General features: G+C 33.5%; 3 protein-coding genes and 1 long non-coding RNA gene across 13 annotated transcripts; all 4 read right to left on the bottom strand.

Annotated features, from left to right (window-relative positions):
• Positions 1-19,205: 19,205 nt before the first annotated feature.
• On the bottom strand, positions 19,206-24,529 carry LOC103503396 (uncharacterized). Of its 8 annotated transcripts, none has more exons than XR_007823435.1 (8): positions 24,487-24,529; positions 23,166-23,901; positions 22,116-22,209; positions 21,903-22,009; positions 21,076-21,157; positions 20,771-20,837; positions 20,661-20,681; positions 19,206-19,510 (listed from the first exon to the last, which is right to left on the bottom strand). XR_007823435.1 is itself a non-coding variant. In XM_008467574.3 (6 exons), exons 2-6 carry the CDS (start codon positions 21,924-21,926, stop codon positions 19,367-19,369), a joined length of 348 nt encoding a protein of 115 aa, XP_008465796.2. In that variant the 5' UTR covers positions 21,927-22,009; positions 23,166-23,447; the 3' UTR covers positions 19,206-19,366. The 8 variants fall into 8 exon arrangements, 3 of the variants coding, with proteins under 3 accessions (XP_008465796.2, XP_050945553.1, XP_050945552.1); XR_007823437.1 differs by having other exon boundaries at positions 21,903-22,006; XR_007823438.1 differs by lacking the exon at positions 22,116-22,209 and having other exon boundaries at positions 20,771-20,881.
• A 1,465-nt stretch (positions 24,530-25,994) lies between these two features.
• Positions 25,995-30,392, bottom strand: LOC103503394 (ubiquitin-fold modifier 1). The gene is made up of 4 exons (XM_008467573.3): positions 30,208-30,392; positions 29,963-30,060; positions 27,033-27,065; positions 25,995-26,220 (listed from the first exon to the last, which is right to left on the bottom strand). The coding sequence occupies exons 1-4, from the start codon at positions 30,279-30,281 to the stop codon at positions 26,153-26,155; spliced, it is 273 nt and encodes a 90-aa protein (XP_008465795.1). The 5' UTR covers positions 30,282-30,392; the 3' UTR covers positions 25,995-26,152.
• A 13,566-nt stretch (positions 30,393-43,958) lies between these two features.
• On the bottom strand, positions 43,959-47,523 carry LOC103503393 (uncharacterized). 3 transcript variants are annotated; one of them, XR_007823447.1, is made up of 7 exons: positions 47,225-47,523; positions 46,967-47,043; positions 46,708-46,893; positions 45,142-45,196; positions 44,551-44,634; positions 44,354-44,471; positions 43,959-44,282 (listed from the first exon to the last, which is right to left on the bottom strand). It is a non-coding gene; the product is annotated as an uncharacterized LOC103503393 (long non-coding RNA). The 3 variants fall into 3 exon arrangements; XR_540809.3 differs by having other exon boundaries at positions 46,708-46,865; XR_007823446.1 differs by having other exon boundaries at positions 44,354-44,634; positions 46,708-46,865.
• Positions 47,524-58,430: 10,907 nt separating this feature from the next.
• LOC103503392 (pathogenesis-related thaumatin-like protein 3.5) lies at positions 58,431-60,573 on the bottom strand. The gene is made up of 3 exons (XM_008467572.3): positions 60,458-60,573; positions 59,005-59,668; positions 58,431-58,789 (listed from the first exon to the last, which is right to left on the bottom strand). The coding sequence occupies exons 1-3, from the start codon at positions 60,504-60,506 to the stop codon at positions 58,645-58,647; spliced, it is 858 nt and encodes a 285-aa protein (XP_008465794.1). The 5' UTR covers positions 60,507-60,573; the 3' UTR covers positions 58,431-58,644.
• Positions 60,574-72,089: the final 11,516 nt, after the last annotated feature.

Here is a 72,089-nt window from a genome sequence, read left to right as displayed (position 1 = left end):
ATAAATTTATGTAGGTGAATGAAATGGAGTCGTCTTAACCAGAGGTCTAAAAATTGTACACTTACGACGAACTTGTTTGTACACTTATGATGAACTTTGTTTGTATTTTGAGGGTTACTTTGTGTGCATGGTTGATACATTATTTACTAATATGTGTATTTTGATTGTTAATGTGTGTAGTCGGTACATTTAGAATGACTACTATATTTGGTAATTTTAATACATTATGAATGGAAGAAAAGTTTGTATCTTTCAAAATGCTTCCTATTCCACTCTTGCCCTTCAACTTGAGGATATGTTTGATAGTAATCTTGATCAGTACAACAATAGTAATCAGAATGGAAGTTAAATAGCATTATTATACCTTTATTACAACTGAAAATACTATATTATAACTTAATATTATAGCTACAAATCTTATGTTATCGTTGAAAATCATACCTATAAATACTATACTATAGCGTCGAAAAAAGGCTATTATAGATGAAAATTATAGCTATAAATACTATACTATAGCATAGAAAAAAACTATTATAGCTGAAAATTATAGCTATAAATACTATACTATAGCGCCAAAAAAGGGCTATTATATCTCAAAGATAGCACATTGTTTAAGCTATATGAACTTATTATAGCTCTAACGAAAAACGCTATCAAATATTTTTATAGCAACCTATATAAACTATACCTTCAAACACTACGATAGCACTCATTATAGCTTCGAAAAAACGCTATAAAAAGCCCAAGACTTCTAATAACATGGGCTATCAGGACTTTCAAAAAATGCAATAAAAAGTCTATTATAACGTTTTTCATTAGCTATCATATGTTATTTCTTGTAGTGGACTTTGTTTACAGAAATCTTTTCTTTTATTAGAAAATGTATATGTTGTTCCTGATTTAAAAAGGAACTTGATTTCTGTAAAGTGCTTACTAGAACAATCTTACTCGTTAACTTTTAATGTAAATAAAGTGTTTATTTACAAAAATGGTATTGAGATTTGTTCTGCAAAGTTATAGAATAATCTTTATGTGTTAAAATCATTAACATCTAAAGCCCTCTTTAAGACTAAAATGTTCAAAACTACAATGACTCAAAATAAAAGACTTAAAATTTCTCCAAAAGAAAATGCTCATCTTTGGCACCAAAGATTAAGACATATAAATCTCAATAGGACTGAGAGATTAGTAAAGAATGGAGTTCTAAGTGAGTTACAAGAAAATTCTTTACTTGTATGTGAGTCATGCCTTGAAGGTAAGATGACCAAAAGACCTTTTAATGGAAAAGGTCATAGGGCCAAAGAAACCCTAGAACTTTTACATTCATACTATGTGGTCCAATAAATGTTAAAGTAAGAGGAGGATTTGAATATTTCATCACTTTTACTAATGATTATTCAAGATATGGGTATGTTTATTTAATGCAACACAAGTTTGAAGTCCTTGAAAAGTTTAAGGAATACAAGGTTGATGTTGAAAACGCATTAAGTAAAACTATTAAAACATTTTGATCGAATCGAGGTGGAGAGTATATGGATTTGAAATTCCAAAACTATTTGATGGAATTTAGAATTGTATTCCAACTCTCAGCACTTGGTACACCTCAACAGAATGGTGTATCAGAAAGGAGAAATCGAACCATGTTAGTCTATGATGAGTTATGCTCACTTACCTAATTCGTTTTGGGGTTATGCAGTGTAAACTGCAGTTAATATTTTAAATTGTGTTTCATCTAAAAGTGTTTCTGAAACAACTTTGAAATTATGGAATGGTTATAAAGGTAGTTTACGTCATTTCAAAATCTGGAGTTGTCTAGCACACGTGCTTGAGACTAATCCTAAGAAATTGGAACCTTGTTCAAAATTATGTTTATTTGAAGGCTACCCTAAAGGAACTAGAAGTGGTTACTTCTACGATCCTAAATATAATAAAGTGTTTGTATCGACAAATGCTACATTTAGAGTACCACATAAGGGAGCACAAACCGCATAATAAGATAGTATTAAATGAACTTTCCAATGAAACTACTGAACCTTCAACAAGATTTGGCTATTGTTTGATAGACAATCTTTTTATTTGGTTATTTTTAAATTTGATTACAAGATCGTTTAGATTTGAATCCAAATCTAAACGATTTTTTTTTTCAAAATCGTGTACACGAATCGTTTAGATTGGCTTAAAATTTGGTACATGATCGTTTAGATTTGGCTAAACGATTTTTTTTAATTCTTTTGGTACACGATTATTTAGATTTGTCCACACGATGATTCATTTTTTTACACAATCGTTTACCCTTTTTACACGATTGATTACATTTGGCTACTCCTATCTAAATGATTTTTTTTAGGGTAATTATAATAGGTAACAATTTTTAGAATAATTATTAAGTATGTAGCAATATTTTAAAAAAATTGCAAATATAGCAAAATCTATCAGTGATACACTTCTGTCGTTGATAGACTCTTATGGTTTATCAGTGATAGACCAACATTTGCTACATGGTCTATCGGTGATAGACTCCTATTATTGATAGATTTTGACAGATTTTGCTATATTTGCAATTTTTTTAAAATGTTGCTATATACTTAATTATTTTGAATATAATTGCTAAATTTGCAACTATCCCTTTTTTTTAAGATTTTATATACACGATCTTTTAAGTTTTGCTATTTTTTTTACATGAACGACATTTTTTCAAATCTTTTATATTTATATTTAGTACACAATCTGGTGAAAAACCAAATTAAAGTTTTTAAAAAATAGATCTTTTATATTTGATACACAATCTTTAACCAAATAACAGTTTGGAAAAAAAGAAGAGGAAAAGAAGAAAGACGATAAAATTCGCAGATAATAAAATTCACAGATGATAAAATTCGCAGACGAAGAGGTGAAGAAAGACGAAGAAGAACGACGATAAAAGGGAAAAGCAAACATGGAATATTTAAAAAATGGCTAACTATATGGGCTTTTTACATGGATCGTAAATATTTTACCCGTTTGTTATATTTATGAAAGTTTCCCTTAAATTTATATTATTTTAATTTTATTAGTATATATTTAATTAATAAAATAACTCCCAAAGGAGTTATTGTACGTGCAGAAAGAGGGATGGAGTTATTTGATAACTTCCCTCCATCTCTCTTAAAAATGATTGAGATATATAAAATTGATTCAAGGATCTCTTTGCTCTCTGCAATTTTTGGACGATCTTTTTGTTCCAAGAAGAAAAAGAAATTTCTCTCAAAACTTTTTCCTTACCAAATCACAGAAGCCTACAACTCTCTGTTGATTCTCACCTTGAGAATAACGAGGAAAAGTTCATGGTGTTTTTGGGAGATTCAAGAAGTTCTTGGGAAGTTCTATAAAGGTTAGTTTTTTTTTCTCTTTAGAAGCCTGTTTAGGCTTTAGTTTTATTTTTTCTCTGAATTCTTTGGTTTTACAAATTGCATTCCATTTGCCTGACATTCATACGCTTCCACTTTAGGAATTCCATTCCTTCATATATTATAATGTATCCATATATAATATATTAATTCCTAAATTAAATTTGAACATTTAAAATTACAACCAATACAAATAAATCACATTACCCTTTACAAGCTAGGAAGAAAACCTAATGGACCTATAAATTAGAAGCTACAACGATATAAGATTAATTGGCTTAAACTCATAAACCACATTAATCAATACTCATTAACTGTGTGTACACTCCACTACAGACTCACAGCTGAACTTTTTTCACTATAGATATATTTTTATGTCCACGAATATAGATCAATAACAGTAAGTTAGTCCTTCACCAGTATTTGTAACTCCAGCTGAGTCAAATTACCATTTTACCCTGGGTTACTTCTAATCCGTAAATACCAGTGCTTCTCTAATGAACAACCTGTTTATGGTTTAACCACTAAACAGAAACCCATCTCATGTCATAAAGAGGGTAGGGCACTTTGCTCAAATCCCGAAGACACAATTTAAGGAAACACTCATTTACTTAGCTAAAGTCGGGAATGAGTGAATTCCATCTTGTATGATTGTGTTCTCAGCTCCCCACTCGATCTTGTCCCCAAAATGGTAAGCGTATTAAGTTGACAATCTAGCCACTCTCACCCATAGAAATAAGAGGACAATCCCTCGTAAACAAGATTTCATAATACACTCAGAATTAAGACTAATTTACCATCCTAATGAAATAGAAACCCAACTAGTTAACAGGGTTACATCTAGTGGTTACTATTTCGTGGTCCGATCTTAAACAAACTCATTGCATAGGATACCTTCACTTGCATGTCATCAACATGAACGTGTTGGATCATTGTGGTTGTATCAAATACAAAGTGAGTCGTATCTCTATAGTGTTACTAGGATAATGTACCAAGTCTTATCCTTATACTTTAAATCCTTTAAGTTAATCTCGAACATTGATCCTGCATGTCTCTACATACTCTTCAAGACTCATCGTACAAATTAGGATGTTAGTGTATTAGATTTAGGTTATTAAAACAAAACTAATAATATAATCAATAACACTTGTTGAAATTATAGTAATAACACATTATTAATAACAGTTGATAGATTATATTTACTATCTACGAGTTTTAAGACATAAAACCCAACAATCTCATCATACATCTAAATATCTAGGTGGTAAACAGATTGCTCCTTAACGCGGATGGCTCAACTTAGTAGGCAGACAAGTGTAATAATTAGGTTGTTGAGACCTTATCCGGGGAGTCAGAGAGCCAAAGAGCTGAGTCATGGAAAGGATAGCCTTAAATGTGGTCTGCTAGGAGAGGTGGTTGGGCGACCGAGGCGAAGAACAAAATTGCATCTTTACACCGTTAGGTACCCGTCATAAAGTGTAGTGTTTAGGGGCAAGAAAAGGAAAGAATACCCCAAAGGATGTCCTTGAGTTGGATTATAGATGACAGAAATGAAAAAAGGGTGAGATCAAAGTCATACCTCAGAACACCTTGGCACAAAGAGCAACATCTTGGTGGGAAGAAGAAGGACTTGAGAAGATCAGACTTGGTTTTACTTTAGGCAAAGTAAAGTGTAAGGGTTTAATTTATAATGTATGAACTCTGTAAGTGTAATAAAGAGAAGAAGTTTAGTTATTCCGATGTTTGTTGTTATCTCTTTGAGTTGTCGCCTAGGAGTTAAAGTTAAGTTGTACTATGTAAAAGTACTAGGCGACGGAGTAAAGTTCTAAAAGGTGTAAATTATTTTTTTATTTATTTACCTTTGTGCTCATTGCCTACAAGTTATTTAATTAAGTAATAAGAGTTATGCGACAAAGCGAAGTTGAAGAGTTGTTTTCTGCTACAGGGAGTTGTGAAGCTCTTTAAGGCTCAATGGAATAGCTTTGAGAAAAGAGACAAAGGAAGGAGTTGTTCTACTTATTAGGTATTTTGTTCGTCATCTCGCTGAGAGATATGTAATGAATGTCTAGGTGACACGTCCTCATCTGATCGCATGGAGTGACATTTGGGGTGGGGTGTGAAATAAACAAAACCAAATCTAAAAGTTAGATAGGGCATGGCAAGAAATCACATGAAAAACAAATCTCAAGGCACAAAGGATTTTATGAAACAAATTAGGCTTTTGTGGCAAAATTTAAACCTAGCTTAAATAAATTATATATAAAAAGAGATAGAGATGACGACGACAACAATGGCACCAAAGGACAGAGGTGGCACTGAAAGAGACAGAGCAAGTGACGAACACGCCGATAGCGCAATGGCACGAGTCGTGGTGGTGGTTTTTTGTAGAGTTTCTTATTTTCTCTTCCTCTTCTTTGCAGATTTGTGAAATATAGATATAGGGAGGGTTTTTAAAGGCCAACTCCCTATGCTACCTAACATGCATCGAGAGTTATCCCAAAATTGCTAATGCATTATTAATGATGTTAGGAGTTCTTTTCGATCTTTTGACGCCTACATGCATGGCGTCAGGAGATATTGCATCTCCCAACTCGTCAATTGTTGTGTCAGGAAATGTCTTATCTCCTGAAACCATATCTCTTGATATTGTAAAACAATGTCAAGAGATCCAAAAAATTTTGTTGTGTATTTAGCCAATAAATTTACTAAAATTACAATATTTAGTCTTTTATTATTAGCAAGATACATAAGTGCACCAATTGCTCTAAGATATGGTACTTTTGAATGAAAAAGTTCTTCATTATCATCTCGAGATTGAATTATATCTCTCTTCACATCTAGTGAACATACTTGCACGTTTTCTCTATTTTGTCTTGGTCGTAAGCATTTCTAGCTTAGAGATTTAAACTCCAAAGACTTCAGTTTATGTTCCTGGCATGATCCCTTAGACATTTACCCAAAGTATAGGTCGTGAAACGAGCTCGTTTGATGAAGGACTATGGTGCAATCCAAAACGGTTGAAAAGATGGACGATGCTTCCAAAAAGTGACGAACGTATGTCCATTGTCAAATACAATTGGAAATGAATTTCTAAGAAAGAAAAGTTGGAAGTGTTAGGTAGCTTGTAAAATTGAACTATACCTACTTCATTCTACGAAGCTAAACAAAATCTGTGTGACGTAGGCCTAACATACAAGTTTATTCATGCGTGTAAGTATGATTGCATATTGTACTAGAAGGAATTTAATGAATTGCAACATTGCCCAATTTGTGATGAGTCTCAGTACAAAGTTAATGACAACAAAGGAAATTTTTTTGCATAATCTATTGCACCACTTTCCATTAATACTGAGATTCGATTGTTTGCATCACAAGAAGACTTGTCTGATACGAGATGACATAATGGTAAGTGAGTCGAAATAGCGAATGTGTTAAACATCCAACTGATGTAGAAGGCTGGACGCATTTTGATTGTGACTTTCCTAATTTCGCTTCAGATTCATGAAATGCTCATTCGAGATTAGCTTCAATAGGTTTAATCCATTTGGGAATATGAGTACCTCATACAGTATATGGCCTATGGTGTTAATCCCTTATAATTTGCCACCTTGAAATGCGTGAAAAAGTTCAAATTCTTCATGTCATTGCTTATACCTGATTCAAGATCTCTTGAAGGAAATTGATGTTTACCTACAATCATTGATCGAGAAATAGAAAGAGTTTTGGACTATTGGTGTGCATACATATGATTCTCTTAAGGGTCAGTTCTTCCAATTATATGTAACCTTATTGTGGACCATTAGTGACTTTCCTGCATATGGTGACTTATTCAGGTGGAGTACAAAGGCTATCAGGCATGTCCCATATGCATGGGAGATAAATTGTCATTCGAGATAAGAGGAAAAATAACTTTCATAGAACATTGTCGTTATCTTCCGGAAAACCATATATGGTATAGAGGTAACCTACATGATGGAAAGGTAAAGCATAGGCCTCCTCCAGTTGCAATGAATGGAAATGACATATTAGAAAATTAAATTCATTGAATTTTTCAGTTATGAGTAAACATCTCCCTCTAAAAGAAAAGAAAAGAAAGTGAGCTCTTAATTGGATTAAGAGAAGTATCTTTTTGGAACTTTTGTATTGGTCTAGACTATTGTACATAATAAACTGGATGTAATGGATATCTAAAAAAATATTTATGATAACTTGGTTTGTACATTGTTAAATATTGAAGAAAAAATGAAAGGTACCACAAATGCTCTGTTGGACCTACAAGATTTGAAAATAAGAAAGGGTTTACACTTAATAGAAGTCGGTAACAAATTTGTAATTGCCTTTTGTAAGTTTCTAAAATTAGTTAAGTTTCCCAATGGATTTGTTTATAATATTTCACGATGTGTGAATGACAAAGATGAGAAAATATCAGGTCTTAAAACACACTACTATCATGTTTTGCTACAATGACTTCTCCTTATTGGTGTTCGAGCATATCTATAGAAAAATGTGTCCAGTACTGAATTATGTGGTTTATTTCGTGACTTGTGTGCAAGAACGATATGTAGAAGTGATTTGAACCAATCGTAATCAGATATCATACACATAGTTTATAAATTGAAGAGAATATTCCCATTTGCCTTCTACGAGGTAATGATACACCTTGTCGTTCACCTACCATATGAAATCAAAGTTGTTGGTTCAATTAGTTACATTTGGATGTATCCCGTTGAAAGAAATTTACGAATGTTAAAACAATTTTTTCGAAACAAAGCGCGTCCTGAGGGGTCTATTGCAGAAACATATGTGTTGAATGAATCAGGGACTTCTTGTTCGTGATATTTAAGTGGAATTGAAACTCGATTCACTAAAGATGGGCAAAATGATGATAACATTTCGAATGACGAGGTAATTGGTGAATTTGAAATGTTCATGCAGAGAGTACAACTATTAAAGGCATCAACTTTACGAAGTCTATCATCGAAAGAAAAATGACTCATACATTGGTACATCCTCAACAATTGTAAAGAATTAATAGACTACCGCAAGTACCCATTTCAAACTTATATTTCACTTACTATTTTAAGTCTTTGTTATTATCTTCACACAACCTTACAATTATGTACTTTAGGAAACACTTAAGGTTGATACGTCATTAAGCTCAAAGTGCTTCTGACTTATATAGAAGACATCAACAAGCATTTCCTGATTGGTTTATGTAACAACCTAACTCTTTATACTAAGTTGAGGTCATTACTAAACTTGTATTGAAAACCTCAAATACTCATTTATAAATCATAAATAAAAGTATGTAAAAATAAAATCTAGAAAATAAAATTCTAGTTCGGGTCCTTTCTAATTTTTAAAGAAAAATAATCATAGAAATAACTCATGAGTTTGATAAATGCAATAATACAAAAATACGAAAATCAAAACTGTAAAAGTAAAAGCAAAAGCAATAAAAAGTTTTTCTATGGCAAGTCGTGGTCACTTCTTGTCATTCGCCAGATTTCCTCTACCTCTACCTCTACCTCTGCCTGAAGAATTAAACATAGAAAGAGTGAGTATAAACATATATGTAGTAAGAGACCCACTACTAGTCTCACTAGGTGTCTTTTAACTTTCCATTAGGGTCCGGTAAAGAAGTACCCCTAAACTGGCATGCTCTCGAACACACGCAATCTAATGATCTTGTAAGAACACATCTGGTCTTTGATGAACCCAAAGGGACACCTAGGACAAAACTGGTCTTTGATGAACCTGAAGGAACACCTAAGATAATCAGGCTATAAGTGACCCCGTCGGACCACTCATATACATAACATATCATGATAGATTAGTGGTCCCGTCGAACCACACTGTCACAAAAAGGTGGTGATATCAAGGGACACCCATATGGCTATGACCCTAATAGATAAAGTTAACACTAATCCATAACATGTAGCATATCATAAATATCATAAACATGGCTTGAATATTAATCATAACGTCCTTAATCATTTGATTAATATATCATGCATCATCATTAACGAATCAGTCATCATCATCAACATAATATCAGTCATAAATATCAGTCATCAACATAAGTCATCTACATCAACACATTATGCATCTTAGCTACATCAATGCATAATGGAAAAATTACATGCAGGCTTTTAACTCCAGATAAAGGTCTGGTATGTGAATCTCTTACAACGAGATTAGCAAACAGATAATAATTCTTTGGTTGACTGTAAATCTCTAATTTACTCAGTCCTGAACATAGATAAAACTAAATTAATAATTTTGTTAACCAATATTCTCTAAATATTTAATTAGGATTTCCAAACTTACCAACAAATGAGGTTGAAACCAATTCAACCTTGAACAGAAACAATTTCTACTATTTAATTCTTCCAACTAAAAATTAGACAAACGAATAGAAAATATCCAAACTTGGTTGAACTAGGTTAAGAAGGGAACAATGTCTTGGCTAAAGGAAATTCGACTTACAGTTGTAAGATCGACTCGACTTGGAACAGAGAGGAGATCGGCTTGCAAAAAGGAATGGCTCGGGTGAAGGAATCGACTCGACTTAGCTTGCTCGTGTGGCTTGAATGGTGGCTTGGGGAAGGAAAATGGCTTAGGTCTTCCACTGGTGATCGATGGCGACAGAGATCTTTTCATCTTCAATAGAGACGAAGGGAGGTGGAGACATCGGTGCACGGCGGAGCACGATTAACGAAAATGAGATAATCTACGACGGGATTCAAGACTTGATGGAAGACGATGGAGAAACTTTACGATTAGACTTCAAGTGGAAGAAGCGAAGGAGATGCTTCGGCTTTCTAGTGATGGAGAAAACTGATGCACTGCAGAGAGGTATTAACGAAGATAATGGTGGCGGTGCTAGGGTTTCCAAGGAAGGAGAAGATGAATAGTGACCTTTATACAAACCGATGAAAGATTCCCATAGGCAATCAATTAACCTTTAATGGGTATTCAAATCCCAAAATAAATACCCAAAACACCCATGAAAGGTTAATTGAGACTCTAAATTAAGTTTAATTTTGGAATTGATTGCCTATAGAAGGTCCCTTTTTACAAAAGCTTGAGGATTTTATCATTTTGAGGACAAGAGCGAGTGAGGAGCTAGAAACATAATCACACAAGATAGAACTCACTCTTTCCAACTTTAGGGTATGTAGATGAGTGTTCCCTTATATGTTGTCTTCGTGACTTGAACAAAGGGCCCTACCCTCTCTATGGCACGAGAGGGGTTTCTATTTAGTTGTTGGACCACAAACAGGTTGGTTACTAGAGCACTGGTATTTAAGGACTAGAAGTAACTCAGGGGTAAAACGATAATTTGACCCATCTGGTGTTACGAACACTTGTGAAAGACTAACATACTGTTATTGGTCTATATCCATGAACACAAAAATTTATCTACAATGAGAAGAGTTTAGCTATGAGTCTTAGCAAACTTGCTCTTAAGCTTCTTAAACAAGGACGAAGAAACTTGGACTTACTTGGATCTAACCTCAAACTCTACTCTTCATCTTTAGTTCAAACTTGCCAACACCCTTGCCTTCTCGGATGTCTCTTGACCGAACACCGAATTGAAACTTGGCGTCGAACTACCCTCTTGCCTTGACTTCGCTCTTGCAAGGAAACTCAACTTCTCTCTAATTCTTCCATCTACTTGCTCTTAAAGTGAAAATGGTGACAAATAAGAGAAATGAAGGTCTTTGTATTTAAAATGTTGCCTCACGTTTGAAAAACGCTAACCTAGTGTAATAGAAATTCTCAAAGATCTATCTTTCATGCTAGTTTAACTAATCTCGATCGAGATTAGCTCAAGATCCTCGGAGATCTTCACCTTTTCTCGACTGGATATGTTCGACTCATGTCTAAGAACCCTAATGATTTCCTTTTATGCTTCTAGTTTCGGCCAAACGTGACCCCGAGATGGCCCAAGATCCATCTCTAAAACCCTTTTATCTTTTGATCTCAGTCTACCACAACCCCAAGATGGCCCAAGGTTTGATAACTTGTAGAAATAGAAGTTATTATGGCCTTTTAGATAGAACAATGGAGCCCAAACTCATGATAAATATGTCAAAATTGGTAGCTTCTATCGCAAATTCATATCTCTTAGAGAATACAACTTGCATAAGTCTCCACACCTGTTTTACCCAGTTTTTCAATGTTTTATCGTAGGATTATAAAGAAAAAAGGAAAAGTTAGTGAATCGCAAGAGGAGTGTGTGCTATCTGATAAGAAGCTTGTCTAGCGACAAAACATCTCTAGGCGAGATCCACATCAGAACATGTGCAAGATTCACTGTAAGACAAGAATGGTAGTTGGAGTTTATGTGACTCGATGAAAAGGTTATAATCGGCACTGACATGATCAGAAGAATATAAATTTTCCATTGAATGTAGCCTATAAAAGGACTTCATCTCTACCAAGTGAACTATCTAGCATGAATGGGTCAAACCCTAGAGAGCTCCATTAGAGTCGACAGAAAGGACTAGCCTTTTCACCATTTGTAAAAGATTCTCCTTCTTCTTCGATTTGTCTTGTAAGTGAGAGATTCGAGAGAGGTTAGACAAATTCCACCATTTCTTCCCCCCTAACTTGTAATATCTTTCATTCTTTTTACTTTCCATTTTTGTATTTCATTGTAATGTATAATTTTATATTGTATAGTGGCCTAAGGTCTACATTCTTTAATACATTACATGTTTACACCTTTTCAATCCAACATTCCTTTACTTTTCATCTTTCAATGTGTTATAATAGTTTATGCTCGTGATAAGTTCTTGATAAGAAGCCTAGCTTATAAAGTTTATCGAGTTAGTTGAGATATAATCATTGTTTGGCCAGCATCTGTCGCCAAATACTCGAGAAAGTAAGTAGTAAGGATATGGCTAATGCTTGTAAAAGAGAGTTTGGAGACAATCTCCACCGTGGTGATTGAACCTCCATCACTTATGTCCCGAAAGGAGAACAAGTATGGTAATTTCACACTGAGAGGTTGCCACCCTTAAAAGAGAAGTAATATAAATCTTATAACTAAACACTTCTAGATAGATATCTCTTAACCAAGCTTTATCATTTGCATCCTAAGAGGCTAGCAACTGTGGCGTTTAAGGCACTGAGATGTGCTTATCTTAATCAAAAGCTAGTTAATTGATCTCTATCACATCAAGGTTATCGCAGGGCTTAATGGCCTTGCAACGCGGAGACATTGCTTCACTCTTTCTTAATACAACTTAGTTCACATGCCCATCTCTCCCCTATTCTCATCACCTTTTATAGATTCTCTAGTGTCGATAGTAGGTTTAGCACTTAGATATACTTTACTTTACACTGTATAGATAGATATTTTATACCGTTTAGATGAAGAAGTAAGCCTTATAACTAAAATTTGGTATCAATTCCCTGTGTTCGACCCTAGACTCCTTAGGAAATCTATTGTTTCGCTTATACTTTGGCAAGCAATAGGAAAACTTATACTTAATGAGGATTTAGTAACTATGCGAGGATCAGAGACTTAGTGAGCATCTTGCATGCAATGGCCATGGCTCGCCGCGTAAAGATTAAGACTACAAAAAGAACAAACATCAAACTAAATCCATTCATCAAGACTCAACTCCGAAACCTTTATGTCTTTTGACTCGATCGACAAGCACCAAGATGCTCATGTGCCTTAGCATCGGGATTTGCTCTCTATTTTTCATCTCGTCCAAGATTGCTCAAAGTTGGCCCAAGATTCTCACTTCTTTCTTTCTCTACTTTTTCTCTCGGGCGAGCAAGATGAGATTGCACACTCTGTCCCAAGATCCTTGGGACAAAATCTTTTTTCTCAACTTCTTTGCAAGTAAATTGGAATAGAAGATATGAGTATTAAAAACCAAAAATAAGAAAATTTGATGAATAAAATAGGACATGGTCGACAACAACAGAAACATGATCTAAAGAGGAATCATAAATAAGGGACAACAACCATAACAAATCTTTGTCTTCAACAATAGTAATGACATTAAGGTTGCTACAACCATCACGATATAATGTAATTCAAGAAATTAAATATTCATAAGAGGGAAAATATTAGATTGAATTAGATAAACAAGTTGGTCGAAAGATGTGTTCAATGATAACGGTTGTTTTCATCCCATCTACCATTGAACAATACTCTTAAAAGTTTAGAGCTCATGACAAGAAATTAGTTTAGTTGACAGGATGAAGACATAGTGACTAATTTTTAAAAATTCAAATCTAAAAAATAAAATAAGATCTAACATGAAAACTAGTTTTAATTTCCTAATTATTAAGAGTTGAGATTCAACAAATTAAGATTATTTTGGTTTACATGTCTTCAAGTAAATTGTAGAGGACATCAACATGAACATTTTTACATAAAAAATACTTATTGTGGTTAAGTACTGAAGGAGTTATGGTTATTTGAAGTTTCTACTAAAAATTTGGAAAATGTAGAGAGTTATGTGAAATAGGGTTTTATTTCTTAAACACTGAATTCTTGAGCATCATCTTTAGTGCGACATGTTAAATCAAGCTTACAGACCAAGGATCTAGCTCAAGACTATGAGTGACAAAACCAGTTTTGAAAATATTTTTTATAACTGTTATTTATGTTTGAATGATTTACATGTTTATTTATGAAGCTATGAAAATTATTTTAATTCCATGACTATTTTCAAGTATAAGTTTCGATATTAGATTTCTTAATAAAAATTTACGTTGGCACGTGAATATTGAATTTCTGGAAAGTATTTAAACCACAGTGTTTCAAGCAAAGCATGAATCAGCAAGTTTTTTTTTAAGAACTACAGGTTTTCACGAACGAGCTGAGTAAACTTTGAGTTTGGTGCAAGAGAAAGATAAACAGACATGTTTTAATATTTTTAGATGATTTATGAAATTTTCATTAACTACATGACTGAGATCTTGAGCCTATGGCTAGAGAATACCGTATGTACAAAGGTTATTTTCAGTTGTTGACGTTGAGTATACTCCGTGACAACGAAGTTTTTGTGAGTGTTGGGCGAGCCCCACTACGACAAAGATGATGAGAGTGCTGGACGGGATCCACTACATCGTAGAGTTAATAAATGTTGGTTGTACTGGGTGTGCGCTATACAATGTAATGATGTCATGTTAGTTGTAAATGTCTTATGTTAGTTGTAAATGTCTTGCTAGCTTTTATAAATATACATTTTGAATATTTGAAGAAGTTGTTCTCTTAAAATATTTATCGTTAATGCTTTGCTTACGTATTTATGTATTTAATGTCGATTTATCACATGCTCAGATTTGTCAAATAACAGTTTTATAATTAGTCACTCACAAAAGCTTATTAGTTCACCTTGAAAATGTTTTCTCACTTTTCATGTAGAGATTGAGCTTAGTCACTCACGGGCTTATTAGACCTTAGTCCTCCCTCCAACGAACTCGCTTTCTAAACTATACTTTGAATAAATGTCTAAGGGACCATGCCAAGAATGTAGACTCAAGTCTTTCGAGTTTAAATCTCTAAGCTAAAATACTTATGACCAAGATAAAACAAAGAAACCGTTGACGGACCACTTTTGACCCCTCAATAAAAAAAGGAGTCCTTGAACTTGGTCCATTTTTTTGCTGTAAATACATTTCTAGTTGTTTTTTACATTGGACAAACGTTCCTCACTTTAAATCCCTAAGCTAGAAATGCTTATGACCAAGACAAAACAAAGAAACTGTTGACGAACCACTTTGACCTCGCAGTAAAAAACTGAGTTTGGTCGTTGTCATTGGCGTTTTTCTATAATGAACACCAAGAGTTCTTCAACTTGCCTAATTTTCTTCGCTAGAAATTCATTTCCAGTTGTTTTTTACGGTTGACAAACGTTCCCCACTTTTTCGATGCATTGTCCATCTTTTCGACCATTTTGGGTTGCACCTTAGTCTTTTCTCCAATGAGCTCGTTTTCCAACGTATACTTTAAGCAAATGTCTAAGGGAGCATGTTAGGAATGTAGAAATCAAGTCTTTTAAATTTCTAAGCTAGAAATGCTTATGATCAAGACAAAACAAAGATACCGTTAATGGACCACTTTTGACCCCTAATAAGAAAATGAGTCTGAGTCATTATCGTTGGCCTTTTTTTTGGGAAGAACACTAGGCTTCCTTAAACTTGGCCCATTTTCCTTACTGGAATTGCATTTTAGTTGTTCTTTACATTGGACAGACATTCGTCACTTTTTGGAAGCATTGTTCATCTTTTAGATCGTTTTGGATTAGACCTTAGTCCTTCCTCCAATGAGCTCGCTTTCTAAACTATAATTTGGGCAAATGTCTAAGGGACCATGCCATAAATGTAGGCTCAAGTCTTTGGAGTTTAAATTCCTAAGCTAGAAATGCTTATGACCAAAACAAAACAAAGAAACCATTAATAGGCCACTTTTGACCCCTCAAGAAAAAAAATGAGTCTAGGGCATTGTTGTTGGCTTTTTTGTGACGAACACTATGAGTCCTTCAACTTGGTCGATTTTCTTTTCTGGAAATACATTGTCAGTTGTTTTTTACATTGGACAGTCATTTGTTAATAGGAATATAGTTTCCGACTCGTTGCACAAAACGTCGGGATAAACTCGAACATTTATTATGTGTTAGAGCAAGATCCCCGATGCTCCATGCATGACGTCGGAAATAAGTATATAGTTTCCAACAGGTTGCACAAGACATCAGGATAAACTCGAACATTAATTATGTATCAGAGCAAGATCCCCGACGCCATGCATGGACCATCAGGAATAGTTTATCTACTCTCAACAACATTAGTGATTAGTCAGGACTTTTTCTAACTATTTTCGGCACATAGATAACGACCTTGGAAGTTTTATATATTTTGTTTTAGTCCTAAAAAAGGTAGAACTAAAATTTCAAAGACGTGATCGCCTTCCTCTCTCTCTGTCCGTCTCATCTTCGTCTCTCTCTGTCCAACCGGTGAGCCTCTCTCTATCTTCGTCTCTCTCTGTTTGTCTATCGCATAAAACCGTCATCGAAGATCCGCGTCTTCATCCCGTCTCGTTCATCCATCGTGCTCCGACGTCTTCGAAGAGAGGAGAAGTTTGCATTTTTGTTTCAAACTAATGACGTCTCTCTCGTCGTCGTTCTTTAATTTTCAATAAGTTTCAAACCATTTAGATTTTAATTTATATTGTAGTTTCAAACTAATGATAAATCTACAACTTATATTGAATAGAGAACAAGGGATATAACCACAAGTTGTTTAGTTTACACAGGTTATAAGTACACTATGTTTCATTAGGTCACAAATAAGCATTAGTCATTCATTCAACTGGAAATAAAAAGAATGAAGAAAATGGTACGTCGTTGGATGGACATTCCAAATCTAGACATTGAGGACATTGCAAATCTGGACATTGGGTTCTGTTGTATATATGTTGATACTGTTGAATTTATCGATGTTTTTGAATGTATGTCGATGATGTTGAATGTATGTTGATGATGTTGAATGTATGTTAATGCTTTTGAATGTATGTTGATGGTTGTTCTGTTGTATCTATGTTAATGCTTTTGAATGTATGTTGATGGTTGTTCTGTTGTATGTATGTTGATGCTTTTGAATGTATATTGATGGTTGTTCTATTATTTCCTACAAATGTATGTTCTATTGTATTGATATCAAACTTGTTGTTTGCAATGGAGGAACTCAACTAGAGGAAGGGATGTTGAACATTATTATAGCTAGTTTGATCATAGAGACATGGGCAGCATGTGCAAAGAGGGTAATTGGACATTATTACAAGCCATGTCCGAAGAAACACAAGGTTGCTTGAAATAGAAACAACCCTAACTCTGGTGAAATTGATTAGGAAGAGAGGAGTAGAAAATGACAAGATCGAAAACCGAACAGGTAAGTCATAGAAAGTTCCTTACTTGCATATTAGGTAATATGCAAGTGAGAAACTTTCTATGGCTTACCTGTTCGGTTCTCGATCTCATCATTTTGTGCAACTCTCTTCCTAATTAATTTTCTGAAACCACTAGAGTAAGGTTGTTTTTGTTTGAAGCAACCTTGTATTTATTTTGATGTAGCTCGTAATAATGTTCAACTTTCCTCTTTGCACATTCTGCCTATGTCCCTATGATCATACTAGCTACAGTGATGTTGAGATAATGTGCAGAAGTTGAGAAACTGGCGTCCGTGCTTTAAATTATGTTTAAATTTTCATTTTTACTTTATATTTTTTATGTAATTCATATTTGAATTACCTAGAACGTGTACATTTTTAATATTTCAATTAATAATAAAATTGATTTGGTATTTTTGTAATTGTTTTTCAATTTTACGTTAATTCTAATTCAATTTAGAAATTTCTTTTATTAAGTTTACATTAATTAATAAAAGTTAGAAATAAATTAATTTTTTATTAATCTTACATTAATTAATAAAAAAAAATTAAATCTGATAACACTGCCAATGTCGCATACTAGACAACGCCAACGCACACTGCAACGTTGGTAATAAGGTATTTGTGACGCTGTCAACAGGCGTCAGTAGTTCTACACTGTCGCCGTGTTGACCTTGTCGGCGAAGAGAGTGTCGACAGTAACCTTTGTCAACGTCATCCCGTTATCACGTCGAGAGAGGCAATGCCAACATATTTCTCACAATGTCTTTGCCAACATCAGTTTCGGTGTTGACGTAGCCTCTACCGACGTATTTCGGGAATCTACCGAAGCAGTACTGCGTCGACATATCCCCTCCTTCTTGTAGTGTTAGTTTATTAGATTTAGGTTATTAAGACAAAACTAATAATATAATCAATAACACTTACTAAAATTATAATAATAACACTTTATTAATAACGATCAAAGCATTATATTTACTATCTATGAGTTTTAGGACATAAAACCCCATCAAGTTTATCTTCCTTGTCATGCTACATTGTCTTCTAATTATATGATACAACAATTGGCTTTTTGTTATTTTCATATTCAAGAAGCTTTCAAAAGGTGACTTTTTAAATATTTCTAACTGTTCACTATTTAATTTTTTTTTCAATGTTTTAGGACATCATTCGTGCATATATACTCAGTTTCTGTACTCTGAACCATTTATTCCTTTTTAGAATTAATGGTGCACCCTGCAATCGTACGAAATAAAACATATTACAAAGTCTATGTTTAAGTATTCCACACGTAATATATCATATATTTTACAGTATATCTAAAATATAATTAGCAATACTTCATACACATACTCCCGGCTTTTTTTCCTTTTTACACTCCTATGCAGATCTACTTTTCCCACCTTTCTTCTCACATTTAGTTTTTTGAATGCATAATGACATGTCAGTATCAATGTCAATACACCCATGCAGATTTTAAATATTGTATATATCATTGGTACCTTCTATGTTTTTTATCTACTTGAAGATCTCTCTACTTCCTCCTTTTTTAACACTTTTTTGGCTTTCCCTTTCTGATTCCTTCTTCTTTAATTTATTTTCTTCTTCTCTTGTTTTGTCTTCAATCTCACTTTTTCTCTTCCTTGATACTTACATTTCATATAAATTTGTATGTCAACTTAATGTAACATTTATTACAAATTTATACTACAATGGAATTTATGCACACATACATTATCAGATGCATGTATTTCTTTCCTTTCCCCTTTCCCCTGAGTGCTTTTTGTAAATAACCTCCTCTTTGCAGTTGGTAAATTATCTTGTATAATTAGATTCTACATCCACATTAATACAATCAAATAAATCAAACATTTACAAACAGTTTAAACCAGCCAATATATACCTCATCAGATTCTGCGTTTTCATCATTATGTACCTCAAATGTTCTGTATCCTTCATTGATCTTAAAAAAAATTTGTATATAATTCATACAAAAATAATGCTATTAGAAGAAGTGGAAGTACCTTCTAAATTAAGAAAACACATTCAAATAAACAAATTAGGATGATCCATGACTAGCTAGCAAAAAAAGACTCGTCAATCTCGATCTTGATTTTCTCATCATCACCAAATTTATCTTTCCTAGGTGGAGAAGGAGGAGTTGGTACTCTCGGAGTCCCTCTCCCCTTGGTCCTTCCATATCCTGAAAATAGTTATCCAATGTCAAATTAATCGTTTATGAGAAATGTCTTTAGTTTAAGCATCATATGCCCAAATGAGATTTTAAAGCCAGACAAGTTTCAGAATTCAAAGATAAGGTGTGTTTATTCATGTCTTGCAGATGTGATTATAAAAGAAGGCAATAAATAAAACTAACATCAAAAGCATGTGATCATGGAAGTATGTCTTAAAACTCTCACAAATCCTTCCCAAGAAAATTGTACTCTAACACCTTTTTTCCCATAATATTAGCAAGACTAATGTTGCAGCTAAGAGGACAAGAAACGATGAAACTATTGCTACAATTATAATAAGTGGTTCTGAAAATGTAAAAGATAACACCCTTACAAAGTCCAATATGATGGATAAGCATAAAGAGTTAACATGAAAAAAATTTCTCCAATAAGGTCAATGAATTGAAAAACTATCGTATTGAAACATGAATTAAACTATGACCATTAAGGTGCTTCATACTATGAAGATTTCCATAAACATTTAAGTTTAGAGTCAAATTCAAAAAACAAAAACGAGTTTCAAACCTGAGCTTGGTAGGAAATAGATAACAAAAACATACACTTATATATGGAAGTAGAGTCGTGTTCATAAGTTTAATTTTAATTTCTTTTCTTTATAAGAATTTATAAGCTTAATTTTCAAAAATTAAAAACTAAAAAAACACATGCTTGTCAAATGGAGCTTTGATAATTACAACATAAGAGCACGAGACTCATGTAGCAAAACACCTTGCATTGTTATAATCAAACATCACGACTATTATCTTCAATTAAAGTACAAAAACTTATGTACTCAATCCAATTGAAGCAGATTCCTTTCCGCAGCATATTTTACTAACCCTTCCAAGTAGTTTCTGAAATACTAGACACCTTGAAGGGTGTAATATATCTAAAAAATAAATTTATCATGGCTCTATCCGATGCAAGTCCACAGACTTTACTCTTTTCGACCTTTGAGCTAAACAAACAATAGAGCTTTAGTCTATTTTGCAAGTCCGAGACTTTACTCAACATAACATATTTTATTAAAAAGAAGAAAAAAAATAAAAGAATTAAATCATAATCAACATATAAATCCAATAAGAAATCTGATTAATTAAAATAGTTGGTAAACTGTACCTTGATTGCGAGTCTAAGAGGCTGTGGACACATAAGAAAATAAAACAAAACCAATTAATTTCCATATGTAGATATAGTGTAATTTTCAATAGTAATGAAGTTTTGGATACCATCAACTCTAATGTGAGTTTGAACATAAGAATGTTTGAAAACTCAGTTGTACGAGCCTGCCTTACCCTAAAGAAAACTGCAGCTTGTCAATCTCATATAGAAGTAGAAGGCTACATAAATGTGAACTAAAATATTAATAGATAAATAAAAATATTAATGGAGACCTTAAAGAAGCTCATATAGTAAGGGGCAAAGACCAAAGCATGACTAAAAGAATAGAGTAATTAAAGAAAAAAAAAGTTTCAATAGGCTGAAGAAGGAACGAAAAAATTAATGAAAAAAATGGAATTAGAAGAAAAATTACCAGAATCTTGCGCTTCATCGTAGTCAATCTCCTGTTTCACCACAGCCAATGGCTTCTTGGAGCTCAAACCCAAGAAATCCATCTCCATTTGAGATCAAAAACCAGACAGCAACACAAAATTGAAACAAAAAAAAGGATTGAAGAGGAGAAAATTAGAAACAAAGGGAGAGCACAAAAGAAGAAATGAGCACCATGATCCAATGCAAAACTATCTAAACATCATGGGTTTATCGTTTTGTTTATTTGATACTTTGATAGTTCAAACTTTTATGTGCTTGGATGGCACAGATAGCGTCTCCAATATCCTGAATCGCCTTACTTATTTCCTATTACCTTATTGCCAGACATAATTTCTTCTTCATGTATTCCTAATACTCCATTAAAGTTTAACTTCATAACTTGAATTAACACAATTAGGTTAATTTCTCATAATCATAAACATACAATTGTTTTATTCACAATGTTTCATGTTCTTGAATGGAAATTCTACTAGACACCAATCTTCTAGTAAAACATTGAAACAAATCATTGCCTCCTTAGGTTTGAAGAACACCTTCCCCAATTGTTGTAAAGATTGGTAATGATGATTGTGCCCAAATCGTCCGTTCTTGGAGGATAAGGCCATAATCAATATTTTATTATAGCCAAAATGAGATTCTGTGATACAAAATTTCTTTATCCAATGAATTGTATATACATAACTTATAGTCCACAAATAAAATTCCATGAGTAATCTTTAACACAACCTATACTTAGATGACTTTCTTGATTGGTTCTTGAAGTGAAAAAAAAAATCAATGTTAAATGAACTCAACTTGCAAAAGTACCTTGAACTTTATGGGAAAAGGCATAAGGCATTACAAGCTTCTTTTGGAGAAGATATCTTGCCATTAAACTCCCACAAAGAGATCTCTATCAAATAAGAAAACACCTACTATAATGTGAAAGTACTTGGTCAGTGCTTCAGATAATGTTTAATTTTTGAAGTCATTGAAAAGGAAAACATATATAAGATATTAATAAAGTCTCAAGAAGCTAACCTCACTAATTGACTAATAATTGTAGCATTTATAAGCCGTGTGTGGCTACAAAAGGTACGCACTAGTAGTCTTCTTAATTTAGAACTATATGAAGCTGAGCATCCAGATAAATATCAAATTAAAGAATTTCAACTAAAAGGTAATATAATTTCATGATAGACATATTACATATACAATTGACAACCACTCTGATTCTAGTAATCATAGACCCCTAAGCACCATTTCCATACTGTGGTATGTTTTAGTCCTGAAAACTTATCCCAGAAGAAAACATGACCACAAACAAGAATGAGCACATGCATACTTGTTGATTCGAGATGTAAAGGAATCCTTATAACTTCATACAAAACATTAAATCTGTTGAAGATAAGGGTAAATCAATATTTTATTTGAGGCTGAATGGTACCAAATACAGAAAGTGACAGTACCAAGAAATAAAAGCTTCTTTGTTTTAGAGTTGTATTCGTGAGCTTCTTTTCTTTATTAAATCAAATAATCCATTCACACACCAACAAACTACAATTTTATAACAAAGAAATGTGCATAGAGTAAAAACAACTCTTCAGTACTTTGGCAATACTAAAAACTATAAATCACGAGAACTCTTTCTTAAAACAAGGCAACCCAAGAAAGTTGGTTATGAAAGTTTTTTTAGATTAGCGGATATTAGAGGAATGTTGCAGCTCCTAAACTTCCTTCTTCAGACTACCAAGAGGAAAGAGATTTGCTCTTTTTACCACATAGATAAGGAGAACTGAAGTAGACAATGCAACTTTTATTTGCTATCTAAATCCTAATATACCCATTTAATGCAGCTAATCTTGTCTGTGAAGGATTTAGAAGGAATCTTCTTTGCTATCTAAATCCTAATATACCCATTTGAGCAAGATATTACCCTAACAAACGGATGCAATTATTCTTAATTTTGTTCCCAATTTCGTTTAATCCTCACCAACAGAAAATTCCAGAAGATCTAATTTTTGGGCATCATGAACAGGGGAAGAGATAAAGGGAGGGAGAAGAAATGAAAAAAGAAAGTGAAGAACTCACCGGCGGCGTCGAAGGGACTGGTGGTGATGGTGGGACTGTACGCGTCGAATAGTGGGCGGACTGTGCACGTCGAAGACTGGGCGGACGTTGATGACTCGGTCGGACATCAAAGACTCGGTCGGACGTCGAAGACTCGATCAAACGTCGAAGCTTTGGCGGATGTTGAAGACGACGGCAGACGATAGCAAATTTGGAGTGGCGTGGAAGACTTTGAGAAATTAAGCGTCAGATTTAGAAATTATGGGCTTGAGAATTTGGGAAATTGTGAGATTTTCTATTTTAAAAAACTATTTTATATTCCTAAACCCTTTTATGACAAAAAATAATTGTCACGGAAAAATAAATTCCGAAAACAGTATTCTTTTTTCCACCAAAATAGCGCTTTTTAACCTTTTATAACATTTGTTTCTTCTTTCCTCTCAATTTGAGTACTAATGAAGTGTCATAGAATGTCATTTTTTTTGTAGTGTAATGATTTGTTAGTATATATACTACATCTAATATTGTATTTACTTAGAAACATACTTCTTCCTCATATCTTGGCATTTTGGTTTCCAATATTTCAATAAGTTTTACCTCTCTCTTTTCCTCGTACAACACGATTTATTTACCATATAGTCCTGTTAGGCCATAATTTTCATCTCCTAGAAACACCGATGCTAGAGAAGGACAATCAATGGGGTCGTCGTCACATCTTTCTTCAGAATCTGAAAAGTAATACTTGTTTGTCTTCATCCTATATTATATATACCAATTATATATTAGAAACTTTCACATGAAATATACTATATAAGTTTATCAAGTGACAAAACAATACATATAGTTCACATCTGCATCATTTATTACAATGAAATCATCTTTGTTTGACTTTATTGGCCTATAACTTGATCCAAGCACTCTTTTGTTTATACGAACCATACTTTCAACTGCATATAAAGTTGTCGTAAAATGAAATGCATGTTGATTTAATAGAACACAATTTCTCCCTATAGTTCTTAACGATGCAGTATTCCACGAAGTACCTAACGAAATATAATTTTTTTCAGTTCATGAAGCATGAAGCACATAATATACTTTATATTTCTTCATATACCCTAAAAAAATTTCAGTTCACAAAGCACAAAGTTCTTACCAATGCAGTATTGTTACAGTCGAAATATACAATTTTTACTCGTACGCTTTAGAAGAAACTCTAATTTGTTCACAGTCACATTGAAGTTGGGGAAGAAATTTAATTTTGGTATCATAACATTCAAATGTCTTCAATATACAGAATCTACCCAATAAATTTGTATATAACCAACCGTAAACTCTTACTTACCGGAACTCTTCGTCGAAATAGGGTCGAAAATCGTCTGCTTCAGCCCTTCGTCAAAAATCGTGTTCTCTACCCGATAGCTTTATATAGAAAATGGAAAAATGATATTCCCAATAAATTTTCTAATGAAGATCACTGTTTGGAAATTTCCTCAACAAGGAAAGAGACCACTATTTGGAAGTTTCTTCAACAAGGGAAGTTTTTCCGAAATTTGAATATAGTTTTCCCAAAACCATTATGACGTTTCCCTTTCCTTATGCAATGATCCACTTTCCTTGTTTCCTTATTTTATTTTTTTAATATATTATTGATAATAAGGTGAGAAGTTTGATCAATTGAGCTCTATATTTATGTAAAATTAAAGCTTATTAAAATATTTATGAAAATTTTGGTAATATTGGGTCAAACTTACGTATAATTAAAACCCTTAAACAAAATCTCATTTCTTTCTCTCTAAAACCCTTCACTCCGACCCCTTCATCCTTTATTTCTAATTTCCCCAACTCCTTCAAATTCATTCTTCAATCTCCAGGTGATTTGTATAATAAAAGTCAAGGCAAACCAAAAAAGCAGGGAGATGAAATAGAGATACCATGAGATTAGAAAGACGGAGTATACATTCTAAGAGATGCCATGAGATTAGAAAGACGGAGTATGCATTGTGAGAGATACCGACTTCAGCATATTGTTAAAGATAAGTGATATATAGAAATTGTTTGCTAATCCAAGTAATTCCACAACACATGCCATTGTCAGAAACTTCAAGAACATCGAACTCATGCACATCAAATATTATTTCCAGAAGTCAAATAATGAATTTGAAATTGAATGTAATGGTGTGAAATTAATGAAAAAAATTACGATATAGCTTTCAAGTAATTTTGTAAAAGAAAAAATGTGTGATTTTGATTGATTTGCGTTACCAGAGAAGAGAAAGATGAAGGAGATGAGAGGGGCGGTGGAGGAGAGAAGTGAGAGAAGACCGAAAGAGATGGAAGATAAGAAAATATTTATTTTTAATTTTAAAATATTCAATCATAATTCTTAAGTAAAAAAAAAAAAAAAAAAAGGTCCATTGCAACCACTACCAAACTAAGGACATAATTGATCAAATTGAGGGTTGAAGGGTGTGATTATAACCCACCCGTGGTTTATGCAATTTTCCCTAGTAAAAACACATTGGGGGATTTCAACAAACAGTTGGAAAGCAACCCTTTTTCCATAGTACCAAATTGAAAGGCTTGCGAAATCTGAACTCGCCTGACTAGCACCTAATAATCTCAAATATCAGCGCCAAAAACTCTCTAGTTGAATCAGCAGTCGACAGAGAGAGGCTTAGATGTACGTCTTCGAGTACCTCACCAGCCGAAAAAGAGGGGACCACAAGAGACTGCTTAGGTATGGGTTTAATGGCCTAAGAAAATGATATCCTAACCTGACTTTGAAACTAAACTTTGGTCACCAACTAAGTAGCTTTGTTCAAGTACATAAGATTAAAAAGAGTCCCGAAATAAGGAAGCTCATTTATTTAATTAAGCAGACATAGTTTCTAATCAGTTACAATAATGTGATAAACACGTATAAAATTCTCTCAGCTTGATGATTGCAAATTAACCCAGTTAACCAAGGCGAGTAGATAAAGGGATTGATTTGTTTACATTCGCAAAGATCAGGCAGCTCCAACCCTATCACGAGGAATCAGGCGTAGTTCAGAGCCATGCTTGAGGAAGACATTGCCTGCAAAAAGCACATCCAACCATAAATTTCAACTCCAAATAATGGAATATTTTGTTCTCAACCCTCACTGACTAAAGAAATGTATCTCATGCAGAAGTTTGTAGACTGGCTAGTAAAAAGGATATGCATACATGAATAAATAACAATATCAACATCAACGAATAGTCTAAAATTTTGAACTAAATACATACATGTATCTAATCTGGGAAGAAATCAGATTTTGATTTTCAAAGGGTACTTGACATTTTGATAGGCCTCGCCCAATAGTTTTATTTATCAAAATAAATGAGAAGATTCGAGAGATTCCCTCCTTTCCCAAGAAATATTCATAGAGTTCAAATAACCAATTCAGCATAAAGAATGCCATGCTCACTCAACCAACACTCCTACATACTCCTTTGGGCTCACTAGACTATAACTAACGCTGGGATATCGTGGCCCCATAATGAAAACTCCCCCTCAGCACTATTTACGTTCCCCCTTCTTCCTAGTTCCTAGTCCTACGTTAATATTAATAATTGGGGTAATTGGGGACCTATCACATTTCAGATGGGGGTTAAAGTAGAAAACAAGGTCAATAGTTCTGTGTCAGTTTCAGTGAAACGGTGGTGAGTTTGGTTCATACTATCACAGACAAATTCCAACCTGTCACCAGTTACAGAATACCATCCATCCTATCGACACAGAACTTGAGTTTTACCAGGTTCAGCATATGCTTCTATATTTGGGATGCTTAAATAACACGAAAATTTAGCAGAAAAGAAGCAAGGACACAACAAGTTGTAAAGGATTAAGACCATGAATCAGCTTACCTGCACTTTGTTGAGGATTTATTCCAACGCCATCTGCAAATCAAATGATAATGTTAGACCTAGACGTCACATAAATGAGACGCTAAATAACTGAAATGAGACACGTATATCAGCACATCTAAAAGTACATGTACAATTCAAATCAGAGGGCAAATCTATCGTCCATGAGGATCCATAAAGCATCTCTCACCTAACAATGTCATTTCTATCGAAATATTAAGGAGCCATTCGAGACAAGGATTATGCAAGACTATAATAACCATCTCCAACAACAGTAAATACTATTTAAAAGTCCCTAGTTAGCTACAGCAAACTATATATCAAAACCCTCATTGGCTACAGTTTTTACTATTTAACATTCTATCATTTTTTTTATTATTTCGTACACTGTTCTCTATTTTTTTTTTCTCAAACTAAAATAATCTACACCACAAATACATATTATTATAATTCAAACTAAAATAATATACACCCCTTACCCCAAACGTCCCCTAAAATAACTAGGGACAACAGTGAATACTACCACCCACATCTCGTAGTTTACAAATTCTCAGCACAATCAGTGTTTTTTAAATCTCAAGGTGCAATAAAGGGCGGGCTTATGCACAAGGCGCAAAGAAAAAAAGGTGTTTTGCAAGGAGCACTATATATTAAAGTACTACATAAAGAAGAGAGCATAGTTGAAGTGGAAATACTAAAAACAAGACCCCTAAACACACAAAAAAAAATGCATTTAGGCCTATTAGATTTGATTTTTTTAGTTAATAAAGTAAAAGCTCTAATTATTATTATTCTTAAGAATAATGAAAAGCCCCCAAGTCCCGGGCTTTAAACCTTACGGCTTCACAGAGGGGCATGCCTGTGGCCTATTTAAGTCAGAAACTTGCTCCTCAAGCACAATCCGAGTCCATCGAAGAGAGAGAATTAATGGCAATAGAGTTGGCAATTAAAAGATGGAGACGCTATTTGTTAGGGAGGAAGTTCATGGCGATTTCAGATCAAAAAGCATTGAAATTCCTTATTGAATAAAGGGAGGTTCAATCTCAGCGACTGGGGTACAACTTCGAGATCTTGTACCAACCAGGCCTCCAAAACAAGGCAACAAACGTGCTTTCGCTAGTTAACCACCCAGCCGAGTTGCTAGTTTTGTCGGCGTCGGGCATAGTGGATGTTGAAACAGCTTTGAAATAGGTGGAAGATGATGAAGAATTGCAGAAGATTATTAACGAACTGAAGGAGAATCCGAAAGGAAAACAGATTTGAAAAGTTGTCGCCGAAGTTTTATGGTCCTTACCACATCATTGAAAAATTAGATGTGGCTTATCACTTAGAACTACCACCAGAACCTCTGATTCACAATGTTTTTCATGTGTCTCAATTGAAAATGAAATTGGGACAGACTCGGTAAGTTCAGCACTTTCCTCCAGCCTTAACAGAAGAATTTGAGTTACAGTTAAGGCCAAAAACTGTGCTATGAGTGAGGTGGAATAGTGAAATTTGGGGCAATGAATGGTTAGTGAAATGGAAGAAGTTACCAACAATGAGGCCACCTGACAGTCAGCATATCTCATGAATTAATAGTTTCCTTTTTTCCACCTAGAGGCAAGGTTCACTTCGAACCAGCTAGTATTGTTAAACCTCCAATTCTGCATACTTATAAAAGGAGGGGGAAGGAAGAAAATGTACCTGAGGCTGCTTCCGGAGAGACCAATTGAAAGGATCGGAATTTATGAGGGTCCTGCTGGCTATTAGTATAAATAAAGAATGTTTTGGGGATTGATGTTTTAGGTTTTATTTTGGTAAAAGCTATTGTGAGTTTTTAGGAGAGGATTCCAGCCTCCTTGAAGGAGCTCGTCGTTTCTTTATTTGTTGGTTCTTGCTTTCCATTTGTTTTCTTTAGACTATTTTGGCTTGTTGAACGGGTGATATTATTGCAATATATATGGAGCAGAGTACTGTCTCTGTTCTTGCCACTATTTTAGCCACTGTTGAGATCTTTCTGAGTTTCAGGTTAAGGAGTCTTAACAGTTAGCTTATCGATTGGCATTGTCGATGGGTGCTTCTATTCATCCCGTGTTTCATGTTTCTCAGCTTACAAAGCTTTAGGACTGCAAAAGGTTGTACAGCCTACCTAGCCTACATTTTCAAAGTTGTTTCAGTGGGTGACTGAACTACAAGAGGTGTTTGGCTATCGCAAAAAACCAAATGGTACCAGAACATGATGAAACCTGGGAGGCTATTGATGATTTTCAGCAACAATTCCCTACTTTTCACCTTGAGGGCAAGGTTGTTTTGGAGGGGGAAAGTAATGTCACACCTCCGATTTTGTATCAACATCAACAGAGGAGTAAGGGTAGAATGGGAAATACAATTGTAAAAGGGGAACCACAGGGAATGAGTGGAGAGGAGAGTATAATGGCATTGTGAAAAAGGTAAGGTGGTTAGTTAGAGTTTGGAGTAACCTTCCCTAATGTGAGGTTGAGGGAGAGTCGGTCGTCTGTGATCATACTCGGGGGTTTATTAGTAGATTGTATTGCTTCTTTCAATAATAAAGATCGATGCTCTTCACAGCCCAACTTATCGAGAAAAACAAAGCGCAACACAAGCAATTTTGAAGTTAACAGGGAAGGCTTCGCATTTTTAATATTAGTTACTTTCTTGGTCAGAGGAAGAAGAATTGCGCTCCAAAACTAATACTGGCCTAATCTCCAATCATCCGATTGCTAATATTCGTTTCTTAAAAAAAAAATAACAAAAGAGGAAATAAGAATTTATGCATCGTGCGTTGAAGGCACGCCTACCATCTTTTAAGGAAATCAACGCGAATTCTCATTTCTAAAACCACAGGTATCGGTGATCGGCAGATCCGAATAAATATGAAGCATGCAGATTCCAATCACAATCGAATCAAAACAGAGGCAATCAATTACCATTGGTGATGATGGCGCTGGTTTGCGGGGGCACCTTAAATTCTTCAGCGGCAAATTTGAGGACAGCGGTGAAGGGGGCGGCCTCTGGAACACTAAACCTGAGAGACAAACAAATTGAAAAACGATGAGATTGGATCTTAGTAGTAATGGGGACGGAAAGGGGAAAACCCTAGAAGCCCCCCCCCCCCCCCCCCCCCCCCCCAAAAAAAAAAAAAAAAAAAAGAAAAGGAATTAAGATTACAAACACTTTGAAAGGGAGTTTGGGGTCTGAGGTGAGAGTGACTTTGAAGGAGACCTTTCCGCCACCAGCACCCGCCATTTTCGAGCTCTGTAAGGTGGTGAAGGTTGATCCTCGTTGATTCTTGGAGGAGATCTTGTATAATTTTATAGGTACGGCTTACGAATTTTTAAATCGCCAAAAATAGGTCGAATATTGCGAGAGAAAATATGTTTTAAACATAAAAGGCTAAATTAAAAAAAAAAATCTTTTAAAAAATATAACAAAACATCAAAATATTTATACCGTACAAAAATGAAAAAATTACATAGGCTCACAATGAAAAATACCAAAAAAATATTACGTCAACAACGTGCGTAATAAGATCGCTCATATTTGGCTATTATTTATTACACGATAGTTTAGATTTGGATAGTCAAATTTAAACGATTATTTTAAAATTCTCAGATGTACACAATCGTTTAGATTTGTCTATTTTTTTTACACGATCGTTTAGATTTGTCTATTTTTTTTACACGATCGTTTAGATTTGATTATCAAAATTTAAACGACGTTTTTTTTCAGTCTTTTATATTCAGTACACGATCTTAAACAAAAAAAAGAATGAAAGATGATGGAATAGATGAAAACGAGAAGCAAAAAAAAAGAAAAGAAGAAAGACGATGAAATAGACAAATGGAAAAGAAGGACGAAAAGACAAATCTGAAATATTTAAAAAATGACTAACTGTACGTTGTTACCCGAGCCATAAATAGTTTGGTATTTTGTTACATTTATAAAAGTTTCCCAAAAAAAAAAACTTTGTATTTTGGGTAAAAAAAAGGGTGAATTTTCATAAATGTAACAAAACACCGAAAAAAACTCATGAAGTTAACCATTTATTATATATTCCAGATTTGCCCTTCCGTCTTTCTTCTTCTCCTCACTACGATTTCTTTCATCGTCTTTTTTCATATTTTTTTCCACTGCATCTCTTTCCATGTCTTTCTTCATTTCCTCTTTTTTTTTACGTCGTTTAAATTTGGTATAAAAAATAGCAAAATTAAAAGAATTTGGTATAAAAAAATAGCAAAAGTAAAATATCGTGTATAAAGAATCTTAAAAAAAATCATTTAGATTGGAGTAACTAAATGTAAACGATGGTGTAAAAAAAGTAAATGATCGTGTAAAAAAAAATAAATCATCATGTAGACAAATCTAAACGATCGTGTACTGAAAGAATTTAAAAAAAAAAATCATTTAGCCAAATCTAAACCAAATTTTGAGCCAAACCTAAACAATTGTGTACCAAATTTTGATAAAAAAAATCGTTCGTAGAACCAAATTTAAACGTGAACAAATTAAATGATCATGTAATAAAATTAAACGATAGAATTGAAAAATTAAATTGTAGCCAAACCTAAACGGCCAAATCTAAACGATCGTATACCTAACAATAGCCAAATCTAAAAATCGTGTACCAAATACATTATGCGCGCATTGTTGACAGCGTGGTTGACGGGGCATTTTTGGTATTTTTTACGGCGGACCTGTGGGCTTTTTCCGTTTTCGAAATTGTTTTATACACTATAAATATTTTGCTACTTTGTTATATTTTTTAAAAATCCTCTAAAAAAATATAACAAACCGATAAAATGTTTATATAGAATAATTTCAAAAACAAAAAAAATCTATCGACCCACAATGAAAAATACAAAAAATGTTCAATCAACACGCATAATATATCAATATCTCAACAATTATTTTTTTAAGATCATGTACCAAGATCTTTTATATTTCATACATGATTTTGAACCAAATAACAATATAGAAAAAAAATAATACAAGTTTTATGTGATGGAAAAACCAAGCACTAGAGACATGCAGCAGCGGAATTTTAAGGATCATGCTTTACTCTATATGCATCTAAACGATTTAGAAGTTAACATGCATCTACTATGCGATGGACTTAAACGAAAAGCCAAAAGGTAAACGATGTTCTTACCTTTGTAGTTCTGAACTTCTTCTTTAAATCCAACACTTCTTTGCCTGAATATCACGAACAAGGACAACCACCAAGTTGACCTACTATGCTCAGGACCAAGAAAAGAGTTGTGGGACTCGGTTATGCGAAGATAAATTTAGAGAGAGATGGAAGTGTATCGCTTAGGTGTTGTTTTTTTTTTTTTTAAGATAAATCATCATATCTTTCTCATTCGGTAATGAGAAGTTTTTATATGAAATCTACATGCAAATTGCATGTAAATTATTCATATATAATCAACACCTAATCAAATCATTAACTCTTAATGAAATTAGTAGTCTTCAATTCATAATCGGCTGCCACATCGCCCACTAACATTTAATAATTAAGAAATTAGTCAAAAGGGTATTTTGGTCATTTGACCAACTTAAGTCAAAGTCAAACTCTGACTTTTCTTAGTCAAAAGTCAACTTTTTGACTTTTTACTAATTTTCCCGTCTTGACTAATTCTAACCTCCCGATTATGAATCCGTATTCATTTCTCTATATTTGAATATAAATCCGGTCAAAGTTCAAAATCAACATGTTGACTTTTTACCATTTTCTAAACTTTTCAAGCCTTTAAATAAGAATCTATATTCATATTTATTTAAATCATATTTAAACACAAAACTTAAAGTTTATTTCTACCAACTTATATCTTATATATTTGTTGGTTTCTCTCTCTTATCTTTATTCGAACAATTCGAATTACTTCAACATACTTGTTCTTAGTTGAATCCATATGAGCTAGTAGGGGAACCTAATGGACCTATAGATCATGGGCTCCAACGGTTCGAGATTAACTGGCTAAACTCTTTTAGACCAAAGTTAATCAACATTCGTTAACTAAAGAGTCATTCCACTAAAGACTCTTAGTTGCACTCCCCTCATTATAGATATATTTTTGTCCACCTGATATAACCATGATAGGTAAGTTGATCCTTCACAAGCTGTTTGTAATCTTGGTTGGGTCAAAATATCGTTTTACCCTCGAGATTACATCTTGCTCCTTAAGACTCATTGATCCACTATTGAATAATTGGTTTAAAATCCAACCTATAAACCAGAATCCTTCTCAGGCCAATGAGAAGGTGGAGCCCCTTGTTCAAGACTTGGATTCAGTCCTTAAGGGAACAACCTATCTACTATCCCAGAAGTGGGTAGAAGTGAATTTCATCTTGCACCCTATGTCCCTAGCTATCCACTCGATCTTACCCCTAAAATGGGAGGCTTATTGGGTCAGCGATGTTGAGTTGCTCTCACCTATATATGCAGATCTAAGGATACTACCGAATGAACAGAAGTTCATAGTTAGTTCAGAATTAAGATCAAGTTACCTAGGTCATCATAAATGAAATAGTCAGTTTATAGTTTACGGTATTACAACTAAAAGTGATTACTTCGTGGTTCCAGTCTTATGCAAACTATTTACATAGGACGCCCCCACTCTCATGTCTCTACATGAACGATTCAGGATTACATCGTTTGTACTTACTACGGAGCGGGCCGCATCCATAGTGTTTATCCAGAATAAGGCGCCCAACCTTATTCATACACTATAAACCATTTGGGCTATTAACTTGAACTTAATCCATGTTTATGTCTCTACATAAAGTTCAAGTATATATGACAAATTCAGTAAAATAGCCTTTGGGCCTTTATTTATTGGTTTTAAGATTATAGCATTCAATAATAAATTATATTGAATCAAATAGCAAAGTACAAGTTTTATGACACAAATTCCAACATTATGGTTGATTGAAAATATAGATCATCATTTCAAAAAAAATATTAAAGAAAAAATACATATGAAAAAGAGAAGAAAGAAGATGAAATATTCAAAAAAAAAAAAAAAACAATGACAGACTTCATGACCTATTTAATTTTGTTACACGACCCATAAATATTGTGGTGTTTTGTTATATTTATGAAAATTAACTTAATATAATTATGCGACATTTTTTAATATAGTAAAGAAATTGAAACTATTTACAAATTATAGCATAATGATCTAGTTCTCTACCACTTATTTTTGCTATATTTTGTAAAGGGGCATTTTTAAAAATAGCAAAATAAATAAAAATATTTATAAGCTATAGTAGAATTTTGGATTTTATCAATGATAGAAACCAATAGACTTCTATCACTGTCTAACAATATCACACTGATAAAAACATATCAGTGTTTATCAATGTTTATTATCGATAGAATTTGAAATTTTGCTATATCTTGTAAATATTATGTCAAATTTGTTATTTTTGACAATTTTCATTTCGTAAATAGTTTCAACTTTTTCCTATTTATGACAATTCCCCTATAATTATCTCTTCTATATCAAATAGTTGTCTAAGTAGAGAATTTTCCATTCTCATTTTGCCCTAAGGTTTTTTAAATTACTATTTTGCCCTTAAGATTTTCTATTTTGCCACCATTTTGATGCATTAAGCAACATTTGTATGCAGGTATCCTTTTACAAAATTGCATCAGCTCACGGAGACATGTTTTTTCAAATTATAACTATCAAAATTTTCAAATAATAAATACAAACTTTTCTACTTTTCTTCTTCATCTCTCCATTTATACTCAAAAGATTTTTAAAATGAAGTTTTTGTTCTTCATTTGAAGTTGTCTCATCCTCTTTCATGTCTCTTTTTTTTCTCCTCATGAAGATGGTTTCAATCCTCTTTTATGTCATTGTTGTATCAGTTGCTTTTTCCAACGAGTTTTTATTGTCATCGATAAAATATCGTATTCTCTAGCACAGTAACACATTCTTTGGATCAAGGTGAGTTTTTTGTTTTAAAGAAAGAGAGAAAAAAAAAGATAATTGTTGTGCTAAATTTCCTCGAGATTTTATTGGCCAGTTTGAATACAATGGTTATATATAAATTCTTTAAATAAATATATTTTACTGAATATATGGTCGTGTATTTATGAAATATACCATATTTGGTTAGGTAGTTTTCCAAATTTTTCCTATAATCAATTACTACATCCATCCCTCTCATTTTCATTGTATATTTTAGATTTCTCTATTCATTTTGATTCATTAAATTTATTGTTATACGGTCTAACTTTATTTATTTGTATCCTTTTTACATTTTCTTTACGGGTATTTTCAAAAATATAAAAAAACGATAAAATATTTACACTCTATAGAACAATTTCAAAAACGGAAAAAGACCAGAGGTCCACCGTGTAAAATACCAAAAATGCCCCGTCAATCACGTTGTCAATAACGCACGCGTAATATATTTGCAATCGTTTAGATATGCTACAATTTATACGCGATCGTTTAGATATGACTACAATTTATCTTTTCAATTCCATCATTTAATTTTGTTACACGATTGTTTAATTTGGTTACGTTTAAATTTGGTTACACGATCGTTTAGATTTGATCATTTAGATTTGGGAACCCAAATCTAAATATTTTATTTTTCAAAATTTGGTACACGATCGTTTAAATTTCTTTACACAATCATTCAAATTTCTTTACACGATCGTTTACTTTTTTACACAATCGTTTACTTTTTTTTACACCGTCGTTTACATTTTTTACACCATCATTTACATTCGGCTACTCCAATCTAAATGATTTTTTTTCAAGATTTTTTATGCACGATCTTTTATTGTTTTTACACGATCGTTATTTTTTTTTAAACGATCGTTTACATTTGGCTACTCCAATCTAAATGATTTTTTTTCAAGATTCTTTATACATAATCTTTTATTTTTTTTTAAATGATCGTTTACGTTTGGCTACTCCAATCTAAATGATTTTTTTTCAAGATTTTTTATACACGATCTTTTATTTTTTTTACACAATTGTTTACTTTTTTACACGATAGTTTACATTTGGCTACTCCAATCTAAATGATTTTTTTTTCAAGATTCTTTATACACGATATTTTAGATTTTGCTATTTTTTGTACATGACGTAAAAAAAGAAGAAAAACGATGGAAAGAAATTGCAGCGAAAGAAGAGGAAAAGTAGAAAGACGATAGAAAAGCGAAAAAAAGAGGAAAAGAAGAAAAACGATGGAAAGATTAAACGACGTAAATAAATAATTAAAAAATAAGAAAGATGATGGAAAGAAATTGCAGAAAAAATAGGAAAGAAGAAATATGAAATCACATGAGGAAGACGATGAAAGAAATAGCAGGAGAAGACGAATCGCAAAAAAAAGATGGAAGAGCAAACCTAAAATATTTAAAAAAATTGCTAATTTTATGGGCTTTGTTATATGGATAGTAGGGGTGTAAGATTAACCCGACAATCCGAATAACCCGGACTATCCAACCCATATTATGTGAGTTGGGTTGGGTTGGTTTAAAATATGGGTTGGGTTGGGTTGAAAATTTTAAATTTTTTCGGGTTGGGTTGGGTCTCGGGTTGGAGGATTGAAAATTCGGTTCAACCCAACCCAACCCGAATTAATATATATATATTAATATTATATTTTTTTAATAAAATATAAAGTTAAAAGAAAGTTAGAAACCCTAGACTAAAAAAGAAAACACGCGACGCGCCTCTCTTCCTCGTCTCTCGACCTCTCTGTTCGTCTCTCACCCTACAAATTTAAATGCTTGGGATGCTTATTGGATCTTTAGAAATTTATATTTAGCTTCTCAACTAATGTTTAAGAACTTTCTGATTATTATTAAAGTTGTATTTCATGAACATTTATGGGTATGTTTGGATTTATGTATGTTTAAGAACTTTGAATTTAGGACAAATGTTTAGATTTATGTATGTTTAAGAATTTTGAATTTATGTATGTTTGTAACTCTTGAAACTTTGAATTTATGTATGTATGAAACTTTGAATTTATGTATGTTTGATATTTGAATGTATAATGATTTTGAATTTTTTTAAAAAAACAATATTAAAACCTTACAAAAATTAAAATTTAGAAATGAAAAAAAAAACAACAACCCGACAACCCAACCCAACCCAACCCATAATATGGGTTGGGTTGGGTTGGGTTGGAAACTAAATTCGGGTTATTTGGATTGCCAATCCAACCAACCCGAAAATATGGGTTGGGTTGAGAATGTCTCCCAACCCAACCCAACCCGATTACACCCCTAATGAACAGTAAATACTTTGATGTTTTGTTACATTTATGTAAGTTTTCCTTTTCTTTAATTAATGAAATAGAAGATTTTTATAATTTTAACTCCCGGTGTTACCTTCAGATCTATGATTTATATTAAAAAATTTTATCATTAACTTTTTAATCAAAGAGATGAAAAAAGATTCGTGGTGTTTATAAAAAGTTCTAAAGTATCAAAGATACTTTTTTTCTTAATAAATAATGGGAAGAAAAACATTCATCCCAAAAAAAAAAAAAAAAAGAGAGAGAAAAAGATTCTCTAGACATAAAAAGGTTGGTAAGTGTTCTAATTGAAAATTGTATATGAAATATTTATTTTATCATTTGAGATATAATACAGGGAAATTGTCAAAAATGACAATTTTGACAAAATATTTATAAAATATAGCAAAATTTCAGATTCTATTCATAATAGATAATTGATAGACACGGATATGATTCTATCAGTCATATTGATAAACCGTAATAAAAGTCTATCAGTGTCATCATTGATAGAATCCAAAATTTCGTTATATATTATAAATATTTTAGTTTATTTTATTATATTTAAAAATGTCCCTATAATATAATATCAAAACTTTGATGAAAAAGTATTAATAAGATAATATTTTGTTCTTCTAAAGAATTTAGTACAGTAAATTATAAGTTATCTTTCCTTCGGCGAGACGAACAAATAAAACTACCATGATAGTTCCAATTATAAACTTAGTTAGTCGTAAAAATTAAATGCTTAGTAATTTTAAAAGTTAAACAAGATAAATTGTTAAAACAGTTTGTTTATCAAATTTGTTAATTCGTGATTGTAAAGGTTAAACTTTTCTTAAAGATAAATTTTACAACTCATACTTTATTATTTGAACTTTAAAAAAATATGTATTTATTTCTAATTGAAAATTCACCAACAAAACTTATGTTTTAAAGATTTTTAGCCACATGCATTGCACGTGTTATATAACTAGTATATTATAAATGTGTAGGTATTCATAACCTACATAGGTTACCAATAGTCATATAACTCTCATTCAATTCCATGTTGTAACATTCATCCTATTGAATTCATTTGTAAGGGTTAGAATTATGTCTTAAAACTCGTAGTTTATAGCTTAAAATTATATTATATTCAATAGTGGTTATTGAGGACTTATTAGTGAAAATTGAATACTATAATCTTGAATTCAATAAACTAAGATCTCGAGGCTATCTGGTGTAAACTTGAACTTTATGTAGAGACATAAACATGGATCAAGTTTGAGTATATAACCCAAACGGTTTATAGTATATAAATAAGGTTGGATGATTTATTCTGGAAACACTATGGATGTAGCCCCCTTTGTAGTTAGTACAAACGATGTGATTCTGAATCGTTCATGTAGAGACATGGAAGTGGAGACATTCTATGTAAAGAATTTACATAAGACTAGAACCATAAAATAGTCGCTTTTAAGTTATTAATACCATTAAATGTATAAAACTGACTATTTCGATTATTGATGACCTAGGTAACTTGATTTTAATCTAGTGTGAGTTTTAGCTTAACCAAGTAGTGTTCTCTGGGCACATTATATCCTCAGAAGAGTTGACGGTGGACCCACAAAAGGTCGAAGCAATTGAAACTTGAGAACGACACAAAACAGTTTATGAAGATAGAAGCTTTCTTGGCTTGCAAGGCTACTACATGCGATTTGTAGATGGATTTTTCAAGTTAGCTCTTCCTTCAACAACATTTATGAAGAAAGCAACAAAGTTTGAGTGGTCGCATGACTACGTGAGAAGTTTCCAAAAATTAAGACGAAGACTTACTACTGCACTCGTTCTCACATTACCTACACATAAGGAAGAATATGAAGTCTTTTGTGATGCATCCCACCAAGCCCTAGGATGCGTTTTGATGAAAGAAGGGAAAGTAATAGCTTACGCTTCCAGACAACTGAAATTGCATGAGCGTAACTACCCAACGCATGACTTAGAATTGGTGGCTATTATCCATGCATTGAAAATTTGGCGACACTATCTGATAGGAGAAAAGTGCAGCATATTCACAGACCACAAAAGCTTGAGATATATATTTGACCAGAGGGAATTAAATTTAAGACAAAGGCATTGGATGGAACTTATTAAAGATTATGTGTAATGATCAAACTCTTTATACTAAGCTGAGGTCATCACTACTAAAAGAAATTTAAAAACTTTCATAACAAAATGAGAAATCAACACTAATTTTGAATGAAAACCTTAAATACTTATTTAAAATTATAAATAAATAAATAAATGTATGTAAAGATAAATCTAAAATAAAATCCTAGCTCGAGTCATATCTAGTTGCGAAGAAAATAACCACATAATACAAAAACATACTGTAATTATAACTGTAAAGTAAAACAGGAAGCAAAAAGTTTTCCTATGACACATCACGGTCACTTCTTGTCATTCGCCAACTTTCCTCTACCCTTACTTCTACTTCTGCCTAAAAGATTAAACATAGAAAGAATGAATATAAACATATACTCAGTAAGGGACCTACTATTTGTCCCTCTAGGTGTCTGTTAACTTCTCATTAAAGTCATGTAAAGTACCCCTAAACTAGCGTGTTCCCGAACATACGCAATCTAATGATCCCGTAGAAACATCTTTGATCTTCGATGAACCCAAAGGAACACCTAGGACAAAACTGGTCTTTAGTGAACTCGAAAGAACACCTAGGACAAACTGGTCTTCAGTGAATCCAAAGGAACACTTAAAACAATTGAGCTGTAAGTGATCCCATCGGACTACTCATATACATAACATTTCATGAGACTAGTGATCCCATCGGACCACACAGTCATAAAAAGGTGGTGATCTCTAAGGACATCTATGTGGGTACGACTTTAATAGACAAAGTTAACAAAACACCCTTGTAGCACATCATAATATCATAAACATGGCATGAGTATTAATCATAACATTCTAAATCATGAGATTAATATTTCATGCATTAACATTAACATCATCATCAACATTACTCAGTCATAACTATCAGTTATCATCATTAACTAACTATCAGTCGTCGTCATCAACATAACTCAGTCATAACTATCAGTCATCAATACATTATACATTTTAGCTACCTTAATGCATAATAGAAAAATCACATGCAAACTCTTAACTTTATTACGAGGGTCTAGTAGAAAAATCTCTTACCTAGAGATTAGCTCAACAAAAAATAACCTAACAGCAATAGTCAAGCTTTCCCAAACAATTAACTCCTAAATACAGACAAAATTCATTTAATAATTTTGTTAATCAATATCTACCAAAATTTAATTAGGTTTTCCAACTTACCAATAAATAGGGTTGAAACCAACTCAACCTTGGGCAAAAATTCTCAGGTAACTACTTCCAAGATTCAACTAAAAATCCTTCAAGAAAAATAATCCAACTTAAATTAAATTCCAACTTAAATCCAAAATTAAATTATTTAGGGTCCAAAAATTAATATCTCATGGGTATTATCCAAAACTCATTAAAAACTTACCAAAACTTACCAAAATAAGGGGAAAAGACCAAAAATAAGCTTGGTGGCTTGAAAATGGCTTGGCGACTCAACTAGAAAGAGGGGACAGCGTACGCAGCTCAACTGAAGGAGAAGGGTGCACATGCAGCTTGGACGGTGGGATGGCTCGACTTGATGCAGATGATCGGCTAGCACGCAGCTCGCGAAGGAGTGAATGGCTTGGGTGGACTCAACTAGATTTGAGGAGTTCGGCTCAGTGCGTACGATGGCGGAACAACTAACGCTTGCGGCTTGGAAGGTAAACTCAGCTCGAGTTGCTGATTGGTGGAGGATGGCTCAGCTAAAGACTTGACCGACGACGTTAACGGAGGCAACATGATGGTCGATGGACTAACAGAGATCAGACGGTGACCGATGGCTTGCGAATAGAGACATTTTGGACGAAAACGCAGCAGAAGACAACGAAGGGGACGCGAAATGGAGGAGAACAAAGAAAGAAGATGAAGATGAATAGTAACTTCACGCTTCACGAGGTCTTATTTAAGGAAAAAAATAATAATATAATTATTATTAATATTCTTTTCTTTTTCCAAAATAAAACCCATCTCTTCTCTCTCTTCATTTAATACCAAACTAATCTCATTTTTATCTTCCCAAAAATAATATATATATCCTTAAATAATTATATTATATCTTCATAATATAATTATCCTTAACTTCATAACTTAATTAATTATATTATATCTTCATACATAATCATAAATATATAGCTACATAATCTTACGAAATATAAATCAACCAATCACAATTCACTTAAAACAAATCTTTCATAACACAAAAAATTCCAAATCTCCAAACTAACTAAATATTCTCCCAAAATATTTAATTAATCATACTTCCCCAAAATCAAACCAATAATTAACTCAAATAACACCCAAAATAATTTCAACAAGGTTAAAATTAAACTTAAAATAATTAAAATTAAAAATTACATTTTTTTTGGGGCATTACATTATGACTGCACCATCACATACCACCCGAGAAAGACCAACGTCATAGCCGACGCGTTGAGCAGAAAGAGCCCTAACTCAAATAATGAAGGGAGAATAACCCCACTAAGAGAATTAAAGGACTTTAAGGCAATTTTAAACGTCGGGACAACTGGGAACTTGATGGCACACTTTCAAGTGAAGCCCACACATGAAGAGGAAGTTGTTAGATCACAACCTAAACACCCTGAGTTGAGAAAGTTAGCTGAGGAAGTAAGATGCAAAAGATGATCAGATTAGGTCTTTAGAAAGGATGGCACGTTGTTTAAAGACAAAAGGTTGTGTGTCCCACAAATTAAGGCATTTGAAGGATAGTATTTTAGAGGAAGCTCATAGTTCGGCCTATACGATGCACCCTGAAAGCACTAAGATGTACAAGACTTTGAAGGTCTATTGTCGGTAGTTAGACATGCGGCGAGAAATAGTCGAGTTTGTAGCTAAATGCTTGATTTGTCAACAAGTAAAACCTCAGAGACAAAAGGCTAATGGGTTGCTATGCCCTTTACCAAGTCCTGAATGGAAATGGGAACATATAACCATGTACATCTTATTTGGGTTGCCCAAAACGCCAAGCGACTGCGATGGGACTTAGGTAGTTGTGGATAGATTCACCAAGACGGCACGCTTCATCCCTATAAAACAAACCTTTCCGTTGGACAAACTGGCTAAATTGTATATTAACAAAATTGTGAGCCAATATGGAATCTAGTGTCCATAGTTTTAGATCGAGACTCGCGGTTCACTTCCAAGTTCTGGCCAAAATTGCAAGACGCGTTGGGAACTAAGTTGCACTTCAATACTGCATTCCACCCACATACCGATAGTCAATCCGAAAGAACCATTCAAACATTGGAAGATATGTTAAGAGCCTGTGTTATACAATTCAAATGAAGTTAGGACGAGTGCTTATCTTTGATTGAATTCACTTACAACAACAATTATCATTCTAGCATTGGAATGACCCTCTTTGAGGCTCTATATAGAAGGCATTGCAGGATGCCAGTTTTTTGGAAAAAAGTTGGCCAAATGAGACTTTATGGGGTAGAGTTAGTCCAAGAGACGATAGAAAACATAAAAATAATAAGGGAAAATTTAAAGATTACTTGCGATAAGTAGAAGAGTTATGTAGACAATCATCGTAGGACATTAGAATCCAAGGTGGGAGACAAAGTTTTCTTGAAACTATCACCATGAAAGGGAGTAATTGGATTTGGAAGGAAAGGAAAACTAAGTCGACGGTACATAGGCCTCTATGAGGTTCTAGCACGCGTAGGGCTAGTGGCCTATAAATTAAAGTTGCTCGTAGAACTATCTAGAATCCATAATATTTTTCATGTCTTCATGCTGAGGAGGTATGACCGGACTCCTCACATATCCTTTAGGATGAACCCCTGGAGGTACAAGAGAACTTAACTTGTCAAGAGAGACCTTTACGCATCTTAGATAGAAAAGAGCAAGTACTAAGAACAAAGGTGATTCCCATGGTCAAGATCCTGTGAAACAATCATGACATTGAGGAGGCCACTTGCGAGAAGACACTACAAGAAATAAATATATGATAGCTAACAAAAATAGCTATAATAGATTTTTTTATAGTATTTTCCGAAAGTCTTGACAACCCCATGTTATTAAAAGTCTGAGGTTTTTTATAGCGTTTTTCCAAAGCTATAACGAGTGATATCATAGAGTACGAAGATATAGCTTATATACGTTGCTACAAAAACATTTGATAGCAATTTTTATTAGAGCTATAATAAGTTTATATAGCTTAAATAATATGCTATCTTTGACATATACTAGCCTTTTTTCAACGCCATAATGTAGTATTTATAGCTGTAATATTAAGCTATAACATCATATTTACAATTGCAATATAAAGCTATAATAATGCTATTTAATCATTTTCAATTATTATAATAGTTATAATAACCTTATGATAGCATTTTGTTTCTGGCTATATTAATCTTTCTATAGCTTTAAACTTATGCCTATGAAAGAGTAATTTTTTTCTCAAAAATAATTTTTGAATTAATTAGCTTTTGATAAATTTTAGTTCAAAGACTCAACTTTAGTTAAATCTACGCACATAAATACTTCATAGCACAATGAATACTTCATTCATAATGTATTAAAATTACAAAATAAAGTATTCAGTAATTTAGATAATTAAAGTTAAGGTCTAAATGATATGAAGGTAAATACAAAGTTTAGTAAATATACCAACAACACAAATTAACTCTAAAAAACAAAGTTCACCACAAGTGTTCAAGATTATATTATAGGTATGAGCTAACTATCATCATTGGTTCTTTAGTCCTTTGGTTAAGACACAATTTCATTTTCCTACATAAAGCTTCCAGGCACTTTCCTATTGTCTTGATATCTGGAAGCCTCACTGCCAATCTCAATTTCAACCTATGGATATGGACATTGTCAATATAAGCGTATAAGATCAAAGGAAATGATGACAGAATCAGCAAGATGACCTTTATTTTTTTGGTGATCTTGGTTGTTTGGATCGAAGGAGTTGGTCAAACACCATTCATAAGTAGCAAATCGTTGGCCAGGCTTTAGTACTCTATAGATCTCCTTGAAGCAGCCATACTACCAGAGAGGAAGTAGCAGTTAATTCAAAAGAATGATTGTTGTAAACCCATACTTCAGAAATGTCATTAGAACCTACTGGGTCTGGAGCATGACAAGTGGCTTCGATTGCATATATTGCATCAAATTTATTATCATCAAACGACATTTTCATAAAGTTGCCCTGTAGCCATGAAAATTCCCAGTCATCGATCCTTTATATTATCGATTTATCATTAAACATGCATGTAGCTCTTATGGCAATGGTCATGCGTGTAAACTCTCTAATTTAGCAACCAAAGCAACCAAACTAGTGACAGGGGCCATTTAAAAGCTTCACTAAAAACTAAAAGTATAGAGTCAAATTCTAATATTTGGAAGTTTGAAGAACAAAATTGAATAGCAACCTGCAAATACAAAGGTACCAGCACACTTTAACTAACTAAGACAAACGCTAGAGTAAGCATAGTTCGATTTTATAGTATGTGTTAGTGACCAAGAGGGACTGTGGTTCGAATCGATGAGAAGTACTATTTCAAATAAAAACTCAATACATAAAAAATCAACCACATCATAATGACAGTAAAAAGCAAAAGTAGACAGATAATTGCTAAGTGACTGGCAAGAAAAGTGCCAAGAACAAAATCTGACTCTATCGAATGCTACATAAGAGAAATAGAGCAACACGTACCTATCCTCTAGTAATCTGATGGCTATTGTTGTCCAACCAAGTAATTGAAGTATAGCTGTAACAGATTTACATAGAACATGAGATACTAAAAAGGCCAAAACAAAATTGCCAACTTAAAGCAATACATAAGCCATAATTTTTAATGCAGAAAAAACATTTGAAATTGAGATGATCTTACAATTATCCTAAAATTCCTGATCACCATCATCAATCATACACAATTTTGAGATAGAAAATTGCCACAACTTGAGAAAAAGATCCAGTAAAATTGTACACTAAAAAATAAACATTCTTGTCATTTCCCATCACAAAAGTCCAAATAATTCTCTACCATTACTTGGAGTTCCCACAAATATTTTGAGGAAATATTCCAGAGGCACTTTTCCTCGCTTTTAAGCCACCAAAAACTGTCTTTCTCATATATACTAACTATAACTTTATACCACAAGGAGGCCTAATCAAGTAAGATTTTCAGAAAGTGCCCTGTTATCCTTTGTAGGGGCATCTCAAATATGTTTTACTAAAATTCAAAAGTAGCTGCAAAATTATATTTAAATAAAAATAGATAAAAAGTTAAAAGTCTCCATTACAAGTCAACAAAATTTCTTGTATCACACAATCATCATCTTTTCCCACTAACGAACACTTTTTACTCTGAGAAAATGTCTTATGCTATATGAATTTGTGCTAATTATCGATGCTAAAACTGCACAAGCCAAGTCACCTGCTTTCTTACCCGAATATAAATGAATGTCAGCAAATAGTACTTGAAATATTTCAAGGTCATGTCCCATAGAAACACAGTGTGAACCAAGATTAAAGAAGATTGAAAAGCTTGTTCTTCTTTAATGATCCCTTTAGAATGACTCAAAATACAAAACAAATAAAGTGGTAAAAACTCAAACAAGTTTGAATAAACTAATACATGATCTAGAGTGTCATCTCAGATACTCACTGCAATAAACAAATTAGTTCAAATCTAGGGTGACCCTACCTTGTTTTGCTGTATCAAAGGAATTAAACAAATTCGTGCAACCAATCAAAGAAAATGTCAAAAAAGAAAATAACTTCAAATAATCAAAAGACAATGTTAGATTTGATTTGAACCTACCAAGGTAGTACTAGAAAATTTCAAAACGCGTTTAAAACTCGCATATTAATCTCACAAGGAACTATGAAGAGAAAAAATCTATCTAACAGGTTTCTGATTTTAAAAATGTCTAATAGGTTTCTGACTTTAACAAAGTCCCCACAGATTATGACACTCTTTCGAGATAAAATAAATAGCAACAAACCATAACGTACCCCATATCTTAGACATGACACACTCTTCCCCAACCCAACCCAACTCGACATATTGATAGAATTAATTTGATCTATTAACTACAAAATTTAAAACATAACTTACTCATTGTTCATTAGATAAGTTTAAACCATCACATTCATTAGCTTTAACACTTCCACTAAACTATCTTGAAGGCTTTTAAACAAGCATTTAGCACATACAAATGGACCACAATATTTACCAACTAAGACTATTGAAATTACTTTTTGAGCTTGGTTCACCTGAACGTGGGATACGATGAGAGAATCAATATCCAGTCCTTTCACTTCGGCATTACTCTCAGCATTCTTAAGATCTAGAATAAATCTCACATATTTAATAGGCCAGCATCCTTGTCCATTTGAATGCCTATTTTTAGCTTGAGCAGTTCGGCCAACACCTTCAAAAAAACGTCGGAATGGTATAGCCTGCTTTGTGGGCAAGAGACTACAGAAATTACTTTATTTCAACTTTCAATGAAGAAATAAAAATATGGTTTACCTTGCAGACAATATAAAAAGCTGGAGAGTCCAACGTGAAGCCAATTTTAACCAAAGCCTGAAATGATACTTCAGAGCCTAATAGAAATGTAGAGGTTATTAATGCAAGTAAATAATACTTCGGAGCCTGATAGAAACCTCGCAGACAATATAAAAAACAACAGGTAAATAATTTTAGATGCAAGTGCAATGTGAATATTATTCTTTCCAGCTTGGTCCTGATAGAAATGTAGAGGTTATTGAGTGAATGACTTGGTACCTAAACTTCATGTTGGGATTGATTGAGCCCTATATCCTTGGTCCAGACTAACATTGAAATGTCGAAAACCTATAGACGATGATAGAGGTTGGATGAAAGGTAGGTTGTGCATGGCGGAGTGACGACAGAAAGAGCGGCAGAAACCTGAGACGAGTGGTGGAGATGACAATAGGTCGTCGGAGACTTGTAGATGACGCGTGGCGGTAGAGATTGGCCAGAGTCGTGCATGACAGCAAAGGTTGGTCGAAATCGTGCGTGGCAGCAAAGCTTCAACGAAGAAGATGGGTCGGGTTAGGGATGTAAACTGGTTGGGTTGGGTCAGGAATGTTTCTCGACCTGACCCATATTTTCGAGTTGATTGGGTTTCTAATCTGAACAACTCGCGAATTAAGTTTCCAACTCGAATAACTTGAATTAAGTTTTCAACCCAACCCGTAAAATATGAGTTGGGTTGTCGAGTTGTATTATTTGTATTTTTTTTTCCTAAATTTTAATGTTTGTAAATGAAAATCATCAATTGTAAATTAAATATGTTTTGCATCAAGTTGAGGAAAAAAAAAAAAAAACTTTCAGAACTCAAGATGGTTTAACTTTTATTAAATAAATAAATAATAATGAAATATAATATATATATATATATATATTTATATTTATATATATATATTAATATTAATATTTATTATATTAATTCGGGTTGGGTTGGGTTGGGTTGACCATTTTTCAATCTTCCAACCCGCAACCCAATCCAACCCAACCCGAAAAATCAAAATTTTCTACCCGACCCAACCCACATTTTAAACTAACCTAACCTAACCCAACCCATATATATGGGTTGGGTAGTTCGGGTTGTCGGGTTATTTTGGGTAAGGTGTTGTAGTCGTGTGGGTTATCGCGTGGAAGGAGAGGTTTCTCAAATTTGAGAGGGGATAAAAGGAGGGAAATAAATTTTATTGAAATTTTGGTAGCCCGATTAATTTTTAATTTGAGTATTTTCTACCCCTATTTAAAAGGGAAATTTGAGTATTTTAACAATCATGACACATACTTTTTAAATTTTGCAAATATGACAAATTTTAATCTCTAAAATATTTCGGAGATATTTTCTACTTTTAAATTTTTATTATTACCAAATTGCCACCGTACATTCTTCTCTCTTTATTGATCATCTCCCTTTGATGCTTCATCTTCCACTTTCTTTTCTTCTTTTTTGTAAACCTCTATATCATATTTGTATTCATAATAAATAATTAATCTCATAATAAAAAATGTTTGTTTTTCTCAAACACTATTTTTCGGTTGCTTTTCTGTAGGTTCTCTAAAAAATAAAACAACTATCGTTACTTCAATCTCCGTTTTCGACATCTTTATCTCCTTCTTCTTTTTTTGCCACAATTTTTTCAAGATTTTCAATCATCATTTTTTGTTAAATCTAAGTTCTTTCTTCAAACTTCTTTCAAATGTTTGCTTTCAAACACGACAACATTTTCACTTTTTAAAAAACATTCAATCTTAAATATTTTATTATTCTCAAACTACCATTCAAGAACTTATTTCTTGTCCCGTTTTTAATGTCCTAATCATCATAATATTTATTATCCCACTTTTTAAGGCCCCATCATTATTTTTTCTCCCACTTTGTATCAGTTTTGTATATTAGTGTAATGTACTTATATTATATGTATTAGTTTGTTGATATACTTACTACACGATTTCTATTTTTTTTTCAAATTTTATGCAATTCAATGTAGTATTATTAAGTATATGAATGATGTAACTTAGTGTAGCAAACATATAATATGTATCAAAATGTACTAGTGAAGTATATTAAGTGTATCATCAGAATCTCAAGTGTATTAAGTATTTTTAATCAATCGAGCGTATCAGTAGATAGAGAAAATATACCAACAGTACGTCAAGGGTATCAAACATATGAACTACATCAAGTGTATTCAATCTATCGAGTGTATCAGTGATAGTATAAAATGTTTGATTAAGTGTATTAAACCTAATCAAGTGTATCAATAATGTAATGTATCATGCTTAGTGCATCAAGTGTCCTTAATTGATTAAGTGCATTTTCAAAGTTTAACAAATGTATCAACAACATATCAAGTGTATCAAACCAATGATGTGTATCAAGTGTTATTTAATTCATCGAGTGTATCAGCAAAGCATAACAAGTGTGTCAACAACACATCAAGTGTATCAACCACACATCAAGTGTATCAACAAGACATCAAGTGTATCAACAACACATCAAGTGATATGTGAAAATGTTGATAATTCTAGTTGGTAGATTTTTAATTTTTCATTTTTCAAATGTGGGCTGAGCTTGAATTTTGCAATTTTTTGCAAATTTAAAAGTGGTGTGCCATGGACCTAATTTGTCAAACTAATTTTTCTAAATTTGCAAGAGCCCCTATTTAAAATGGACTATCCTCAATGGCTATTAAAAGGCTATTTCTTGTGGTGAGAACTTATGAAAGCCAAGTACCCACAGTTGTTCACAACGACTTGCTGAATTTCAAGGATGAAATTCCAATAAAAAGATAGTAGTTGTGATGCCCTGATCGTGTACCACCAAAGAGATAAAGACTCTATGTTAGGATGTTGCATAAAGAGATTTCTGACAGCAGGACTGGTTTCAGGAAATAATTATGCAATGGAATGTCATTACGCGAAAAGGGTATGTGGCAGACAACTGGGCCAATTAGGGATACTTCACCTAGGAACAATGATGTGACCCTAAAGTCAGTAGGCCGATGATTAATTAGACCTTGACGTCAATCCAAATTTAGGATAAGGGTTGGATAGAGTCGTGTGGCGCTTCAAGATTGGACTACCTCCTGCCGCCAGCAAGGATAATCATTCTGGCATGGGAAAACTCACCAAAGAGACCTATAAATAGAGGTATTTAGATCAGTTTGAAGTTGCTTTACTCTAAGCTCACTTAAGAGAGAATTAAGAAAATTTCTGAGACTTTCAGAGATTCAAAACAAGTCTAAATCCAACAAGAATTGTAGAAAAGTGCAAAGAAAACTTTTGGCCAATGAAGCTAGGTTAAGGAGCTAGTTGACTATTACTGTGAGTGGTTCTTCTTACAAATGTTTCCAAATTAAAAAAGATTTTTAAAATGTGTTTGAATCCTTGAATGTATTTCTATTAAGACCACGAATTGTGTGATTTCCCTCATACTTTCAATTCTTAAAATGCATATAACTTACAAACGAATAGAATTTATCGTACACTGGAATGATGTGATGATACGATGTGTCCTAGAGAATGTATGAGAACTAATAATGGTCGAAATAGAATAATCTTTGTACCATGTATGTTATAATATCTCACACATGCTGTGTGTTTTGGTATGAGATGTCTTATCCTTACTGTGTGATATGGGATAAGATGCTTCATTCCTACTGTGTGATCTAGAATATAATACCCTATTCATATTGTGTGATCTTAAATAGGATCCCTCATGCTTGCTTGTGGTCTGGTATGGGATTCCCTTTGTTTGCTGTGTGATCTGGCATTGGATGATGCGTTAAGAGTAGTGGAATTGATGAAACTTGCTAAATGCGTCAAGATTACTTTGCATAGCTACAACTTGGCAAAAGATTGTGGTAAATGCTTGAGCTGAGGAAAGGGATACAACAACATAATTAAACATGCAGAATGATTTTGCGAGATGATTATGTAGTATGTAAGAGGCATACGACGTGATAGGATTTACAGCGAAAGAATTGAACACAATATTTCTATATGATTTGTGATGAGTGATAAAAGGAGTGATTTTCCCTTGAGATTTATGACTTGTTGATAAAATGGAACTGTTAAGAAATGCTTAATGCCCTGGATTGAGTGTTTAAACTCAAAGATGTAATGTTGAACTTACATGTTATTTATATTACGTGTTTGGGTAAAATGTCTGTTGTGTTAAGGTGAATTTGATTTATTAAAGTGATCCTAAAAGATCCCACTCACTGACGCGTTACTAGAAAAATGGCCAACGATGACAGTTAAACATTGTCATATTTAAGATTACATTGGCGTACAAATGATACCGAACTATTGAGATATCCTTAAGTAAACGATTCCCGCATTTCAAACATGGACATCTTATTGAATTAGAATCTTTGACATGAGACAAACCAAATTGAATAAACCTTTCGACTCCTACATCATATTCTCTAGACATCTTGTTTTCCATCATCCATGATTTGTCCATTGTGTAGTTGTCACAAACTTGAATCTTCTATAATTGCCCTATAAAAAAAAACCTAGTTACAAAAGAAATGGATGGCATCTAAAGGAAATCAATCAGTAACTACATCCTATGATACACATATTTCATACAGTATCCACTAAAAACTAGAAGAACACGCAGAAGATAAAGTACTTGGGGTTCATATGGAACATTAGGTAAACAAATTGATACGCCGTCTCTACAACTACATATTGCAACCGTATGTTTTAAACTCAACAATGTCCTTTTGTCTCAAACTCAACAATGTCCTTTTGTTTTTTTTTTCTTTTTTTAAGTTGATAAATTTACATTAGAATTAGAAATTACCATTACAATATTATCTATGTTGTCTTTCATTTTCTTTTGCGTTAAAAGAGAAGGTGTAAGTACAATTTAAATTGGTAAGAACTTTTTCAAACTTTACTTAAAAAACTTAATTGTATGAAATTGGTAGCAGTTTAATGTGTAATATATAAAAAAAATCATCAAATAAAAAAGCTTCATGAAAATTTTAAAGTGTTTTTTATAATTGAGATTACATTCTTACAAAATTTAAGCCACACATAGTCACATACTAATTCCTGCTGGAGAATTTCAAGTTTTATAAAATTTTACTTGGTTTATCACATAGTCACATACTAATTCCTGTTGGAGAATTTCAAGTTTTCTAAAATTTTACTTGGTTTATCACATAGTCACGTACTAATCCTGTTGGAGAATTTCAAATTTCTAATTTTTAAAATTGACTCCCAGATTTTCTACCATTACACACACACCAGATACACTAGTCTTCAAAAGATTAAAAAATAAAATCCAAATACAAACACACTCCATCATTGAAACCCCATTTCTTCTAATCCAATTATCAAAACCAATAGATTTCAACATTCATTTCCCCACCTTCCTCGTCGACCAAAACACAAAATTGAATCCACATTCAATTTCGTAAACAACACAAATAAACAAATTCGCACAAAAAAATCAACAATCTCAACCAAACAATAAACTTCATAATCATAACATTACAATCAGAATAATAGTAAAAAGAAAAAAAGAAGAAATGGTGAAACCGCAAAGGTAGAAATATGTAATCAATTCAAAAACTAAGACTTACTGTTTGTAGTGATCTGGAAAGAGATGAAATGTAGAGAAAAGGAGGCGGTAGAGTTCATGAAGCAGACAACGACATTCGAAAAGGAGGCAACAACATTAAAAAAGGAGGCGACAACGTTCGAAGGACGCAACATCGTTTGAAAGAAGCGGCAACGTTTGAAGGAAGTGGTGGCATTTGAAGGTAGTGACGACATTCGAAGGGTTTAAGGGAGCAAATGGTGATTAGTCGGCGGCGTTCGAAAGAAGTGACGCTGTTTAGGGAGAGTAGACGGCAACGTTCAAAGGAAAGGGATTTTGCGTTTGGGTTTCAAGAAGGAAGGGGGAGATTGAGAGATTTATTCATATTTCCCTTTTTTAATTTAAAATAACTTTTATTTTAATAAATTTAAATTAAAAATGTTTTAATAATTTTTTAATGCCTTTACATTTTATGACAAAAAATAACAGTCATGCATAAGTGAAATCCGAAAACACCGTTTTTTTCGTCAAAACTCGCATTTTGACATTTTATGACATTTTTTTCTTCCCTCCTTTCAATTTGGGATGAAATGAACTGTCATAATATGTCCATTTTCTTGTAGTGAAGTTTTGGTCTAACATTTCAAATGTTTTGTTTTATTCCCCCCAAGTAGAGAAAGACATCCAGTGTTAAACTTGCAGCCTTGATCACTTGTCGTGCCTCCTTGATCGCATCGCTTTGGTAGTGGCCATTGTTTGTTCGCATAACATATAGTCGCTAGGCGAGGAAATTTCTAGCATTTTTTTGAGTTATATCTAATGGTTTGTACTGAATATTTTAATAGTACTAGAAGTACTTTAATCAAAATATCAATAAAGTCCAAATTATGCATTAAATTTCTTTGCGACTACTTTTCTTTAAATCCGCTTACTAGGCATTCGACATGTTACTTCACGGAGAACATTGCTTAGGATGTTTAAGTGATCGTGTCTCCATTCAATTGCATAGAGTGAATTGAAGTGGGGCGTGACATATAGATAAGATTCTTATGGTTGTCTATGACTTGATTTTGTTAATTTTATCAACTATAGAGGGAAAATTTTGAGCTTAAAGGTAAGTGTTCTTGAAATTTTTTTCCCACCAAAATTCATGAAATTTAGAGTATTTTTATTCGATCCTCTTTCGCTTGCATGTTATTTTATCCTTCAGTAACTGAAAATAGGGATTGTGTTTAAGTAGTGCTAAGGTCGAATGAAAATTAACTTAAACATAAATCACATGTATATAGCTACCACACACATTGTTCATGTGACATTATACACTACAAGAAATCAAGGAGTTTCCGACACACTAAACGACGTTGGAAGCCGAAACATCGGGATAAATGCTTGTTCTCGATACCATTTTGCATACGTCGAGACTCATCGAAAATATTATTTTAATATTACATTTTTTCGACGATTCACGAAGTGCATCGGAAAAGAATAAGACATTTTGGACATCTGGGTTTCACGATGGGAATAGTTTACAATTAAAATAAATATTTAACTTATTCCAACGTTCCATGCAAGTCGTCTGGCTTAGTGACACCTGTTCCTGATGATTCTCGTCCGGTGTCGAAAATTGGTAACATATTTCCCGATGACTTGCATGGGCGTCGAGAAATACTTGAATATTAATTATATCAGAGCAGGGGTTCCCGACAGCCCATGCATGGTGTCGGAAAATATGTTACTAATTTTTCATGCCATTAGTGATGCGTCGAAAATGGCGTCGGGTATACGGTGGAACTCTCAATGTCTTTGTGGTGCATCAAGAGTTCCCCTATATATTTTGTTTCAGTTCTGTGAAAGATAGGACTGAAATGAAGCAAAAAAGAGAAGAGAAGAAGGACCGTCACCTAAGCTTCCCCTCGCCATCATTTGCCTTGCCGTCGTCGTGCTGTCGTTCTTCTTTTTTTTTTTTTGGTAATTTTAAAGCAATTTTTTATTAGTTTTGAAGTTAGTTTAAGTTAGAAATTAGTTTAGGTTAGTTAGTTTATAGTTTTTTTTTTTTTAAAGTTAGTTTAAAATTGAATATTGAATTAGTTTTAGGATATTGAATTAGTTTTGGAATGTGGGTTGAAAATTTGAGGGGGTTATTTGAGAAATTGAGTCGGGGAATTTAAACTTTGGTTCCAAAATTTGAAACCTTGAGTGTGAAGAGTTAATTGAATGAAATGAGTTAAGAATTAGAAGGGTGTTGAATTGGAATTTTGATTTAGGGGGTAGAATTGGAATTTTTGAGTGAGGGGAGGGGTTCAATTGGAATTTTGAAAGGGGGATTGATAAATTGAACTTTTCAAGGGGGTGGGGTAAGTTTAATTGAATATTTGAAGGGAATGGGTTGAAAATTTAGGGGGGCTAAGGGTTATTGCTGTTTTGAAATTCTGTAATTTGTGTTAAGATTCATTTTGGCTATCTTGCAGTTATGGTAGCGTTTAGTTCAATTCTGGTAGTTTATTTCTTAGTAGTTGAATAACTTTGTTATTAATTTGGGATGGCTATCCACAGTTATGGTAGCCTTTTTTATTTTGAATTTTTTTATATTTCTAAGGGTTTGAAGGGGTGATAGTAGGGCAACTTGTAAGGTAGCGTTGTTGGAAAGGGTGGGTAGGATGCGAAGATTAGAGTTGTTTGTGGTTAATTAGGTTGTGGTGGCTATCCTGTAGTTATAGTAGCCTCTGTAGTTTGAAGTTAGTTTTAGTGAAAATTTTGGAAGATTGTATATTTAGAGGAGTAATTTTAGGATGTGAGAGAAGAGGAATATGCTTCTAATCAAACCTATTTATGTGGATGAAACTTAGGAATAAATTTTTCCTTGAGTATAGAGAGGGAGTGGCTCAATTTTTAGAAGTTGCCAAGTTTCACATTGATGCCTACGGACAAATAAGGTGTTCATGCAAGAGATGTATGAACTCAAATTGGAACTTACTAGAGGGTGTGGAAGGACATTTACTGCTATTGGAATATCCTCCTACTACACAGAATGAGTGTATCATGGAAAGTCAGTTAGCTTTAGAGGTATAGAAAACTTTGAGGAAAGAACTAGTAGTAACCTTTCGTCATGGTTAATTATGATTTCAAATTTTAATATGTATAAGAAATAGACAATATAATTATTTTCATGCAAGAGCAATACGGACAAACAAGGTTGCTAGATAGAAGCAGCCTTACAATCATAGAAGCGGGTCACAGTCGTTTCTACAACGACAGGACGAGCTTGCTGAGCAAAGAGGGGAGTCGGTTGACCGTGTGGAGTTGTTCTTGCAAACACACATTCGAGATGGGATATTCGTGCCGCAGGTCGCGGAGGATGCGCATGTAAGTTATCCAAGCAACACTTCTGCTTTTATTTGTCCACTTTAATATATAATATATTTTTTACTTACTAAGATAGTTTCTAAATTTGTTGCTGAATCAAATGCTAGAACACCAGTCTCCGCCTACCTTGAAGGGTACTCAACCACTCTCTGGGGACGAGATATGCAAGATGGTGTTGGATAGACGATCAAACTACTCAAAAGACCTTGGTTGGGGACCTAAGACCAAGGCTCGCAGGACGACCAATGTGAGCGTGCCACGACCTCATGTTTGCAATCCACGATAGAGCTCCAATTACGGGTTGCACTTGATGAAGCTATGCTATAGATTGAAGAACATACAAGAAATCATGATGCATTAGCTTCAGAAGTGGAATGAATGCGGAAGCTCATAGAAGACATGAGTCGGGCATAGCAAGGACCACCACATGATTCCTAGCTTTGCAGTACATATATATGTTTCCATTATTCTTAAGTTCTAATGATAATATCCAGTGATGATACACATTTTGTACTAAATTTAGCCACTTTTGTATCATTGTAGGACTTGTAGTATAGAATGGCGTACGAGGCTCATTAGGAGACGTACGACTTTCATTGCGCTTTTTTTTTTTTAACGAAGAATATTTTTTATTTCTATTATGAACTTTGTTACATTTTTTGAATTTCTTTGTATTATGAACATTTAAATTTTTTTTGAATTTCTGTTTGTATTTCGTAATTTACTAATTTATTTTGAATTTTCTTTAATTTAATTGAAAACGAATGTGAATTTTCAAGAAGATTAATCTTACAGGAAAATAATTCAGAAAAAAATAAAAATTACATATTTAAAAATTTCCCAACGCAAAACATACGTCGGGAATATGGTGCAAACGTCACATCGGGAATATGGTGTAACCATAACGTCGGGGATGGTTATTGTCGATGCATGGATGATGTCGGATATACAAACGTCGAGAATAGTTATTTTCGACGCATAACTATTATTTTCGACGCATAGCTAACCTGGAAACTGTGGATGTCGGGCATGCATTGTTGCCGATGCACGGTAGATGTCGGTAACGATAAAGTCATGAGAAGTGTATTCTCGATGCCTTGTTGGTGATACGTTGGGAATCTCTCTCCTGACACGTTTCTTCCGACGGCCTTCCCAACGTCGCGTTATGCGTCAAAAATTTAGTTCCCGATGTTATTAACACTTATGCCGACATATTTATGTGTCGGGAGTCGTCCCACTTCTTGTAGTGTAACCTTGGATCTTACTACATAAAAATGAATTCACTCTTTCTGAACCTTAGAGAAAGTAGATGAATTACTACCTTAACAACTAGTTCTAGGTCTTGAACAACGAGGCTCGAATCTCTTACTAGCCTGAGAGGTGTTAATTTATAGTTAGATCACTATATAAATTGTTTGTTCATTAGATGAATCAATGGTACTTAAGAAGTTAGATGTAAACTACAAGGGTAAACAATAATTTGACCTAATTGTAGTTATGAGCAATTTACGAAGAGTCTAATCACTATTGATCGTAAGTTATATCCATGTATAGAAATACATTTGTAATGCAAAGAGTACAGTTATCGATCGTTAGTGGAGTGATCAGTAGTGAATGTATATTAATTAATTTAATTAAATAGTTTAATGAATTAATCACATATCATTGTAACTTATAATTTTTAGGTCTACAAGATTTCTTTGCCAACTCATTAAGGATATTAATGAAAAAAAAATTGAATTGTTCAAATTATTTTTGAGAATTTATATTAATATGATTAATATAAAGTATAGTATTTTTTATACATTATAGTTAATTATATATATGATCTAAATCCAAACCATATTATATAGGAGTGATATATTTGAAAATGAGATTCGAATATTAATTTCGTATTGATTTATATAGAACTATAATGTAAAGAGAAATATATGCATATAAATATGCAGTATTTATATGTTAATTAATTAACTTTATATCAAATGTAATTTTTTATATAGCTATTTAATTCGCATGTTAGCTAATTAATTAATGGTTTATTAGCTAATTAGCTAAAGTAGAATAGTGGAGAACTTGGAGAGGAAGTTACCCTCCCTATGTATATATATTATTATTATAAAGGTAAGTGAATGAGATTCCTAATAAACTCTAGCCTCCACTATCTTTCTCTCCAATCCCATTTAAGCATTTCCTTCATCAATTCCTCTATCAAAGTCTCAAAGGGCTTGGAACCCATACATCCAATTCCTTTGATTGCTAGAGCATAAACAAGCCCTTTCCGAGGGTGGAAACCGGAGATTATTGACGTTTTTAGGTTTATCTGATTCAAATGTATTGATTGTATTTTTCTATTTGGTATTAAATATTTATAAAATAAATTAGTAAGATTTATTGATTAGGTCAAAATAGACATTATTAAAAGTTTTAAAAAGAAAAATAAAATAACTTTTGAAAAAATTAGGTTTAAACATAAAAGAATTTTACATAGAAAAGGAGGAAAGAATGCAGAACCTGCCATTTGCAGAGTATCCAAATGAAGTCAATTAAATGTTATTAAAGTTAATGATATATGAAGTAGGAATATAATTGAAAATATTACATAGTCGCGACTCCACAAGCTATTTAGTCACTTTGGACTTGAAGAAAAAAAAAATCAAATAATCACAGACACAAAATAAATAATTAAAAAAGAAAAAGAAAAGAGAAGATGCATAAGTAAATATGTGAAAAATATGGAGCCTCAAATTTGAAAAATAAGCCATGAATAGATGAGAAATACAAAAGCGGCCATTGGAAGGGCCCACCGTCCTCCGACGAAGGATTTCAAGGTGTTTGAACCACTGCAAACCAGCTTGTGGTTATGGTAAGTGCAGACCGGCTGATTCCTGCAACGGTATAAACCATAAATTGAATTAAGTAATTACTATTATTAGTAGGAAAATTACTGTCAACTTCATATACCAAATATAACAAAATTAATATATAGATTTTATGATATTAAGTAGAAGGGGCGTGGTTGGTTTTTATTATAAAAATAATTTAGTTAATGAAGTAAGTGGGAATTTAATTAATGTAGGTTGGAAATGAGAATAGGGATCACCTGTTGGAGCAGAAGGTGATGACATAATCAGCAGCAGAGCAAGTGAAAATACTTGTTGGGTCATCATAAGCATAACTATAAGCCGTGGGACAAGCATCCTTAAACTTCTTCGAATAAAACGTTGGCCGGCAAGTCACCGGATTCCCATAAACTCCTCTGCAACAATACTCATCCTTATCAAACACATCACATGCGCTCCGGCATGCCACCACTTTTCCCTTCGATTTCACTGCCAATTCCTTCGGGCATTCCGGTCTCAGATCCCTATCGCACCCTGCCACCCCGCATTTCCCCGTCCCGTTTATCGGCCTTACTGCCATCGGCAAATTGAACCCGTCCACCAAACTCACGTCGTAGAAATCCAGCGCTGCCAGAGTGAACTCCGCCAGCGATGCCGGTGTCTTTCCTGATGCCGAGCATTTTAGGGAATTCCCACAGGCTCCGGTCTGGCATTCTCCGGTCCCGCTCTCGTCGAAATTGCATCCTGTTCGGCCCCATATTCTACCCGACCATCCCACCGGCGCGTTGAAAACGATGGATTGCCCGCGTTTAAGAGCGAAACCGCCGCCATTGAAACTCTCTCCCGGGGTTATTCCCGGCCAGATTGTTTCTTTGCAGTTGTTTATTATCGTGAAAACTCGGGCACTCTCCGATATTCTCCCTCCTGCCGTTTTCACAAAATACGATTTTTTTTAATTGTTCAAAATAAATCGTTTTACTTTAAATTAATATAAATGACTAGTTTTATGTTTTAGTTGAGACAACTCATAAATTTACAGGTATAAATTGATGAGAAAACTTGATTGGGACTTAGATGGCACTTTATTTTACTTTCATTTTTTTTCCACACAAAGAAAATTGTATGTATATATGTTGCAGCTGATTATTGTCCTAAATTGATATTTGTCCTTTTTTATTATTATTATTATTATTTTAATCCTCTATCTTTAAAATTTGATAGTATTAAATATTAGAGCTTAATTCCACTTATTTTAAATATTATAATTAGTCAAAATTGTTTTTAACAATATTAAAAGGAAATTCACGTGGGCTGTTTTAGATAATGCAATTGCAAATATGCAACACATGCTAGAAGTTTTTTAAAAGTGCGACTTTTTTTACAAGGTAATTTTGTTTCTTTTTTCGATTTTAATGTAACGTTGAAAATTGGATAATTTAAACCTTAAATTATTGGATGATAACAAGATTGACACATTATACAAATAGTTAGTTCATAAAAAAAGGACTCAATTATAAAAAGTAAAATTGGAAAATCTACAAAACATATGCAATTAGGTTTGAATTTTGGGGGGAACATTTAAAAAGTTAAAACTTTGCTGTGAACTAATAAAAATTTAAAGAATAAGGAGAAAGTTAAAAGAAGCAGAAAGATAAAGGAGAATTTAGTATGAAATGATGGTTAAATTAATAGAAAAGAGAGGAAAAAAGTTACCTGAAGAAAAAATGAAGAGAATGAACAAAAAAAGAGAAAATGGAGGCATATTGGGGGTACTATATGGAGAGCTAAACCTTTTTTTTTTCTTCTTTTAAATTTCTTTTTTTTGATATGATGATGCAAGAATGTTGAAAAGCATATTTATACGAAACCAAAATGGAATACGTGTGGAGAAAAGGATAACTTGGAGCCCTAAAATTTGGCCATTGCCCTATGGTTTAAACAAACCAGAAATAATTAATTATACGAATTACTAATTTTTTTTTTTTCATTTTTTTGCTTCTTTTTGGAGATTCCTTTCCTGACCCTTTGCATCAAGTTTATCCACAGGTTCCATCCTTCCGTCCCATGAATCCCCAAATCCTAAATGATCACAATGTAGAAAAGCCCAATATCTTACACTTATTCGTTTTTCCAAACAAGCTCAACATAAAGAAGCCACCTCCCTCAACTATTTTCTTTTTGGAGGTTCTACAATCTACATTAAGCACCTTCTAGTGATAGCCTAATCGCGTTAATGTCCTGAATATTCTATATTTTACAAAATTGATCTTTTGATCTAATTTTTACACCATATTAAACCCTTCCGCTCACACATTTTATTTCTCTAAAAAAATAGTTCCTTCTCCTTTCCCCATTCTCTCCATTAGTGCGTTTAAACTTTTTTTTTTTTCATATATTTTCTCTTTCCAAAAATATTTTCCTCTCATCTTTCTCATTTCCTCCCCTCTTTTCCCCCACTTCCAATTCTCTCAAAAATCTCTCAAATCCTCGCCAAGATCTATTTGATACCGACGTTACAAGAAATCAACCATTTTCCAACGAAGTCGTTGGAAAATGTATCAAAATGCGTCGGAAAAGACATTTTACATTTCCATTTTGTTTGTCGAAAAAAGTGGTTGGAAAAACCACGTCGAAAAAGAAACTCCCAACGCCATACTTTTGAGGGGTGGGAGTACCTCCCATGCCCAATGGGCATGGTAAGCCATCGGGAGATCATAACGCCCCATGACGAATAAACAATTGTCAAGAGTTAGAGAGCACTCCTGACAGCCGTCTAAAGGCCCGTTGAGTGTTCACAATTATCTCTCGACGCCGCACACCATTCAGAGTGCCTTCATAAACTAAAAAAAATTAAGGGTTCTCTCGACACATACATATGTTGGCGAAAATAACAAAAAGCATAGAGAACAGCTATCTCGATGCAGTAAGCCACATTGATCAAAACGTCGAAGGTTATGGGTCGGGGTAGGCAAACCCGACGCACAAACGGGATGACTTCGGCAATTGATCATTTTGCCTGACTCAAGCTATGCCGATTGATAGGAAAACGTCAGGAAAGAACTTTTTTGATGTTTGGTCAATGCGTCGGCGTCCATGTTTGAAATAGGAAACACCTGATGCGATGTTGGAAGAAATTAGGCTGACGCGACATTCGCAAAATAGCCCACCCTCGCACGAAAAGCGTTGGGAAAACGTTTTTAATAATATTTTTTAATTTATTATTATTATTTTTTGCTTTTGGGTTCTGATTCGATTTAAATTCAATCAAATTCTAAAAACAACTAACATAAAAAATTATTAAAAAAACCAAATTTATATAAAATTAATTCGAATATTAAAAAAAATACACATACGTAGGTTTATAAATTGCATGAAAACTAAAAAGTAAAAAGTAAAAACTAATTCTCCTAAGCGTCACGATAGCTAGTTTCCCCAAGCCTCTCAACCTACAATGACATGAAATTAAATTTAGATATATATCACCGATAAGAAATTAAAGAACTTAACAGTTGAAAAATAAGTACTGCAATGGAATCCAGGTCCTTTCTGTGCCCGAGTCAGTTCTTCAATCATCATTCTCATTTCTTCCGTCCGTCGGGCACTTTCTTTGTGTTTTTGGGTACTTTCTTTCATTCATCGCTCATGCAACTCCGACATTCTTTGTTGTTCTTTAATTAATTATTTAGTGTTGTCAAGGCGAGCTTTTAGTTCGCTAACCTTCTTAGCATGCATCTCTTGCTCAATGATGAAGACGAAGAACTGCCAGCAGCCTTTCGGGACTTTGGCCTAGGGCCCCAACCAAGACCTTTTGAGTAACCCAGTCGTTTATCCAAAATTGCCTCGCATATCTCATCCCCAAAGAGTGGTTGTGAATCCTCTAGGGTGGGCTAGGACTGGAGTTCCAACATTTTATTCTGTAAGAAAATTTTTAATTAAATCAAACTCGTAAATTAAATGTAAAAAATAAAACAAAATATTTTCATAAACTTACATGTGCTTCCGAAACCTCCTGCGAAATGAACACCCCAAGCGTGTGTTTCTCTAAACAACTCTACTCGGTTGACTAGTTGACCTTGTTGTTAAATGAACTCGTGTTGTCGTTGTAGTATAAAGGACTTTGATCCGCTACTGTGGTTGTAGGGCTACTTCGCTCTAGCAGCCTTGTTGATCTTTGATCTATCCTACATGCAAACAATCAAAATGTTACTTACAAACAACAAAAATGAACTACTGTTGAGGAACATTAAAAAATGTAAATCACCTGATATTCTCGAGTAACATAGTGATCGTAGAGAAAGGGCCAATATTCCACACGATTCCTCAATCTGGGGGGTGGGTTGGCATGTGCTTGTTCCACATGATTTCTCAATTTGCACGAACACTTCAAACTCACAAAGTACCTTGTCATCAGGAAAGCTATCATCATTTCATTCATCTCGAGTAAATTGAATTTCAATCCCACTTTGATATCTCAAACAAAAAGTCTCTAATCCATTCATCACATATGCTTCTGCAATAGACCCCTTGGGTTGTGCTTTGTTTTGGACAAATTGTCTTAGCATGCGTAGACTTCTCTCCACGAGATACATCCAACTATAATTAACTGAACAAGTAACTTTTGCTTTATATGGTAGGTGAACGACAAGGTGTACCATTACGTCGAAGAATGCAAGTAGAAATATTCTTTCCAATTTACAAAGTATGCTTATGATATCCGCTTGCAAGCAGTTCAAATCAGTTATTCGTATTGTTCTTGTGCACAAGTCATGAAAAAACAACACAATTCAATAACTGCAATGTACACATTTTTCGGTAGATATGCTCAAACACCAATAGGTAGAAATCGATGTACCAAAACGTAATAGTTGTGGGTCTTAAGTCATGATATTTTCCTATCTTTTTCATTCACACATCGTGAAATATTAGATACGAATCCATCGAATGTTGGAATTTATGTCATAAAACTCGTATTTTGTTATTTGATTCCATAAAATTTACTATTGAATGTTATAATCTTAAAACCAATAAATTAATGTCCCGAGGCTATTTTACTAAGTTTGTCAATACACTTGAACTTTATGTAGAGACAAAAACATGGATTAAGTTCGAGTTAATAACCCAAATAATCTATAGTGTATGAATAAGGTTAGGTGCCTTATTCTGGAAAAACACTATGGATGCAGCCCACTCCGTAGTTAGTACAAACGATGTAATCTTGAATCGTTCATGTAGAGACTTGGGAGTGGGGGCATCCTACGTAAATGGTTTGCATAAGACTGGAACCATGAAATAGTCACTTTTAGTTATAACGCCGTAAACTACATAAACTGACTATTTCAATTATGATGACCTAGGTAACTTGATCTTAATCCTGAGCTAACTATGAACTTCTGTTTACTCGATAGTATCCTTATATCTGCATAGGTGAGGGCAGCTCATCATCGTTGGCTCAATAAGCCTCCCATTTCAAGGATAAGACCGAGTGGATAGCTAGGGACATAGGGTGCAAGACGAAATTCACTCCAACCTACTTCTGGGATAGTAGATATGTTGTTCCCTTAAGGACTGAATCCAAGTCTTGAACAAGGGGCCCCACCTTCTCATTGACCCGAGAAGGATTCAGGTTTATAGGTTGGACCTTAAACCAATTGTTCAATAATGAATCAATGGGTCTTAAGGAGCAAGATGTAATCCCGAGGGTAAAAACGGTATTTTGACCCAGCTAAAATTACGAACAACCTGCGAAGGATCAACTTACTCATCATGGTTATATCAGGTGGACAAAAATATATCTATAGTGAGAGGAGTGTAACTAAGAGTCTTTAGGGGAATGACTCTTTAGTTCACGAATGTTGATTAAGCTTGGTCGAAAAGAGTTTAGCTAGTTAATCTCAAATCGTTGGAGCCCATGATCTATAGGTCCATTAGGTTTCTCTACTAGCTCATATGGATTCAACTAAGAACAATATGTTGGAATAATTCGAATTGTTCGAATTAGGAAAAAAGAGAAAAACCGACAAGTATATAAGATATAAGTCAGTAGATATAAACTTTAAGCTTTGTGTTTAAATAAATATGAATATAGATTCATATTTAGAAGCTTAGAAAATTTTGAAACGGTCAAAGTTGTAAAAGTCAAAAGTTGACTTTTAACTTTAAAAAATCAGAACTTTGACCGGAATTTATATTCAAATATGATTTGAATTTTGGAAAAATGAATGCGGATTCATAGTCGAGAGGTTAGAATTAGTCAAGACGGGTAAAATAACAAAAAGTCAAAAAGTTGACTTTTAACTAAGAAAAGTCAAAGTTTGTCTTTGACTTAATTGGTCAAATGACCAAATTGCCCTTTGACTAATTTCTTAATTAACTAAAAGTTAGTGGGTAATGTGGCAGGTTATTATGAATTAGAAGCCACTAATTCCATTAAAGAGTTAATGGATTAATTAGGTGTTGAGATTATATGAAATAAATTGCATGCAATTTGCATGTAATTTTCATATATAAACTTCTCATTACACAATGAGTAAAGGATGATGTTTTCTCAAAAAAAGATTACTAAAACGATACACCTAACTGCCTACCTTCTCTCTAAACGATTTCCTTCACAAAAACGAGTCCTACAACTCGGTTCTTGGTCTTGAGATTAGTAGGTCAACTTAGTGGTTGTCCGTTGCTCGTGATCTTCAGGCAGAGAAGTTTTTTGGAACGAAGAAGAAGTTGTGAACTACAAAGGTAAGCTCATCGTTTACCTTTTATACTCTTCGTTTAGGTCTATCATGTAGTAATTGCATGTTAATTTCTAATCGTTTAGATGCATGTATGGTAAAGCATGATCTAATTCTTCCGCTGTGCATGCCATCTCTGATGTTTTTGTTCCATCATTGAAAAATTTAACTAATTTTAGATACTTGCAAAATGCAACTCGCTCACTGCTAGTCAACGCGTAACTTGCATGTGGCTTCACCAATCTGTTATCGACTTCTATCAGGTGTAAATCCATTCTTATTTTCAAATCTTGGAGGCCCAACCGAGCATTCGTGGTATCCTATGTTTTTCCTTCAATATTCGACAATGTACCGACCAAGTTGTCACAAATATTCTTCTCAATATGCATTACATCCAATTTATGACGTATTAGTAGACTTGCCCAATAAAGAAGTTCGAAAAAGATACTTCTCTTTGTCCAATTCAAATCTCTTTTCTTATCTTTCAATGATTAATGTTTACTCATCACTGGAAACTCTAGTGAATCTAGTTGTTCCAAGATATCATGCTCATTAAGTACAATTGGAGGAGGCCTACACTCTACACTTCCATCATGTAGCTTACTTCTACGCCAAACATGATTATTTGGAAGATAACGTTGGTGTTCCATGAAAGATATTTTTCCTCTTATCCTGAATGACGATCTATCTCCCATGCATATGAGACATGCCCGATACCCCTTCGTACTTCACTTGGATAAGTCAACATATGTCGAGAAGTCATTAATCATCCACAAAAAAGCTACATATAACTGAAAGAACTGATCCGTAAGAGAATCATAGGTACACACAACAAAACTTCATAACTCTTTTAGTTTCTCAATCAATAGTTGGAGGTAAACATTAATTTCCCTATTAGGAGATCTTGGACCGGGTATGAGCAATGACATGAAGAAGTTGGACTCTTTTATGCATTTTCAAGCTGACGAGTTGTAAGGAATTAATACCACAGGCCACATACTATACGAGGCACTAATATTCTCTAATAAAATAAACTCATTAGAAGCTAATCCCAAACGAACGTTCCGTGAATCTGAAGCGAACTCAAGAAATTCACAATCAAAATGCTTCCATCCCTCTACATTAGCTGGATGTCTCAACACATCCTATGTTTCAACTCATTTATCCTTATGTCATCTCATGTCAGACGAGCCCTCTTGTGATACAAACAATCACTATAATTTTGGTATCAATGAAAAGTGGTGCAATACCTTGTGCAGAATTGTTTTCCCTCTGTTAGGATTAACCTTGTATCGAGACTCACCACAAGTTGGACAATGTTGCAAATCCCCAAACTCCTTCTAGTACAATACACAGTCGTACTTACACACATGAATAGTCTCGTATCCCAGACTCAAGTCACTCAGTTTTCGTTTTGCTTCGTAGAAAGAACTTAGGATAGTAGTACTACACATTGGAAATTCACGTTTTAACAGTTCTAATAATATGTCAAATGATTTTTTACTCCAACTGTTAAGAACTATGACATGCATCAATGTAACCAAAAAGTTCAGGGAGGAAAATTCTGCAATGCCAGGGTATAGCTCACTACGTGCTTGGTTTAATAACTCCTGAAATATGTTGTCGTCTCTTATTCTACACCACTATTAAACGACATGTCATTCTCCAAACCTTCCTTCGTTTCTTCTTTGTGTTCAATCTGAGCTTGTAAATTATGAAGCATACCCAACAGTTCATTGTCTTCAGGAAAATGGTTACTGTTAGTTCCTTTATGGAAAGGGTCACTGCTAATTCCTTCATCAAATCTTTCTATACCTCTACACAAGTTCCCTGGTTCTCCATAAAACACTTAATCTATATAGGAGGGGGATATTCCAATTGTTAATAGATGTCGCTCCACACCCTATAATGAGTTCCAATTTGAGTTCATACATCTCTTGTATGGACACCTAATCCATTTGTACTGATCGATGTGATACTTTACAACCTCTAGAAATTAGGACACTCCCTCTCTATACTCAACCGAGAACTTATTCCTAAGCTTAATCTAACCTTTGTCCATCATTAAAGACTTATAACATAAATAGGTTTTATTAGTCTTATATTTCTCCTCTCAAATGTTCAAATTTACTCTATAAATAAGCTACACCTCACAAGTATCCAATATCTCAACTTTTCACTACATCTAAGTTTAAACTAAAAAGGTTACTGTAACTACAGGATAGCTAGAACAACCTAATCACATATTACTTCAATCTTCTGAGCTACCTAGCACTTCCAATTAACAAGCTTTAGAAGCTACCTACCACTTCCAACAAATTATAAACTACTAAAGGCTACCATAACTCTAACAAACACTTAATTCCAACAAATGAAGCATAGTAACAGATAAAAAACTATAGGCTACCATAACTGTAGGATAGGCATGACAAATCAATTAAAATTTTCAAGTATTTAAACTATTTCAACAATTTAAAAATTTTCAATTTCAATAATTCAACAATTTCAATACATTTCAATATAGTTTCAACGAGCCCCTCTCTAACAATCACAATTTAAATACATTTCAATATAATTTCAATACATCTTTCCAATTTATACATACATTTTCATTTCTAAACTTCAAAAAATTTCAATGCGTATAAACATAAATTTCAACAATTTCAACCTTAAACTTATAACAAATTTCAATATACATTTTATACATACAATTTAATTCATAATCTTCCAACAATTTCAATAAATGATTTTAATATATTTAAACATATATTGCAACAATTCTAACTTTATTCATGTAAACAAATTCAATCTAAATTCAAAACATACATTTATTCAACTTAAAAACAAAAAAATGTATCTTTACCGAAATGTAGAGACGGTGGCGAAATGTGATGATAGGGGAGGATAGTGGGTAGCAGAACAAGATGACGGGGGCAAGAAGTCAAAAAATGGCAACAACCGACGACAACAACGACAAGCTCTCTCTCTCGTTCTCTAACTTTTTTCTTTTCTATTTCGTCTGTGATTCTATGTTCTATGAGCACATAAGACTTATGAATAGGGGATATCCTGATACAGCCCGAAGACGTCGCGATAACTCCCTACAGCTGATGCCATAACTGAAAACATCAAGATTAGTTGGACTCATTCCCAACGTTTCACTTATGGCGTTGAGAAAAATTTGAAATAATTATTTAAATGTTACATTTTCCCCGATGTGGTTAATGCTAGCATCTACCGTAGTAAGATAATTTCTGATGCCATGTAGGTACGCATCGGGAAAACCTGAAATTTAAGAATAATATACCTTTTTTTCGACGCTAGAGACTTCCACGTCAAACGTAGTTGGGGAATTACTAACATATACTTTCTTTGCATCAGGGAAAAGATATATTATTATTTAAATTTCAAGTTTCATCGACATGTATCTGTATGGCATCAGAGAAGTAGTCAGTTGTCTCAACATCGAGATAGAGGATCACTATTAACGTAGAGTTCATGGCGTTGACATAAAGTTTTGCAATTATTATTTTTATTATTTTTTATTATCACCTGTGTCGTTTCTTTTTCAGTTTTTTAATCTAAAATTCAAAAGAGTATTTTCAAACCAAAAAGAACGAAATTGAAACATAAAAATCGATGTCTATAAAATTAGAATGTATTTTGTAATGAAAATAATAAAAAAGTTTACATAATTGTCTACAAAGTGCTTTTAAATTAATAAATACATAAAAAAAAGACGTCATCTCTAAAACTCATCTCCAGACATCATCTTCAAACAAATTTTTACCTACAATCTCATCAAGTAAAACATACTTTTACAAAATTTAAAAATCCAAAATTCTAAGCAAAAAGTTCCATATAACCACATTCAACTTTTCAGAATAAGTTAAACAAACAATAGTTAAGCAAAATCATTCAACCCCTAAACAACAAGTTAAGTAAACACTCTTCAGCCTTTAACAAATAAAGTCAAGTAAAAAATGCACAACTCACCCCATCAACACAACTTTTAAAGAAAAAATGTTCCAACCTTTTTCTTTGTTTTCTTGGGTTACGCAACAGTTCTCATCCCTGGCTCTTTAGGCAAAAGCCTTGGCTCTAAAGGGTTTATGTTTTCAATCTCTTCGGTAAACTCCGCCGCCACAACTTCAAGGTGGCCAACTTCTTGATTCTTGGTGACCTTGTTCTTTGTCGCCACTTTTGGAATTTATGTCCTAAAACTCGTAGTTTATATTTTAAATAATATTCTATTCAATAAATTGGTTATTGAAGACTTATTAGTGAAATTAGAATACTATAATCTTGAATTCAATAAACTAAGATCCAAAGGCTATCTAGTGTAGACTAGAACTTTATATAGAGACATAAATGTGGATCAAGTTTGAGTATATAGCCCAAATCGTCTATAGTGTATGAATAAGGTTGGACGCCTTATTCTAGAAACACTATGGATGCGGCCCACTTTGTAGTTAGTACAAACGATGTGATCCTAAATCGTTCATGTAGAGACATGGAAGTGGGGGTATCTTATGTGAAGAGTTTACATAAGACTGGAACCATGAAATAGTCACTTTTCAGTTATAACACCGTTGACTATATAAAATTGACTATTTCAATTATGATGACCTTGGTAACTTAATTTTAATCCGGAGCTAACTATGAATTTCTATTCAAACGGTATTATCCTTAGATCTGTATGGGTGAGGGCGTTGGCCTGACAAGCCTCCCATTTTAAGGGTAAGACCGAGTGGATTGCTAGGGACATAGGATGCAATACGGAATTCGCTCCTATTTGCTTTTAGAGTTAGTAGATAGGCAGTTCACTTGAAGAGTGAATCCAAGTCTTGAACAAGGGGCCCCACCCTTTCATTGGCTCGAGAGGGATTCGATTTATAGTTGGACCTTAAACCAATTGTTTGATTGTGGATTAGTGAGACTTAAGGAACAAGATGTAATCTTAGGGGTAAAATGGTATTTTGACCCAACCCAGGTTTCGAACAACCCGTGAAGGACTAACTTACTGATCATAGTTATATCAGATGGACATAAATATATCTATAGTGAAGGGAGTGCAACTACAGGACTTTAGTGGAAGGACCCGTTAGTTAACGAATGTTGATTAACTCGATCTAAAAAAGTTTAGCCAGTTAATCTCGGATCGTTGAAGTCCATGATCTATAGGTCTATTAGGTTCCCCTGCTAACTTATAAGGAATTAACTTAGAACAATAGGTTGAAATAATTTGAATTGTTTGAATTAGGTAAATAGAGAGACCAACAAATATATTTGATATAATTGCCGGTTATATATGTTTGATAGAGCTTTATATTTAAATGTGATTTAAATTTTAAAAATATGAATACGTATTCATATTCGGAAGCTCAGAATTGATGGAAATGATCAAAGTTGTAAAAAGTCAAAATGCTGACTTTTGACTTTAAAAAGTCAAACTTTGACCGGCTTTATATTCAAATGTGATTTGTATTTTAGAAAAATGAATGTGAATTCATGCTCAGTGTTGCTCCTTGTCTTTTAATGCCCAAAATGACTTTCCTCGCACCGTGCTTCACATGCTTGTAACTCGGTTGGGTATGTCTTCTAGGTCATCCGCGTCACGTATCACAGGGTCTAAATTAGTTAACCCCTTGTATATCTCCTCCTTTTACCTCATCCAATCGCTTGTAGATGCGACGAGATCTGTGGCTTTCCCTAAAGATCTTTAGGCTTACTCCAAATCAGGTCTAACAAAGTATACTTGTGAGGGGTTTTCGGTTGTTCTTGGCTTAATGGTGATTTTCTTTGCAGAACCCTCGGGTCTGGGTTTCTACGAAGAGAATTCTTAAGCCTTGCTGGTTAGCCCATGATAGGTTTTTTTTGTTAGTGATAGTTTGGATGAATACTTCTTCCTTTTTAGGAATTTAGAGATGAGAAGGGCTTCAAGGTTAGTCTTTTTCTTATCCGTCATGAGTTTGGTTGAAGGTATGAGGATTTAGATAAAGTTTACGATGAGGATGTTGAATTTTTCGACGAGGATTGAAGGTTTTGGGAGAGAGAGCAATTATAGGCGAGAGCAAATAGGGAAAATATAGGTTTACAAATGGTTACTCTTTAAGCGAAGAGTGACGTTCGTGTCATCATTATAAGCGAAGAGTGATGGTCATGTCATCATTAGTGTTTTAGGGCATTTATTGTGATTTGACACTAAGGCGATGAGTCTCTTTGAAAATAGAAAAGACCGTTGTATTCAATGCAATGCTTCAAATTCCACCATATGTTCCACAACTCCCTAGGCAATACTAAATTTTAGACGGGAAAGACTAACATCTTATCGCTTAATTATGCATCGTATACCTTTTAACAGGTCACGTTCTCTTACTCGTGTAGAATTTTTCTTTGTCTCCAAGCCTAAGATCTTACTTGCTACCCCTAGGTCTTTCATCTCGAACTCTTTGGACAGTAGCTTCTTGACTTTATAAACTTCTACAACATTTTTCCTTATTATCAACACATCATCTACATATAGTAAAAGACATATAATTTCACCATTAGACTATTCTCTTTAGTAGACACAAGGATCATATTTACTTCTCTTGAAGTTGATTCCTGTTATTAAA

Source organism: Cucumis melo, chromosome 9 (assembly GCF_025177605.1).
Source record: "Cucumis melo cultivar AY chromosome 9, USDA_Cmelo_AY_1.0, whole genome shotgun sequence".
NCBI lineage: Eukaryota > Viridiplantae > Streptophyta > Magnoliopsida > Cucurbitales > Cucurbitaceae > Cucumis > Cucumis melo.
Note: the sequence above shows the minus strand (reverse complement) of the source record. Positions and strands in the feature narration are given on the sequence as shown.

What these genes read in the sequence shown, in the direction of transcription:
- LOC103503394 (XM_008467573.3), bottom strand. Translation starts at nt 30,281, where the DNA reads ATGGCGGGTGCTGGTGGCGGAAAGGTCTCCTTCAAAGTCACTCTCACC. An exon ending in CCCAAACTCCCTTTCAAAGT is followed by an intron (nt 30,061 to 30,207) that starts GTTTGTAATCTT and finishes TTTGTCTCTCAG; the next exon opens with GTTTAGTGTTCCAGAGGCCG. An exon ending in CAGCGCCATCATCACCAATG is followed by an intron (nt 27,066 to 29,962) that starts GTAATTGATTGC and finishes TTTGATTTGCAG; the next exon opens with ATGGCGTTGGAATAAATCCT.
- LOC103503392 (XM_008467572.3), bottom strand. Translation starts at nt 60,506, where the DNA reads ATGCCTCCATTTTCTCTTTTTTTGTTCATTCTCTTCATTTTTTCTTCA. An exon ending in TCTCTTCATTTTTTCTTCAG is followed by an intron (nt 59,669 to 60,457) that starts GTAACTTTTTTC and finishes TGAAAACGGCAG; the next exon opens with GAGGGAGAATATCGGAGAGT. An exon ending in ATCACCTTCTGCTCCAACAG is followed by an intron (nt 58,790 to 59,004) that starts GTGATCCCTATT and finishes ATACCGTTGCAG; the next exon opens with GAATCAGCCGGTCTGCACTT.
- LOC103503396 (XM_051089596.1), bottom strand. Translation starts at nt 21,926, where the DNA reads ATGCCTTTTCCCATAAAGTTCAAG. An exon ending in CGATGAAGCGCAAGATTCTG is followed by an intron (nt 20,848 to 21,075) that starts GTAATTTTTCTT and finishes GACAAGCTGCAG; the next exon opens with TTTTCTTTAGGGTAAGGCAG. An exon ending in CTCTTAGACTCGCAATCAAG is followed by an intron (nt 19,511 to 20,660) that starts GTACAGTTTACC and finishes AACTATTTTCAG; the next exon opens with GATATGGAAGGACCAAGGGG.